This window comes from Colossoma macropomum, unplaced genomic scaffold, assembly GCF_904425465.1.
Source record: "Colossoma macropomum unplaced genomic scaffold, Colossoma_macropomum, whole genome shotgun sequence".
NCBI lineage: Eukaryota > Metazoa > Chordata > Actinopteri > Characiformes > Serrasalmidae > Colossoma > Colossoma macropomum.
Window position 1 is genome coordinate 338,982 of NW_023495958.1, and position 71,379 is coordinate 410,360.

Below are 71,379 nucleotides of genomic sequence, written 5' to 3' on the forward strand. Positions count from 1 at the left end.
AGACTGCTAATTTATGGTCTCAAGTCGAGCACTACAGCACTAAATATTTGATTATGGAACATGACAAAATATTAGATTTACTGATATAAGTGGTACCATGAAAATGTGCCACCACTATTATTAATACCAATATGGTAAATACTAATAAATATTTTTGTTTGGTTCTAAACACCTGGTTGCTTAAAAATTCACTGTAGGGAAATGTTCCTCTATAAATCATGTCATATTAAGCTACAGAGCTGATACGAGTGAAAGTGACTTTTAATGTGCTTAGTACAGATTTTGATGCTACTGTATAATAAGAGATGTGAAGTGTTCTGTGTGCAATAACCTACAGCACAAGAGACTTTGTAGACCAGGGGTGTCAGACTCTACCACTAAAAGGGCCATATTAAAAATCTCAACTAATACGTGGGCCAGCTGTGTTATTTTATTTTCACTTAACATTTTGCCATGACTCCAACTGGCCACTGATTATCCAAAATATGTCAAAACTACAACAGCAAAATACAGGCACTGAACACATGAACACCTCCAAAATAATTTTAAATGAAAAAATGTTTTAGATAAAACAACAGACTACACTAGCTGTAGATAACTGTTAAACTAGAACTAGACACCTAGGATCTTTTTTGTTTTGTTTTTTTGTGATTCTGTCCTATAGATCGTTGTTGGGGAGGGGGTGGGAGCACACGTTACGCTGCAGTGCATGCTGGGAACGGTAGTGCAGGTCATGGCAAAATGGGCTAATGTTAACAGAAAACTGAAATGATCTTGTGGGCTGAATAGGATTGTGCCACACGTGCACAGAAACACAATGTAAAGTCTTTCATTAAAAAACGAGTCCCATCCCAAGCCTTCCACCTAATTCGAAACCTGGTTTGCATTACTGCCATTCTTCATGTCTCTACTTCTTCTTTATTTTACCACACACAAACACACACACACACGCACACACACACACACACACACACACACACACACACACACACACACACACACACATCCAGTCTTCAACATACAGGCCCATGTTTCTCACTTTCTGTTTCTCTCTCTACGACACACAGGGCTTTCACACTTGGGCTTAGCAGTTCCTCTGGTATTATTTCCTGCTCAGTCATTTTTACATCAATGACATTCACACCAGCACATGAACAATTAACCTCATAGACAGTTCAGCAGTGCAGTCAGAGAAAAACAGAGAGAGAAAATGGAAGAGGGAGTCTATGATGATGTGGGCAGTTTTGAGCTGAGAGAGATGGACAGAGGAGAGAGAGTGGAGATGATGGTGGATATTTATGTGAGCGCAGACGCTGTTAGAGCTCAGGAGACCAACACACAGAGGGAGACAAAGGTGCAGCAGACAGGTAGGTGCACAAACTCTGAGCATTTTAGTTAAAAAGTTTTTAAAGTCACTTTTTATTATTCGGTCTACTCTTTATCAGATGTTAGAACAGGAATCAGATGTTCCAGACTGGCTGTGGTGTGTGTGGGGCTGCTGTGTGTTCTCCTACTGACCACCAACATAGTGCTGTACATGTACTGTGAGTGTTTCAAACTCAAACCTTTCCTCTGTCAAATACAGATATACAGAACACATGCTTTACTGTAAGCCTTGTAATTCTCTCAATGCAGACACTAAATTGAAAGAAAGCATCTATTCCCTGAGAGTAAAGTTCACTGCAGAGAGAGAGACCCTCTTATCCAGTATCAGAAACCTGACTGAAGAAAGAGACCAGCTAAAGAGCAGCTACCAGAATCTGACTGAGGAGAAAGAGAAGAAAAAAAATGAGTTTGAAAAGTTAACTGAAGAAATAATCATCTTACAAACCAAACATGAGCAAATACTTTTAAAATGTATTTGTTCTGTTTTAAGGACTGGAAGAAGAATAAAAACAGCTTTTACTTTTTCTCTACCGAGCAGAAGAGCTGGAGTGAGAGCAGGCAGGACTGCAGAGAGAGAGGAGCAGATCTGGTGATCATAAACAGCAGAGAGGAACAGTAAGCTAGCTCATAGCTTATAATGCTAACAATTAGAAAAAAAGGGTTTCTTGAATCTTTACAATCTGACTGCTATTATAATAGGAGTATAAATATGACACTAATTTTACCGTTTAAATAAAGTTTACATAAATCAAGTTTACTAAAATATTTACTAAACATTCTACTATCTTATTTGTATTATTATTATTTAGTAATTACATTTCATTCAGTATTTACAGTTCTAGCACTGTTTGCATAAAGGTCAAAGTAACTACTGTGAAAAGGTTTGCTTGAATGTGTCACTTTGTAAAACGTGGTGCCAATAGATGAATGTTGTGTGTGACGGTCAGATTATAGATGAATGCTGTGTTTGTTTATCAGATTCTGGAAGAAACATGAACCCAACGATGCTAATGACGGGGAGGACTGCGCTGTGTTCACCACTACAGCTGAATACGGCTGGCGAACATGGAACGATATGTTCTGCTCTGTGAGCGAAAACTGGGTTTGTGAATTCAATACAACAAAATGTCACTGAATGTCAAATTCAACTAACACTGTTAAATTACACTAACTGATATTTTAGTGAATCTGTAAACAGGTACTGTGGAAGATTAAAGGGCTTGGGTCATGTTCCCCTTAGGGCAATTTATAATTCCAGTTCTGAATGTAAAAAGCCTGTGTGGGGTGGGCGGAGTTGGCTTACATAATTTTGTACTTGTGTAAATGGAGTCGAGCAGCCAAAACATTTTTGGTTTCCACATTTTCAACTTTAGTTTAAAACTGGAGCTGCTTTAAACACTGGAAGTCAATAATCACCCAAACTGTATCCACAAATACAGTCCAACATTTTCAAATGTTTGCCTTGAATCATGTCAGAAAGTGATGTAAACTATTAAAAAAAATAGTACATTGGCATGGATAGACTTTACTTTCACATTTAACATGAAATTGGAGCTACATTTTCATCCTTTCAGGTACTCTTCTGTCTCCAAACACTGGGAGGCTGAAAGCAGGAGCACATTGTAAAACATCAGGTTCAAACATGTACAACTGAGACTCATTTGTGCAGAAAAACAGTTGGTGTAGTGTAGTGGGTAACACCTCTGCCTTCTGTGATGAAGACTGAGATTCAATCCCCACCTGGCCAAGTACCCTATACTATACCAATAAGAGTCCTTGGGCAAGACTCCTAACAGTACCTTCGCCTACCTGAGTAAAATTGTAAGTCGCTCCGGATAAAAGTGTCTGCCAAATGCCCGAAATCTAAAACTGTGGTTCTCACATTTGTAATTACACACTGTACTGATTTTCTGAGTACACTGGTATTGTGAAATCTCTCAGCCCCATCTTTGGTTGTGTTGTGTGAAATGAAACCAAATTGGGCCAATAAAGAAGAGATTCTGTTTATCCTAAATGGCTGCCCTTCTTTTGGCTACACAGAGAAGATTGTATTTCCTTTTTATAAGTTCACAGTGAGTCATACTGTGTTCTAATCCACATCTTTTTAGGCATTTTCGGAAATGTTTTGGGTGAATATTGACTTCCAGCGTTTGTTAGCAACATTAACCTTGTAGCTCCTGTTCTAAACTAAAGTAAAATACACAAAATACAGACGCTAAACACTTCTTGGCTGATCAGCTGAATTTGGCATAAGTGGAAAATCATGTAAATCTGATTTTTGATGAACTTTTCCTTCATGTGAAAGTGTGAGAGCTGTGTTAAAAGGGAAGTATGGAGCCAAAATATTTGAGTCACAGTGAAAATGTAAACTTTCGCAAGCATATAAAAGTAAAATGTAAATATTGTAAGAAATAAATAAAAAATTCAAAGTTGTGTGTGATGCAATGTCCAGTGGGCAGTACTGTTCCTTATGAAAGGTCTGGAACTTGAACCAAGCCCGATAGGACCTGACACAATATCGGGGCTCAGGGTGATTCTTCACAATCACGGGCTCGGACTGAGTTTGTGTTTGTTTTCTTATAAACGCTTTTTGTATTATAAGCATTATATAAGTATTATATCTATGTTAAAACTTGTGTGTTTCAGTAAGAGTACAAGTGTTTAATAACACATGTAAAAAACGTACAATGAATGTACAACATGTACAAAATGTACAATTACATTTTATCGTTATCGCAATATGAGTTTCTGCAATAAACACATTGTTAGAGCAGCGATGACAGAACAGTTTAAATTACTTCATCAGAGAGACGTCATTACATTACCAGCACAAACTCCTAGAAGCCTTATGAGCGCCTCTTTGTGCTGGTATTAAAGCCTACAGAGCCCTGCTGGTGACATCCTATATAAATAATTAACGCATGAGAACAACATCATAATGCATGGCCATGACTCAGTAAGGTGTGGGAACAAGATAATTAAGTCGTGGCCATGAGTTATTGGCATGAGATCAGGCCTTATTAAGCTGCGGTCAAGGCTTAATTATCTCGTCCCCACGACTTTATCTATATGGGATAAAAATGCATCAAACCTCAGGATTGTTCTCACATATTCTGATGTGGGTGGGGTCACATACTGTGATGTGGGTGGGGGAGTTTCCTATCAAACTCAGCTGAGTCAAGGATATGGTTCATAATGCAGCTTTACTGAAAAACTCAACATAAAGGAACAGTTTACAAAGACAGACAGCAGCTCTGTGCTTAGCTTACACCTCCTACTCAGAATATAGCCTAGCTCAAACTGTTAGCTCTACTTTGTTTACAACTCTTTGAAGCTTGCTACAACAAGGCCTAGTCAGTATTCGCCCCCACTCTCAGAATAAGAGTCCTTACTCAGACACACACATAAGGGGGCTTCTAATAGACTGAATTAACCTAAACTTGGCATCAGACTCTTTTTATAACTGCATATGAATTAATGAATTTAAAACTAAACTAAATCCAGGCATGTACTGATGCCGCAATATTTAATAACTCAACACAAATAAAATGAAACAAATGCGTACTTGTTCTTGTGTGCCTCTATAAAAAATAGATGCTTATTTATTTGATAGATATTTATTGGTTTTTGTAGCTTTTATAGTAAAAGCTGTTGAGGTAATGTTGACTGTATCTCAGCCTTTCAGCGCACAACAAATCTGCTTGTAATTCTGTATTCTGCTATTTGGTTAAAGGAGATGTTAGCTAGCCTTCTGTTTACACATCAAAAAAAAAGTCTGTACTTGCATCACATCCAGTCAGAGGCTCACTATTCAACAATAATTTATCACTTCCTAATTCGTTCAGCTCAATTCAGCTCAGATTCTCCATCTGCTATATACTAGTACTACCATAGCTCTTTCTTCATAAGAGTTGAGGCTTCTCTAGGTAACCTCTGTATATAAGGTAGCGACGCTGGTGTTGCGCTTTGAGTCTTTGTGTGAACAGGAAGCAATTTCTGAGTGTGAATGTGGTTTTAGTGTGAATGACATCCTTCACCTTTTCTTTAAAAGTACCTTTTAGGTGCCCAAAAAGTTTTTTCCTTACTTTTAAAAAAAAAAGAAAATTAATATTTAATAGCTGTTTATGTATTTTGCTTAGAGAACTAGTGTTGCTTTTTACTGTATCAGGTGAAAGCGACGTACACTGAAAAAAGCCCAGTGTGCTCCTTTGTACTTATTTCCTGTTTAAAGGGTTTTAATAAACCGCAGTAGTTTCAGTGCATCACATGCTGCTGCTGCAGAAGAGACAACTTCATGTGTAATCAGTCAGAAAGTGAGAGAATGACACAGGGAACCTATGAAGATGTGGGCAGCTTTGAGCTTTGTAGTTCTACAATTACAGACTGTAGTTCATCTGTTTCTCTGCATATTTTGTTACTCCCCTTTCACCCTGTTCTTCAATGGTCAGGACCCCCACAGGACCACCACAGAGCAGGTATTATTTGGATGGTGGATCATCAGACTCAGCAGTGCTGCTGGAATTTTTAAACACTGTGCCCACTCACTGTCCACTCTCTTAGACACTCCTATCTTGTTGGTCCACCTTGTAGATGTAAAGTCAGAGACGATAGCTCATCTGCTGCTGCACAGTTTGTGTTGGTCCCTAGTCTCTAGTCCTTCATCAGTGGTCACAGGACGCTGCCCACAGGATGCTGTTGGCTGGATATTTTTGGTTGGTGGACTATTCTCAGTCCAGCAGTGACAGTGAGGTGTTTAAAAACTCCTGGACAAGACACACTAACACACTCCCACCACCTTAATGTCACTGCAGTGCTGAGAATGATCCACCACTCAAATAGTACCTGTTCTATGGTGGTCTTGTGGGGGTCCTGACCACTGAAGAACAGGGTAAAAGGGGTGCTAACAAAGTATGCAGAGAAACAGTCTGGAATTGTAGAACTACAAAGTGCACCTTTACAGTAAGTGGCGTTGATAAAATGGACAAACACTACAGAAACAAGGAGGTGGTTATAATGTTATGTCTGATATTTATATCCTGTATATGTCAAAAACCTGATACAGTACTACAGGGCAGGGGCGCAACTAGACTGCCAACATCCAGGACTGAGCCAGTCAGACCCAGCTCAAGACCGGCCTCATCCTCCTCAGCTCTCATATCACTGTTTAACAAACATTTCTAACTTTTAAGCTCTTTCACAGACATACTTTGGTCAAAAGATGTGCCTGAGTGTTTTTAAAAGACATCCCATACCATGACAGAAGGCACAATGTTGTTTTCTACTCATCTTCAAAGCCAGAAGTTCAAACTAAAAAATTCTGGCAATACCTTTATCTAAAAAGGCACAAACTGCATGCATAATTCCCAGGTGATTAAAAATAAATATATCTGTGTCTGCTGGTGCCCCATATATTCAGAACAATAATATATACACACTACATTATTTCAACTCCTTGTGTTGCTTTGTGCCAGCTCTCACCTCATCTGCTGGTTTGTGTTGCTTGTATGGTCAGTTCTTGTCCTCTCTCAGCTGCTTTTGTGTTAAGATGCTCTCCAACATCTTCTACCCTCTGTTGATGTAACATTTACTTCATTACTTTAAAATAAAAGTACCATTAGCCAAAAATGAAGTGCCTGTATGTACAACCCGGCCACACACACAATATATCTGTATGAACTGCTACCTGGAATCTCATCAGAACTATATGCCAATAAGAGTTGTTTTCCCTATATTTACCTTTTCGTGCTGCTGTTCCTTCTTCCTGGCACTCCTTGCACCTTGAGAACCTTAAAAAATGTCAAAATAAAATGAAGCGGAGGGGCTTCTTTGTCGAAATCTCCGCTCCCCCTTAAATGGTGCATCAGTTCCACTCACGCGTCTACATTCTGCTGCACCATTTAAGGTGGAACGGAAAGAATTCAAATAAAAAGTCAAATTCAGTCCTAACAAAAAAGTCAACTAACAGAACTGGCGCTATGGACAATAATTAATGAGCTCATGTTACAACGGTTCACTAACATTAGTGTGTTGCGACGTTACGGCTGAAATAAATAACAATTAACGTTGACGGTGTTTGGTTAACAACCTGGTGAACAAAATAGCCTGTCTGCCGTTAGCTGGTGCTGCTTCATAGCTAACAAGCTAACGTTAGCTGAGGTTACAGCTCAGTTTGAAATAGATTAAAATTCAAATAATGCTCGTCTATTTCATTAACTTGTCTGAAATCATTAACTTGTCTTAAACCTGCTGAACTGTAAAACTTAACAAAAGTACTACACACAAGGACAGCATTTATCTTACGTTTCTCACTTCTTTTCAAACTTTAATCGTAGCAATGCAGTCATCACCGCTCACACTGTCGCCTCCTGAGATCCAACTTGTGGTGTGTCGACTCTTTGAATCGGCTCTTTTAGGTGAACAATGGGAGCAGACTCGCACTGAAGAGCTGATTTATTCATTATTTTTAAATTCAGGTTGAGATGTTTAGAATTTATGAGGCTGTAGCTGAGAATTCCTAATCATTCTCTGGGATTGTTTCAGGACCCCCTCCTGGATCTCTGTTATGGTACATTGGATCAGTACCCTCATTATCCCCAATGCCTGTTGTGTTAATTTGGCTCTGGTTTTGCTCTTAGCTGTGTTACCAAGTGTGCCTCATCAGTTCTTCAGATTTTTTACTTTAATTTGATTTTTGACCTGCCTTTGTTTGTGACTGCTTTATGGATTTGCCCACATTTAACCTTCGTTCCTGTCCCCTGCCTCTCAAAATTCATCGCGTTTTGTTCATTAATTAATTAAAATGTAGATGAACTCAGATTTGCTGAAAATGAAATAAATAATATTGCTAAAAGTGCCACTGAATGAAGAACCGTTTGGGAGGCGAAAGAGCCGAGTCTTCTATGTGAGCCGAACCGATTTATCTGACTCACTGAAGAGAGCCTCAATGTTCATCACTGTTGGAGAGTCGATTCCAAAAGAATCGTTCGACTCTAATACGTCTAGTACCAGGGGTTCCTTCACTCACTTCACCTGCTGCTTTGACGCCCATCCATCCATCCATACAGTCTTTAAACATACCTTTATTTTAGTATGACTACCAAAGTGCTTTTTATTCCATTTTAGAAGTGTAACAAGGTATAACTCTAAGCTTTCTCTGCACGCATGCTACAATACTCCACTACAATAGGAAATGGCTCATGTGGTTGAACGTCATGACTGCTTACAGATTAGAACGATCACAATAAGCAGCGTTTCACAGCAATGCTGCCCCCTTCTGGTCATTTATTTTTTTTTACAATCCACAAAAGCTCATTCTGTTTCTAAAGCTCTGACAATATAAAGGTTCCAAAACTGTTAAACATTTTAATTAACATGTGATATAAATAAAAACAAACCAAAGTTATACCAATAAAATAATCACAATCACTGATTCTAACAGAAATAATGTTAGAAAATCAGAAATATCTCATAGTTTTGTTGCTGTAGAAACAATCATCAGGCCAAAATGTTCTGTATGTTCATACAGATCCTCTTCAAGTTTCCATGGTCCTAATGGTCTGTTAGATGAATGGAGAATGGAAAATACTTGCTGATGTTTCAACAAGTATCATTTAGAGAAACTGTTTTTTTTTTTCATTTGCTTCCTACAACTACGTAAAAGAAGACTGTGCAACAACAACAAAACATTTTCTTCATTAATACAGTCACAAATGTAACTTCAAATGGAAAATTGAGCAGCTTTCTTTTAGCTGGAATTTCCACCATATAATTATATTTCCAAATATGTGCACTTGTTTTACAAAATTACAGGCATTTATATGATTATATATTTGAGCAAATGTTCAGGAAATACTCATCATGTAACATCAACAATGACTAGCAGTTTTTCTGTTTTACTCTTGAGGAACCAGGTGAAAAAACACACCGAGGATTTTGTTCAAATCTTAATCTTAAAAGCTCTGGCAGAAATCGTTAGCTTATTAAGTCTGACAGTAGGAGATCACATTATGATTTAATAGTTACATGCTGTCCCAGCCCGTTTGATTAGCTAGAATTTCTTTACTGTCTGTTGCAGACCAGTGTTGTAGGCAGAAATAAAATATCAGCTAGACCTGTGAAAAGTGAGTAGGTCAACTTGGTACATTCCATTTCCCAAAATGACATTGCGGCATATTAGCATAATATTAGGCTATAGCCTATTTCTGACAGTTTTGCAGTCATTACCCTACATAATCAAACATTTTCACCCCCGTGATGATTCAAAACAACAGCAATAAATCAGAAAGTTGATTCACATAAACACAACTAGCACTACAACACCCTTTATTTTAAAGACTATAAAGCATTCGTCTGCTCACCACAGGCACGTTTACCCAATGACAGGACATAACAAAGTTTAAATTAAACAGCTGACATGTACAAAGATGCAATAAAAACACAGCAAACAAAACAACCTTAAAAACCTAAACCTAATCATCCCTAGGCTAAAGCATACTGCTGCAGCAAGCATGAAAAATGTTTACATTTTACATTTATGTCTTATCGCTAATGACTCAATGCACTGAAGTAATAGTAGTTGTTTGCTTGGACATTTGCACAAAGCCTACGTCAGCTCTTGTGGCAAAACAGCATTGTAAGCTAGATCTTAGAAAACTGGAGCTTCAAATTTAACCACTGGCATGTTAATGACATACTGAAGGCTTGAGGAAAGGGCGGATAGCAGTGGTCACTAAGCAGTGATTAGAAGGCTAAGAAAAGTAGGCAAAGCTTTATGGAAAATGCATGATTTGACTGACCATAATACATTGACAGCCCACCCAGAAAACAAATAAAATGTCATTATGTTAAAAAAAAACCTTAATAAATATTATTTCCTTATGTTTGAGTAGCCTGTGGTCAATTTTACCCTGCTTAAAACATGAAATGTTACTGTTGTTAAATGTACTGTTCCTTTTGGTTTTTGTAATGTTTTTTTTTGTTTTGTGATGGGTTGATATCACAGTGTAAAGGTTCCTAATAGTTTAATTTGTGATCGATTTCAGATGCATATGATGGTTTTCTAATAGGATCTGAAGGTGTTCTTTGGAGTTTTGGAGATACAGATATCAAGTCTTCATTTAAACAGTCAGGATTATGATCGCTGTAAAACAGTGACAAATGTTTAGATTTTCTCATAATTGCTTACGCCGGCCACCTAGTGGCCCATGTCCATAAAAAACACTGGATGGTCTGGGCCTGTATATGGATACATATATATATGCATACAACAAGACCAAACATAGTTATACTTGATCACTAGTAAGGTAGCGTTATCCTTTATATTTATTAGATTTAAGCATCAATTAATTTTCATTTTTGCATACAGAATAATACAACGGGGCTTCCAAGTAGGATTTCACTTAGAACCCTCAGATGTTTAGAAATGCCTCTGCATACGGTGCGATGTAAAAGTCACAGACCATCCTTCATATATTTAATTTACAGTCAAAATAAACACAACTTAGTCATTCATTCATATTTTTGCTTCAATGCCATAATCCATTTATACTTAGGCAAAAGAAAAAGTGAAAAAAAGGAGTTTCCAAAATTTTTGCATTGTTTAAAGATACAGAGAAAACAGGACTCCTAACAAGCATACAAGAGCTGGTAGACCACCAAATCTGTCCTCATCAGAAAAACAGCACTTAAAGCTCTCATGTTTGAGAGAGAGGAGAAAATCAAGCTGCTTCAGACCTGAAAAAATCCACAGGTGTTTCTGTCCATCCTTCCACTGTGAGAAGACAACTCAACACTATGAGTCTAAAAGGACGTGTAGCTGTCAAGAAGCAGTTACTGAGAAAAAAGAACACCCCATCTTAATCAAATAATGCTCCTGGTGCTCTCAGAACAAAGGACTGACCACTCCAGCGTCCAGACCTCAGCATCACAGACTGTGTTTTCGGATCACTTGGATGGTGAGAAGCAGAAAATGCAACAAATTAGGACTGAACTTTGGAAGTGTTTAAATATTTCTCTGCAGATTTGTTTGAGAAACTGAAAGCAAGTCTCCTGAAAAGAATAGTAGCTGGCAGAGTGCACACACTAAACACTGACAATATATATATAGTTGTTGAGGCTTCTGAGTAATTTAACTGTTTAATGTTTCTGCTTTTTTCTCACAACTGAAAAAAAAAACTGACTTGTACTTAATGACTGTTTTGACTTGAAATTAAACAACAGACATATAGTATCTGACTTTTCCACAGCACTGCATATCTATAGGCCTCTGTCTCTCACTGTCTCTCTGTCTCACACAATAGTTTCCACATGTATCTTTGAGCTGATGTGCGCAGCAAAGACAGCACAGATATATTTTAGGCCTGTTTTCACACCTCTGTGGTCAACAGCTTCTGATGTCATTTCTTGTCCTAGCCATTTCTTTACTGGTGAACTGCAGTGAACACTGCAGTTTCTGTACTAAAGGTTGAGTAGAGTACTAGAGAAACACAGAGAGACAGAGAGCGAGAGAGAGAGAGAGAGAGAGAGAGAATGGCAGAGGGAATCTATAATAATGTGAGCAGTGTTGAGCTGAGTGAAGCAGACAGAGGAGAGAGAGTGGAGAAGACGGTGACGATTTATATGAGTGCAGACGCTGTTAGAGCTCAGGAGACCAACACACAGAGGGAGACAACAACTCAGCAGACAGGTAGAGTAACTCTCAGTGCACAAACTCTCAGTGTGTTCACAATGAGAACTTCTTCTAAGTCAGTTCACTCTTTATCAGTTGTTAGAACAGGAATCAGATGTTCCAGACTGGCTGTGGTGTGTGTGGGGCTGCTGTGTGTTCTCCTGCTGACCACCAACATAGTGCTGTATATGTACTGTGAGTGTTTCAGTCTTAAACACAAATATTTCATCTTCCAAATACAGATATACAGAATGCATCTGCTGTAATATAAAAACTGTAATTCTTTCTGAATGTAGATATTAGGGACCAAACCATCATTGCAAACTTAACTGCAGGGAGAGAAACTCTCTTATCCAGTATCAGAAACCTGACTGAAGAAAGAGACCAGCTAAAGAGCAGCTACCAGAATCTGACTGAGGAGAAAGAGCAGATAAACAACACTTACAGAAACCTCATTCAGGAATATCACATTTTACAGACCAAATTTCATCATTTAGTGAAGCTGATTGGTGAGTGAAACACCATCCTCACAGTAAAAACACAAATATTCCTTCATGCTTCTAAAATACGTTTGTTCTCATTGCTCTGTTGTAGAGAAAAGCTGTTTTAAAGAATTGAAGACTTTTGGAAGCAGCTTTTACTTTTTCTCCACTGAGAATAAGAGCTGGAGTGAGAGCAGACAGGACTGCAGAGAGGGAGGAGCAGATCTTGTGATCATAAATAGCAAAGAAGAACAGGTCAGTTGGGGGGGTTGTAATTTTATGTATTGCTTACTATTGATTATTATTTATTAATTTAGTTTTTTTTTCAGATGTTCCTCATTGACCAAAAGAATGAGAGAATTTCTGGATTGGTCTGACTGATGAAGACACAGAAAATACATGGAAGTGGGTGGACGGCCAACCACTGACTGACGAGTATGTCAAGATAAGATACAAACAAGTAGTTAAAATCGATGTAACACATAATTCTTCCCTTTTCTATTCATTATCTTGTATTGCATTTATATTTAAAGTAAAGCTACCATTTTCTCTGAGAGTTTATGAAGGTGTTCTTGTACAGAACTGACACTGTATAGAGTAAAGACCCTCAGTAGCTGCTGTGAACTGGTTTATTTTGAGTTCTTGCTTTGTAACATGTGATGATTACAGATTAATGCTGTGTCTGATTGTCAGATTCTGGAGGAACAGTGAACCCAACAATGGTGGTGGTGAGGAGGACTGTGCTATTTTCACCACTGCAGACAAAGACAGTCAGCGAACATGGAACGATCTTTCCTGCTCAGGGAGAGAAAACTGGATGTGTGAATTCAATCTGACCAACTTCCACCAGAATACTTCAACTAAACATTATTAGATGTTCACTGTTAATCTTGGGATAAAGGCATAATCAGAGGCTTTAGAAGCTGTTGAACTGAAATTTAGAGAATACAGGACTTGAGCATGTTACTTTGACACAAATATAATTCACAAACAAAATTCTAAATGAGAACCAACAGATGTTACAGATGTTTTTTGTTTTTGACAAAAATATATTGCAATTATCTATTTTTTATTGTTAGTTGTGATATTGCTTTTAAAAAATAAAAATCAAATGATATAGTTTACATGAAGTAGACAGGATGTTTAAATGTATTCATGAAGGTTTAAAGACATTACAAATTGAATAGACACTTTTGTTATCAGTTATAGAGTTTCTGCTATTTTAACTGTATCTTATAAACATGCTGTACATTGATGGACCTCTGTTACCATGGGGACTGAAGGGGTGGAGCCTGTACCACCATGATTTTCCATTGGCTGAATGTGCTGCAGGCTGGATGTGGGGTGTGTTCAACACAAAATATAGTTAGCTTCATAAACACACTGTAGGACCTTTTTAAAACAGCCATAGACGGTTTCACTTATACACAGTTTTCTCTGAGTTTGAGGCTGCATCATCCCAACATTTACTCCCTGATCAGTTAAACTATGTAGCTTGAGCTAAAGTGCTATGATGGTTTAAACTCTTACCGTTCAAGGCCTACTATATGTAAAAATATTGCAGCTTTAAGTTATAATCTGTGTGTGTGTGTGTGTGTGTGGTCTGTGTTAGACATGAGGCAAATAATATAACAGAAATCTGGCGTGTCAATGGTAATGCAGCATGTCTCCTTCTTTGATCTGTTTTTTAATACTGGACAAGAGGGTCTCCCTCTGTGCAGTGAAGTGGGACACAGAAGACATTGCGCATGCAGGCAAGTGCTCTTTTACTGAACAGGCAGCAAGAGGAAACCACCACCCAACAGGGCTGAATGAGAGGGCATAGTGGGACGGAACAGCAGCAGTGGCAAAAGTACCTTATTTAGCATGGAGGACTAGGCCTCACAGAGATCTGGCCAGCACAAGTGCCAAACAACTTGAGGCGACAGCAGCAGCGATTCTGTTCCACTTGGCCACTTGGCTTTGTTTGCTGCCCACCGTGCTGCCAATGCTGGCGAGGGTGCTGCTGGGGTGCGCTGCCATGCTACCCTGCTAGCACCACAACCAGCCTAGGCTCAGGTCATTGAAGGGCATGGTGTGTCCCTCTTTCTGCAGTGCAGCACACCTGTTGCTTTGTTGCACCACTTTCATGGCTTCTCTTTCAATGGATTCTTTGCCACCATGCCAGACTCACTGCACATGTGGGCAAGTGCTCTTTTATTGAACAGGCAGCAAGGGGGAAACCGAAGCCCCTTGAGAGCCTCTCACATAGTTTCTGCATAATTTTTCAGTTTAAGCTGAACATCTGTTTCAAGTGATCTTTAAGCTGTTGTATGCAACAGAATTAGTATGTAATCCTTTGTTGGCCTTGCTTTGGTTTTCACACCTCAAACGTCATTCTGGGTTCTTCTGACGACATTTCCTGTCCTGGCACTTCTGCATTAGTGCACTCCAGACACTGCAGTCTGTGTAGTGAAGAAGGTTGTAGTTTATATACGGTATGTCACAGTGAGAATGGTGGAGGGAATGTATGCTGGTGTGGGCAGCTTTAAGCTGAGTGAGATGGATTCAGAGAAGATGACAGTGGTCATTTATTTCAGTAAAGATGCTGTTGGAGCTCAGAATACCAGCATAGAAACACAGGACACCAACACACAGACAGAGACGAGGACACAGCAGAGTACAGGTAGAGTAACTCAAACAGAGACGTCAGCATCATTTCTAAGTGTGCTCACAATGAGAACTAAATAAATAAGTGAATGTTTTCTTTATCAGTTGTTAGAAGAGGAAGCAGAAGCTCCAGACTGGCTGTGGTGTGTGTGGGGCTCCTGTGTGTTCACCTGCTGACCACCAGCACAGTGCTGTACATGAACTGTGAGTTTTTCAGTCTGAAGCACAAATATTTCCTCTTTCAAATACAGATATACAGAATACATATGCTATAATAAATGTACAACCCCTATTCCAAAAAAGTTGGGACTTCTGTAACTTGTGTGTAACTAAATGTGAATAAAAACAGAATGCAATGATTTGCAAATCTCATAGATACATATTTTATTTTAATCAGATGTTGAAACTGAGACATTTTACTATTTCATGAAAAACATTAACTCATTTAGAATTTGATGGCAGCAACGCATCTCAAAAAAGTTGGGACAGGATCATGTCTACCTTTGTGTAGCATCCCCTCTTCTTTTAACAACCGTCTGTAAATGTCTGGGAAGTGAGGAGACCAATTGCTGGAGTTTCGGGAGCAGAACGTTGTCCCATTCATGCTCAACAGTCCTGGGTCTTCTTTGACGGATTTTTCATTTCAAGATGCGCCAAATATTTTCTATTAGTGGAAGGTCTGGACTGCAGGCAGGCCAGATTAGCACCTGGACTCAGAAGCCATGCTGTTGTGATGGATGCAGTATGTGGTTTAGCATTGTCTTGCTGAAATAAGCAAGGCCTGAAACAGACGCTGTCTGGATGGCAGCATATTTTGTTGTAAAACCTCTATATACTGTTCAGCATTGATAGTGCCTTTCCAGGTGTGTATGCTGTTCACGCCATAGGCACTAACGCAGCCCCATACCATCAGAGATGCAGGCTTTTGAACTGTGTGCTGATAACAAGCTGGATGGTCTCGCTCCTCTTGAGTCCGCAGGACATGGCGTCCATGGTTTCCATTACAAATTTCAAATTTTGATTCATCTGACCACAGAACAGGTTTCCATTTTGCCTCAGTCTATTTTAAATGAGCTTTGGCCCAGAGAAGATACAGCCTTAACTGGCATTTGTGGCTTGCACAGCAAACTGTGTTCACAGACAGTGATTTCTGGAAGTGTTCCTGTGCCCATGCAGTGATTTCCAGTACAGAATCATGCCTGTTTTCAATGCAGTGCCGTCTGAGGGCCAGAAGATCACAAGTACCCAATATTGACCATCGGCCTTGTCGCTTGTGTACAGGGATTTCTCCAGATTCTCTGAATCTTTTGATGATACTATGTACTGTAGATGGTGGGATTTCCAAAGTCTTCGCAATTTTATGTTGAGGAACATTTCTGAAGTTTTTCCACAATTTTTAGATGCAGTTTTTTGCAGATTGGTGAACCTCTGCCCATCTTTGCCTTTAAGAGACTCTGCCTCTCTAAAATACTTTTTTACACCCAGTCATGTGAGTTAGTTGCAAATTTTATTAGTACCACTTACTTTTCCAGCCTTTGGTTGCCCCGTCTCAACATTTTTAAAATGTGTTGCTGCCATCAAGTTCTAAACTAGTTATTGATTTTCATGAAATGGTAAAATGTCTCACTTTCAACATCTGATTCTATGTTCTATTGTGAATAAAATATAGGTCCGTGAGATTTGCAGATCATTGAATTCTGTTTTTATTTACATTTGTTTACATTTTACACAGCGTCCCAACTTTGTTGGAATTGCAATTCTTCCTGAATGTAGACGTTAATATGAATAAAGTTAACCACCAACCCATTTCTTTGAGTGTAAACTTCACTGCAGGGAGAGAGACCCTCTTATCCAGTATCAGAAACCTGACTGAAGAAAGAGACCAGCTAAAGAGCAGCTACCAGAATCTGACTGAGAAGAAAGAGCAGATAAACAACACTTACAGAATCCTTATTGAGGAAAATCACATCTTACAAACCAAATATGATCATTTAGTGAAGCTGATTGGTGAGTGAAACATCATTCTCACAATTAAGAAGCAAAAATATTCCTTCATGCTTCTAAAATATGTTTGTTCTCATTGCTCTGATGTAGAGAAAAGATGGTTTAAAGAATGGAAGAAGAACAGAAGCAGCTTTTACTTGTTCTCCTCTGGGAAGAAGAGCTGGAGTGAGAGCAGACAGGACTGCAGAGAGAGAGGAGCAGATCTGGTGATCATAAACAGCAAAGAGGAGCAGGTGGGGGGGAAGTAATTTGTCATTTTATTTTCTGATTATTATTGATTATTATTTATTATCTATGTTATTTTTTCAGATGTTCCTCATTGACCAAAAGAATGAGAAGAATTTCTGGATTGGTCTGACTGATGAAGACACAGAAAATACATGGAAGTGGGTGGACAGCCAACCGCTGACTGACAAGTATGTCAAGATACAAAACAGTAGTTAAAATCAATGCAACACATCATTTTTCCCTTTTCTATTCATTATCTCATTGTATTCCATTTATATTTAAAGTAAAACTACCATTTTCTCTGCGAGTTTATAAAGGTGTTCTGGTACAGAACTGACACTGTTTGTATAGAGTAAAGACCCTCAGTAGCTGCTGTGAACTGTTTTAATTTGAGTTCTTGTTTTGTAAACATGATGATTACAGATTAATGCTGTGTCTGATTGTCAGATTCTGGAGGAAGGGTGAACCCAACAATGGTGGTGGTGGTAACCGTGAGGACAGGACTGTGCTGTTTTCACCACTGCAGACAATGACGGTCAGCGAACATGGAACGATCTTTCCTGCTCAGCGACAGAAAACTGGATGTGTGAATTCAATCTGACCAACTTCCACCTGAATACTTCAATTAAACACCTTTAGATTTTCACTGTTAATCTTGGGATAAAGCCTTAATCAGGTAGTTTAGAAGCTGTTGAACTGAAATTTAGCGAATACAGGACTTGAGCATGTTACTTTAACACAAATCACTATTTTAGTTCTAAATTAGTCAGCAGACAAAATACAGATTTTTTTTTTTGTTTACAGCAAATGTATGTGATAATCATTACATTTTCTATTGTTAGTTGTGATATTGCTTTTAATTAAATATAATAAATCTAATTATATTGATTATATGGACTAGACAAAATATTTAAATGATTCCATCATCATTAAAAAGTGAACAGACATTTTTATTATCAGTTATAGAGTTCCTGCTGTTTTAACTGTATCTTACAAACATGCTGTGCATTGATGAACCTCTGTTACCATGGAGACTGAAGGGGTGGAGCCTGTACCACCATGATGTTCCTATGGCTGAATGTGCTGTAGGCTGGATGTGGGGGGTATTCAACACAAGATATAGTTAGTTTCATAAACACACTGTAGAAACTTTTTTAAAACAGCCATAGACGGTTTTCATTATATAAACAGTTTTCTCTGAGTTTGAAATCTGAGTCAAAGGCTGCTCCATCCCAACATTTACTCCCTGATCAGTTAAACTATGTAAAGTGATATGATAGTTTAAACTTTCTTTTAAGGATCAAGGCCTACTGTATGTAAAAATATTGCCGTTTTAAGTTATAATGTGTGTGTTACAACTCCTGCAGAAAAAAAATAAAAAGAAAGCTGGTAATGCAGTATGCCTCCTCCTTCTTTTTTTTTAACCGGACAAGAGGGTCTCCTTCTCTGTAGTGAAGTGGACTCCAGACAAAAAATGATTGGGAATGGATGGTCCTTTGTTCTCTTTCATGTTAATATCTGCATTGAATTTTTTTTTTACAAAAATGGCATATGGTGCTCTCTAGAAACAGTGTAAACCAATCTTTCTGGCTCTTCATCCAGTCTGAACATGCAGAATGTTCTCTTCTTTCTACAATATGTTTAGTTATTAGTGACTAATTCATTGTTAAAATCTAAGGTATTGTAACACCCTCTCTACAGGGCCTGTGGACTACGCCACCCCTTACTTTACGCCTGGAGATAAGGGGAACTCCGTTAAGAGGGAACCCAACTCGGTTATTGAAGTAACATCAGCTCAGTAACAAACCTAAGATCACTATGTGCAATGCAATGGAGTGGTGTAAAGCATGCCGCCACTAGACTTTACACTATATGGACAAAAGTACTGAGACACCCCTCCTAATTACTGAGTTCAGGTGTTTTAGCCAACTGTTTCAGTTGCTAACAGGTGGATAAAATTAAGCATATAGCTTAACAGTTCCAATGGACAAACACTGGCAGTAGAATGAGTCATACTGATGAGTTCATAGGGTGTCACCTCTGCCACAAGTCAGTTTGTGAAATTTCTGTCCTGCTAGATCTGCCCTGTCAACTGTAAATGGAAGCACCTAGGAGCAACAACAGCTTAACCACAAAGCGGTAGACTATGCAAACTCACAGAGCAGGGCAAATGAGTGCTGAAGTGCACAGTGCCTGTCCTCTGCTGAATCACTCTCTAAAGAGTTCCAAATTGCCTCTGGAAGCAACATCAGCAAAAGAACTGTGCATTAGGAGCTTCACGAAATGGGCTTCCATGACCCAGCAGCTACACACAAACCAGTCAAGTCATAGTTTTTTTATTTTTTTATTTTTTATAACACTTTTTACAACAGACGTTATGACAGCACCAACACTCCCAGTTTACCATAATCCTCTATGTCCATGGACTTCCTAGATCTGCACCCTTTAGCTAACGGGAAAAACTTATTACCAAAGACTTGACTAAACAAGTAGGTTTTTAGCCTAGACTTAAAGACTGAGGCTGTGTCCCGAACACTCACTGGAAGATTATTCCAAAGCTGGGGGGGGCTTTGTATGAAAAGGCTCTACCCCCTGATGCAACTTTAGTAATTCTAGGTACTAATAGTAAGTCAACATCTTGTGATCTAAGTAGGCGTGATGGTTCATAATAAGAGAAAAATTCACTGAGGTACTGAGGGGCCATTTAGGACTTTATATGTCAGTAAAAGAATTCTGTACTCAATGCATAATTTAACTGGCAAAAGTGTAGCTTTCATAAAACTGGGCTGATATGGTCAAACTTTCTGGTTCTTGTAAAGACTCTGACTGCAGCATCCAGAACATCCAGACAGTAGGGCATTACAGTAATCCAGCCTTGAGGCAGTAAATGCATGAACTAGCTTTTCTGCATTGATTGGATTGGTGTAAGGCACGCCACCACTGGACTCTGGAGCAGTGGAAACACATTCTGTGGAGAAACTAATCACGCTTCTCTATCTGGCAGTCTAATGGATGAGTCTGGGTTTGACGAATGCCAGGAGAACATTACCTACCTGACTGTATTGTGCCAACTGTAAAGTTTGGTGGAGGAGGGATAATGTTATGGTGTTGTTTTTCAGGGGTTGGCCTAGAACCCTTAGTTCCAGTGAAGGGAACTCTTAATGAAATCGTAATGCTTCAGAGTACCAAGACATTTTGGACAATTGTATACTTCTAACTTTGTGGGAAACAAAGAAGCTGCTGGTATTCTCAGAACAATGGACTGACCACCCCAGAGTTGAGACCTCAACATCACTGAATGTGTTTGGGATCACGTGGATGGTGAGAAGCAGAAAATGCAGGTAACAAAAATGTGTTGCAGGTAACAAAAAATACTGAAAAAATGACATGCTTCTGTGTAATTTTCCATTAATATGTTGTCTGCTTTTTTCCTGACCCTGAAAACTAAATAACTTGTACTTAATGGCTGTTTTTACTGGAAATTAAACAAATGACAAATGACCTTTTACTTTTCCCAAGTACTATATTTACTGATGGGAGTCTGTTTCTCACTCTTGCTCTCTGTCTCACGCATATGCTAATTAAATGGGTCTAATGTGTTCCTTCATAGCCCATGCATCTTTGAGCTCATATGTGCTGCAGAGAGAGCACAAATATACTTGAGGCCTGTTTTCACACCTCTGTGGTTAAAAGCTCCTCTGACATTGTTTCCTGCCCAGACTCTTCTTTGTTAGTGAACTGCAGTGAACACTGCAGTTTCTGTACTGAAGGTTAAGTAGAGTATTAGAGGAAAACAGAAAAAGAGAGAGAGAGAGAGAGAGAGAGAGAGAGAGAGAGAGAGAATGGAAGAGGGAATCTATAATAATGTGAGCAGTGCTGAGCTGAGTGAAGCAGACAGAGGAGAGAGAGTGGTGAAGACGGTGGAGATTTATATGAGTGCAGACGCTGTTAGAGCTCAGGAGACCAACACACAGAGGGAGACAACAACTCAGCAGACAGGTAGAGTAACTCTCAGTGCACAAACTCTCAGTGTGTTCACAATGAAAACTTCTAAGTCAGTTCACTCTTTATCAGACGTTAGAACAGGAATCAGATGTTCCAGACTGGCTGTGGTGTGTGTGGGGCTGCTGTGTGTTCTCCTGCTGACCACCAACATAGTGCTGTATATGTACTGTGAGTGTTTCAGTCTTAAACACAAATTTCCTATTTTCCAAATACAGATATACAGAATGCATCTGCTATAATATAAAAACTGTAATTCTTTCTGAATGTAGATATTAAAGACCAAACCATCATTGCAAACATCACTGCAGGGAGAGACCAGCTGAAGAGCAGCTACCACAATCTGACCGAGGAGAAAGAGCAGATAAACAAAACTTACAGAAACCAGAAGAGTTGGAGTGAGAGCAGACAAGACTGCAGAGAGAGAGGAGCAGATCTGGTGATAATAAACAGCAGGGAGGAACAGGTGGGGGAGGGAGAGAGAGAGAGAGATAGAGAGAGAAACACATCGTTGCTGTCCAATGAAAAACCAAGTATTTCCAAAATATTAACTTTACAGGAGAAGGCAAAACCACTCTTACCTTTTAATGTAAGTCAGTGTAAAGAGATTTTGTTCCAAGTGATTTTAGAGCATTTCTATTGGTCTATTCATCATGAAATTTTTACACAATGTAAGGACAGCTGGTGTGTTGAAATGATGTAGAAAACTAAAAATCAACAAAAATGGAGATACATGGATTTCATTTGACAGCGACGATATTCATTTCATTCTTGTTTTTTGTTCTTGTTTTTCAGATGCTCCTCATTGACCAAAAAAGGGAGCAGTTTCTGGATTGGTCTGACTGACTGACAGAAAACACATGGAAGTGGGTGGACGGCCAACCGCTGACTGACAAGTATGTCAAAAAAAAAAGTTGCATTCTCTGTTATACACTGTTTTTTTTTATGTCATTTTATATTATTTAAATTTAATGTAGAACTACCACAAACTACATTTCACAGACAGTTTATGAAGGTGTTCTTGTACAGAACTGGCACTGTATAGAGTAAAGACCCTCAGTAGCTGCCGTGAACTGGTTTGAGTTTGTAAACATGTGATGATTACAGATTAATGCTGTGTCAGATTATCAGATTCTGGAGGGAAGGTGAACCGAACAATGCTGATGAGGAGGACTGTGCTGTTTGCACCACTGCAATAAAAGAGAGTCAGAGAACATGGAATGATCTTTCCTGCTGTAAGAAACAAAACTGGATGTGTGAACTCAAACTTCTACCTAAATACTTCAACTAAACAGTAGATTTTCATTGCTAATCTGTGTAAAGCAATAATGAGATCATTTAGAATTTAGAGAATACAGGGCTTGGACCAAGCGTGTCATTCTGAAGTCCACGTCTTTCCAAATTAGGGGCCTAAGCAGGTTTTCACTATGAGAAAACTGAACTGTATCTTCAGAAATTTCTTTCATCGCCTCCTGTGGTGAACAAAAATAGACTGTTTGGTCCTGTGTACATTTACCCCGCTGTCTCACTGATTCCTCTGAATTACGAGTCATTAAGGAGTCAAAATACAATAGTGCTACACACTGAAATGACATTGCCTAAAGTAAGTCTGCTATAAAACTTCAGACACTATTATGGACCAACACCAACTGTTATGTTGACTATTCAATGTTATCTGTTTTACCCACATAGAAAAACTATTTTCTTTAAGATTACTTAGACCCAAAGTTCCTAACATGGGATTGACACCAACTACAGAATGTTGGCACAATTTCAGAGGTTCGGGTGCGTGGAAATGTAAACTTATTAAGCAGGAAATAAACCCCTGGCAAAATGTATGTATGTGCACATTTAGATCTATTTGTTAGGTCTAACTTTTAAAAACAAAATTGTTCTTCTCCAGAGGTGGGTAGTAACGTGCCACATTTACTCGGTTACATTTACTAAAGTAACTTTTGGAGCAAACTGTACTTTTAAAACTTGTTTTTAAAAAAAGAGAACATTATACTTGAGTATATTTGTAAGGTCAAAAATGTGCTTCAATTAAATGCATCTTACATGACTTCATTTGACCAATCAAACACATTTATATGGATACTGTAAACTACAGGTACCATAGTCGTTAACTGCAGCCGGCTTGGTGGAAGAACCACAGATTTCAGTGCGTTACCAGACAGCATTGACTTATACAGCAGACCTGTGGTCTTATATTGAGGCAGTGTTTTCTCAACAGACGACCAAAACCATTAGTGTATCATGCACTGCGTACTCTGTCAACCTACAAATGTGGATCGTTAAGCATTTATGAACTCAACTTTCAACTTGAGAAAACATGTCACAGTACGTTATTGATTTGGCTGAAGGGGTGTGATGGAGTTAACAGCTCACCGTGTGGCTAACAAGCAAACAAAGAGTATCATGCATGACATTAATGTTTAAGTTGTTTTACTTTAGCTGTGATACATTAGTGAGGTTATTAGTGACCACTGAGCATGAATTGATGTGAAATAATGTTCACATCTTGAGCTGAGTCTGTTTGCCAGGGCCTTCTCTACCTGAATAGTTGTTCTTGAGCTAATCTGAAGGCCACATGAAGTCTGTAGCGATTGACTCTGCAGAAAGTTGGCGACCTCTGTGCATTATGTGCCTCAGCATCCACTGACCCCGCTCTGTCATTTTACGTGGCTGAGTTGCTGTCGTTCCCAATCGCTTCCACGTTGTTATAATACTGCTGACAGTTGACTGTGGAATATTTAGGAGTGAGGAAATTTCACAACTGGATTTGTTGCACAGACGGCATCCTATCACAGTACCACACTGGAATTCACTGAGCTCCTGAGAGCGACCCATTCGTACACAAATGTTTGTAGAAGCAGTCTGCAGGCCTAGGTGCTTGGTTTTATACACCTGTGGCGATGGAAGTGATTGGAACACCTGAATTCAATGATTTGGATGGGTGAGTGAAAACCTTTGGCTATATAGTGTATGTAGGTCCTTAAAAAGGGAAGTAGATGAGCTGCAGGTGAAAGAGATCAAGGCATCACCAGGAAACAGATCAATACTCAGGTGATGCTGACCTCTGGTGTTGAAGGTGGGTATTACACCTGACACTGTTATTATATTACCTCAGTAATAACATTTTGCTTAAAGCAAAATTCTGCAACAATTTTACCTTAAAAACAGCTTCAAAATCTTTTTGATGGGATCTTAAAACATCGACTTAAAACAGGGACAACAGCATCTCTGTCTGTTACATTGCAGGCCCAGAACACCTGCTATAGCACTAAGTAACTTTGGGGGAGCGGGCACGAAACCTCTCACAACAACTGCATAATACTATACGGCACCACATCACACATTAGCAACTATGGTTCTTCATCTAGCTATTAGAAGTAGCTCGGTATTTCCAGTGTGCACATGATGGCAGAGGCTGCCAAAAGACCAAAGCAGACACTGTTGGAGAAAGCGAGGAAGAAAAAGTCAGAGAAGACTGGACCAGAGTAAATCTCTGAACTGGCTTGTACTCATTGGCCAGCTTTTAAAAATGTATTTTATAACAAAAAAAAAAACAACTTTATAAGAATTTAATAAGTTGTATACAGTATAAAATGTGTTTGTTCTCTCACTGGGTGAGGAGGTAGAATTTACTGACTAGTCATCAGACTTGTAGATACCTACAGCACCATTGTAGGATGTGAACAGGCATGTTTACAACAGATGTAGTGATGGTTAAATGCATCATTTTTTAAATATTCTTTTAACACATTTGAATTTGAATTAGTCAGTGAGCTGAATGAGCTGTGTTGGGTCCCCAGGAGTGACTTTAGTAAACCCTGGTCTACTGTACTACAAAAACTAGTCTTAAGTGAGGAAGATTATGTCTTATTCTCTGCATCAGAGGTCATTGTTGTACCAGTGGAGTAGACAGAAATACATTTTTAGGTAGGCCTTTCAAAAATTGGGTAGGACAGTGTAGTAGATACAACTTTCAAGTGTGCTGATGTTCCACAATGCCATTACATAAGGCCTATTCCTGACAGCCATGCAGTCACCACCCTACCTATTCCAACACTTCCACACCATAGTCTGTCAATCATTCAGAATACTGGATTCACATAAACACAGACTACAAAGCAAGCATCTAGTCACCACAGGCCCATTTGCCCAAAGAAGATGGCATGACTAAGTTAAAATCAGACAGCTGTGATGTGCAAAGAGACGTAAAAATCTAAACCTAACAGCTGAAGCCAATAACGTATTGCCATGGCAGAAAAAAAAGATGGTCCATTCATGTCTTGCCTTTGATTTACTTAAGTAACATTAGCGTTAGATGTTTGGTCTGATGTTTTTTACAAAGCCCACTTTGTAGTAAACCCAAAGATAACAGCTTTTTTTTGGCGTTGCATGGGTAGAAAATGACATCAACTAAATGGATCTCATTTTTAAATGTCCCTAGTTAATCATTTAACCACAGCTGGGGCTTCAAATTGGAGCTTACATGAAATGTTCAGAAAAGCATATTCTACTGTATTGTGACAATTTATAACAAACTGAAAGACCATGGCGGACAGCAACAGTTGTGAAGTAGTGATTGGAGGAATGAGGAAATAAGGCAGAGCTTGGCAGGGACAGTAATGATTTGATTAGGGATAATGCAATGGCAGCACTCACAGACACCAAATCAAATTTCATTATCTTAAAAAAATTTGACTAAATAAATATTGTTGCTCCATTTGAATGATTAGGCCAGTGCTAAGTTACTGTAGGAATAAAAAAGACAGTGATGCTGATGTGGTTGTAAGCTGAGATGTTGTGAGATGAGAAAATCGATGTGTTGATGTGTTACAGTTTTTAATGTTGAGGTGGTGCTCTTCATTGGCAAAAACACCTTTCCCTGTGTACAGCTCCCCACGGTACCAACAACATACGAATTTCCTTCCCCAACCAGCCAGCCTGACCACATGACCACAGCATATGACCCAGTCAGCGTAGCTCACTGGTTTGAACAGCACAAGTCACTATTACTTAAAACAATGACAGACCCAAGATTATAATTGCAACATATGATTACAATATGATTGCACAACAACATCTATCATAATAAACAAACTATTTGTCTGGTTAAGCGCTTCAAAACATTAGGAAAGCAGCATGATTTCCTGCGACAGCTACACCATGCATCTCTGAGCTGATGTGTGCAGCAAAAAGACCACATATATACATGAGGCCTGTTTTCACACCACTGTGCTTAAAAGGTCCTCTGACGTTATTTCCTGTCCGGCCTGGGTTTCATTAGTGAACTCCAGTGAACACTGCGATTCTGTACTGAAGTGTTAACTGGAGTGTTAACACTGCAGATTCTGTACTGAAGGTTTAGCGGAGTATTAGAGAAACAGAGAGAGAGAGAGAGAGAGAGAGAGAATGGCAGAGGGAATCTATGATGATGTGAGCAGTGTTGAGCTGACTGAAGCAGACAGAGGAGAGAGAGTGGAGAAGACGGTGGCGATTTATATGAGTGCAGACGCTGTTAGAGCTCAGGAGACCAACACACAGAGGGGGACAACAACTCAGCAGACAGGTAGAGTAACTCTCAGTGCACAAACTCTCAGTGTGTTCACAACGAAAACTTCTTCTAAGTTAATTCACTCTTTATCAGACGTTAGAACAGGAATCAGATGTTCCAGACTGGCTGTGGTGTGTGTGGGGCTGCTGTGTGTTCTCCTGCTGACTACCAACATAGTGCTGTACATGTACTGTGAGTGTTTCAGTCTCAACACAAATATTTCATCTTCCAAATACAGATATACAGAATGCATCTGCTGTAATATAAAAACTGTAATACATTCTGAATGTAGATATTAGAGACCAAACCATCATAGTAAACCTCACTGCAGGGAGAGAAACTCTCTTATCCAGTATCAGAAACCTGACTGAAGAAAGAGACCAGCTAAAGAGCAGCTACCAGAATCTGACTGCAAAAAACATCTTACAAACCAAATATGATCATTTAGTGAAGCTGATTGGTGAGTGAAACACCATCCTCATAATTAATCAGCACAAATATTCATTCATGCTTCTAAAATATGTTTGTTCTCATTGCTCTGTTGTAGAGAAAAGCTGGTTTAAAGAATTGAAGAAGAACAGAAGCAGCTTTTACTTTTTCTCCTCTGAGAAGAAGAACTGGAGTGAGAGCAGGCAGGATTGCAGAGAGGGAGGAGCAGATCTGGTGATCATAAACAGCAGAGAGGAACAGGTGAGAAGAGAGAGAGAGAGTGTCGGGACCAAGAGCTATCCCCTTCAACCCCAGGCCTCCAACAAAACATAATTAAAAAAGAAACCTCTTAATACTGGCTAAACACTCACGAATAACTGTCTTAAGTCTAAGTTCTCGGAAGATGTAAAAAGAAAAAAAGACTTCAGGCGTTGAGTTTGTGAAAAGAGAAAAAGGCTTCTTTATTTCAGCATCGATGATGCTCTCCGGAGACTGACTGCTCGATACAGTGTCCGGACCACTCCTTATATACCCTTATCTGGGGTGTTATGATATCATCTCAAATGTGATGTTCCATTAGTCACCATTCATAAACTTCCCCAACACTTGGCCTCCCTTAAGTTCACTGTGTACAACACTTCTTTGTTTAAAAAAGCTGGTTTCAGTCAGTTCGTACCAGTTTATCTCATCCTACAAGGCCACACTGATCCATATATCATATGGACTCACATGGCTTCACTGAGTGCACCCGCAAGTAAGGTCATTTAAGTTCATCTGCTTTTGGAAAGCCCCCAAACGGGCAGACTATGGCCTATTACTTCCTATATTACCTCTTAGTGAGAAATGAATATCCCCTTTCAGTCAATGCTTAACTATCTGATTATTGATTACATGTCTAATCTATTTACTTATTGATTAAGGGTGTATTTATTCAAAGTTTCCCATAGAGAGAGAGAGAGAGAGAGAGCAAGAGAGAGACAGAGCAAGAGAGAGAAAGAGAGAGAGAGTTTTGTTAGTTTGTTTTCTTTTTTTTCAGATGTTCCTCATTGACGAAATGAAAGAGAAGAGTTTCTGGATTGGTCTGACTGATGAAGAAGCAGAAAAGACATGGAAGTGGGTGGACGGCCAACCTCTGACTGACGAGTACGTCAAGATACAAAAAAGTAGTTGCAGTCAATATTATATATAACTTTTAATACTTCTGTGCTTCTGAGTTTATGAAGGTGTTCTTGTACAGAACTGGCACTGTTTGTATAGAGTAAAGACCCTCAGTAGCTGCTGTGAACTGGATTAATTTAAATTCTTGTTTTGTAAACATGATGATTACAGATTATTGCTGTGTCTGATTGCCAGATTCTGGAGGCCAAATGAACCCAACAATGGTGGTGGTGGTGAGGAGGACTGTGCTATTTTCACCACTGCAGACAAAGACAGTCAGGAAACATGGAACGATCTTTCCTGCTCAGGGACAGAAAACTGGATGTGTGAATTCAATCTGACAAACTTCAACCTGAATACTTCAACTAAACACCTTTAGATTTTCACTGCTAATCTTGGGATAAAAGCATAAACAGAGGCTTTAGAAGCTGTTGAACTGAAATTTAAAGAATACAGGACTTGAGCATGTTACTTTGACACAAATCATAATTCTAAATGAGAACCAACAGATGTTGTACAGATGTTTTTTGATTAATAGTACAGATGTATGTGATTAATAATTTAAGTTTTTTTTGTTAATTGTTAGTGCTTTTAAAAATAAACAAAGACATAATCAGATACTTTAGAAGCTGTTGAGCTGAAATTTAGGGAATACAGGGCTTGAGCCATTACACTTGGACACACATCATTATTTGAGTTCTAAATGAGAACGAACAGCTGTTATACTGAATATACAAATGTATGCAATTAATTATTTCATTTTTATATTGTTCATTGTTTATATTGCTTTTGAAAATCAAATGATATTGATTACATGGAGTAGACAAGGTATTTAATTGATTCCATTAAGGTTTCAAGATATTACAATGTGAACAGACACTTTTATTATCAGTTGTAGAGTTTCTGCTGTTTTAGCTGTTTCTTGCAAACACGCTGCACATTGATGAACCTCTGTTACCATGGAGACTGAAGGGATGGAGACTGAAGGGGCGGAGCCTGTACCACCATGATTGTCCATTGGCTGAATGTACTGTAGGCTGGATGTGGGGTGTGTTCAACACAAGATATATGTAGTTACATAAACACACTGTAGAAACTTTTTAAAGTCACAGGTGGTTTTGACCTGTCTACGTAATTCTCTACAAGTTTCAATCCGAGTCAGAAGTCCAAACATTTTCTCCCTGATAAGTGAACCTATGTCGCATGAGCTAAAGTGATATGATGGTTAAACTCTCTCTTAACATTCAAGGCCTACTGTATATAAAAACAGTGCAGTTTTAAGTTATAATGTGTGTGTGTTTTAAACATGAGGAAAATATAATAAAACAGCAAAAAAAAAAACCAGAAAGCTAGTAATGCAGCATGTCTCCTTCTTTGACTTACCAGAAATGAGAGTCTCCCTCTCTGCAGTGAAGGGGGTTCCAGACGGAAAAATGACTTGGATCGCACTGTCCTTTGTCCTCTTTCACATTAACATCTGCATTGAGAAAAAAAGTTTTCAAAAATTCAAAAACATGCCAGATGTCTGCTTCTTTCTAAAGTATCCTTAGTTATCAGTGACTACTTCATTGTTAAAAACTAAATCTAAGGTATTGTAACACCCTCTCTATAGGGCCTGTGGACTATGCCACCCCTTACTTTATGCCTGGAGATAAGAGGAACTCCATTAAGATGGAGCCCAACTCGGTTACTGAAGTAACATCAGCACAGTAACAGACCTAAGATCACTATGTGCAATGCAATGGAGCGGTGTAAAGCATACCGCCACTAGACTTTGCAGCAGCAGAATGTGCTCTCTGGAGTGATGAATCATATCATTGATAACTCTATTTCCATGAAATTAGAAAGGGTGTCCCAATACTTTTGTCCATACAGTGTGTGTTTATATATATATATATATACACACACACAGTGTGTACATATATGTGTACATACAAACATGTATATAAGTATATATATGGACAAAAGTACCTGGACACCCCTAATTATTGAGTTCAGGTGTTTCAGCCACACCCAGTCTTGAAAGACAAACACTGGCAGTGGAATGAGTCATACTGATGAGCTCAGTGACTTTAAACATAGCACTGTCTTAGGATGCCACCACTGCCACAAGTCAGTTTGTGAAATTTCTGTCCTGCTAGATCTGCCCCTGTCAATTGTAAGTGCTATTGTGGTGACATGGAAGCATCTAGGAGCAACAACAGCTCAGCCACGAAGCGGTAGACCACGCAAACTCACAGAGTGGGGCTGTCGAGTGCTGAAGCACACAGTGCCTATCCTCTGTTGAATCACTCACTAAAGAGTTCCAAATTGCCTCTGGAAGCAACACCACCAAAAGGCAGCTACACACAAGCCAGTCAAGTCATAGTCTTTTTTTATATAGCACTTTTTAGAACAGATGTTGTGACAGCACCAACACTCCCAGTTTACCATAATCCTCTATGTCCATGAACCTCCTAGATCTGCACCCCTTAGCTAACAGGAAAAACTAATTACCAAAGACTTGACTAAACAAGTACGGTTTTAGCCTAGACTTAAAGACTGAGGCCGTGTCTGAGTCCTGAACACTGACTGGAAGATTATTCCAAAGCTGGGGGGCTTTGTATGAGAAGACTCTCCCCCTAATGTAACTTTATTAATTCTAGGTACTAATAGCAAGTCAGCACCTTGTGATCTAAGTAGATGTGATAGTCAATAATAAGAGAGAAGTTCACTCAGGTACAGAGGGGCCGTTTAGAGCTTTATGTTAGTAAAAGAATTTTGTACTCAGTGCGGAATTTAACTGGCAACCAGTGTAGGGTTGATAAAACTGGGCTGATATGGTCAAACTTTTTTTTAGTTCTTGTAAGAACTCTGGCTGCAGTGTCTCGACTAACTGGAGTTTGTTGAGGCTTTTGCTGGAACATCCAGACAGCAGGGCATTACAGTAATCCAGCCTTGAGGTAATAAATTCATGAATTATTAGAGAGAGATTTCTTATTTTGCAATATTGCGGAGATGCAGGAAAGCTATTCCAGTAATATTTGTTATATGTGAATCGAAGGACAGATCAGGATCGAGCATAACACTAAGGCAAGGTTTTTTACAGATGTACCTGATGCAACTGCAAAACTATTAAGTTTAAGCTTTGTTTCTAGCAGCCTAAGATCAAAACGCGCAATGCCAAATGGTGTGTCTGTTAAGTTTGGTGAAGGAGGGATAACACTATGGGGTTGTTTTTCAGTGAATGGAAATCTTAACGCTTCAGCAGACCAAGACATTTTGGACAATTGTACCCTTCCAACTTTGTGGAAAAAAAGAAGCTACTGGTGTTCTCAGAACAACAGACCTCCCAAGTCCAGAGTCCAGACCTCAACATCACTGAATGTGTTTGGGATTACGTGGATGGTGAGAAGCAGGAAATGCAAGCAACAAAAAAGTCCCTGCAGATTTCTGTGAAAGCAACGTTTTGTAATAAAGGCAAAGAGTGGACGCAGTAAATACTGAACAAATTACATGCTTCTGTGTAATTTTCAAAATAATATACAATTTAATATTTTTTCTGCCTTTTTCTTGAGTCTAAAATCTAAATAACTTGTACATAAAGCCTGTTTTGACTGGAAACTAAACAAATGACCTTTGACTTTTCCAAAGTACTCATTCTCTCACTCTCTGTCTCACACATACGCTGATTAAATGGGTCTAATGTGTTCTTTCATAGCCCAAGTATCTCTGAGCTCATATGTGCAGCAGAGAGAGCACAAATATACTTGAGGCCTGTTTTCACATCTCTGTGGTTAAAAGGTCCTCTGACGTTGTTTCCTGTCCAGCCACTTCTTCATTAGTGAACTGCAGTTCATGAACTCTGCAGTTTAGTAGAGTATTAGAGAAACAGAGAGAGAGAGAGAGAGAGAGAGAGAGAGAGAGAGAGAGAGAGAGAGAGAGAGAGAGAGAATGGAAGAGGGAATCTATAATAATGTGAGCAGTGCTGAGCTGAGTGAAGCAGACAGAGGAGAGAGAGTGGAGGAGACGGTGGAGATTTATATGAGTGCAGACGCTGTTAGAGCTCAGGAGCCCAACACACAGAGGGAGACAACAACTCAGCAGACAGGTAGAGTAACTCTCAGTGCACAAACTCTCAGTGTGTTCACAACGAAAACTTCTTCTAAGTCAGTTCACTCTTTATCAGACGTTAGAACAGGAACCAGATGTTCCAGACTGGCTGTGGTGTGTGTGGGGCTGCTGTGTGTTCTCCTGCTGACCACCAAAATAGTGCTGTATATGTACTGTGAGTGTTTCAGTCTCAAACACAAATATTTCCTCTTTGAAATACGGATATGTGGAATATGCTGTAAGAAATGTATTGTTTCTCAATGTAGATATTAATCTGAAAAAGGTAAAGGATCAAACCATCATTTCTTTGAGAGCAAACTTCACTGCAGGGAGAGACCAGCTAAAGAGCAGCTACCAGATTCTGACTGAGGAGAAAGAACAGATAAACAACACTTACAGAAACCTCATTGAGGAAAATAAAATCTTACAAACCAAATATGATCATTTAGTGAAGCTGATTGGTAAGTGAAACATCACCCTCACAGTTAATAGGCAAAAGTTTTCATTCATGCTTCTAATACATCACTGTTGTCGGAAGAAAACCTTGTATCTCCAAAATGATTACAGGAGAAGGAAAAACCCTAATTTACTTTTAATGTGAATCAATGGAATCAGACTTTTTCCAAGTAATTTTGGGCCTTTTTATTTGGTCCATTCTACATGAAATTTACAGACATTGTAAAGGCCAACAGGCATTTTCAAATTATGTCAAAAACTAAAAAGAAATTGACTAAAAAGAAAATGAAGATACAAAGTTTTCTTCCAACAGCAGCGATATGTTTCTTCTCATTGCTCTGTTGTAGAGAAAAGCTGTTTTAAAGAATGGAAGAAGAACAGAAGCAGCTTTTACTTTTTCTCCTCTGAGAAGAAGAACTGGAGTGAGAGCAGACAGGACTGCAGAGAGAGAGAGAAGCAGATCTGGTGATCATAAACAGCAGAGAGGAGCAGGTGAGAAGAAAGAGAGAGAGAGAGAGAGAAACATATTAATTTGTTTCTTGTTTTTTGTTCTTTTTCTCAGATGTTCCTCATTGACCAAAAGAAAGAGAACAGTTTCTGGATTGGTCTGACTGATGAAGACACAGACAACAAATGGAAGTGGGTGGTCGGCCAACCACTGACTGATGAGTACATCAAGAGTTGCAGTCTCTATTATTCACTATTTATTCCTATATGTATTTATATTACTTAAATCTAATGTATAACTACCACAAACTATATTTCACAGACAGTTTATGAAGGTGTTCTTGTACAGAACTGACACTGTTTGTATAGGGCAAAGACCCTCAGTAGCTGCTGTGAACTGGTTTAATTTGAGTTCTTGTTTGTAAACATGTGATGATCACAGATTAAAGCTGTGTCTGATTGTCAGATTCTGGAGGAACGGTGAACCCAACAATGCTGGTGAGGAGGACTGTGCTATTTTCACCACTACGGCTGAAGACAGTCAGCGAACACGGAACGATCTTTCCTGCTCAGGGAGAGAAAACTGGATGTGCGAATTTAAACTTCCACCTAAATACTTCAACTAAACAGTAGATTTTCATCGCTAATCTGTTAAGGATAAAGAGATGATTTAATATTTGAAGAATACAGGGCTTGGACAATACTTGTTTCCAGATGTGCTGGCAACAACATCTAGGGACATTGAGAAATAGACTTCTGAAGTTGTGTGTCATTCTGTAGTCCATGTCTTTCTAATTTAGGGGCCTAAGCAGATTTTCACTATGAGAAAACTGGACCGTATCTTCAGAAATTGCTTTCGTCGCCTCCCGTTGTGAACATAAATTGTTCCAAACCAGGTATGTGTGGTCCTGTGTGCATTTCCCCCACAGTGTCACTGTTACCTCCAAATTATGAGGTCATTAAGAAGTCATAATACAAATAATGCTACACACATGCAATCCTCGACTCCCGCACACTGAAATGACTTTGCAGGAAAGTAAGTCTGCTATAAAACCTCAACCCTATTATGGACCAACACCAACTACACAAACTGAACTCTACTACTGCCAAAGCTTGGGCTACTTTGGTGAGGTTGCCGTCTTACGTTGATTATTCAGTGCACAGCAGTGTAGCGGTAGTTGTATTTCAGCTCCTAATGACCTCAGTATTTAGAAGATAAAGTGATGTTTGGAGGAAAATTGACTATACGGCCAAATTTATCACCTTTAAAACATTTCTGATTACGACAGGGCATGATGGCAGAGGTTCTTATAACGCAGTTAGTTTTGCCTGCACATAAAAACTACTTAGACCCAAAGTTCCTAATATGGGAATGACACCAACTACAGAATGACTGCACAATTTCAGAGGTCTGTGGATGAAAACATCGGCTTATTAAGCAGTAAATAAACCCCTGGTAAAACATATGAACTCTGTGTGTCTTCTCTAGAGGTGGGCAGCAATGTGCTACATTTCTGTTACATTTACTTAAGTAACATTTTGAACAAACTGTACTTTTAAAAAGTTGTTATATAAGAGACCACATTATACTCTTACTCAACTATATTTGTAAGGTTAAAAAGGTACTTTTACTCTGTAACATTCATCAACAGTCCTCTTGTTACATTTTAACATAATTTTTAATTCAATGTGTATTTTATATGCTTAATTAAACGCATCTTAGATACACTATATGGACAAAAGTATTGGGACACCTACGCATCACACCTACAGAAGCTTTTGTGACATCTCATTCTAAATCCAAAGGCATTTACACTATATTGCCAAAAGTATTCACTCACCCATCCAAATCATTGAATTCAGGTGTTCCAATCACTTCCATGGCCACAGGTGTATAAATCCAAGCACCTAGGCATGCAGACTGCTTCTACAAACATTTGTGAAAGAATGGGTCGCTCTCAGGAGCTCAGTGAATTCCAGCGTGGTACCGTGATAGGATGCCACCTGTGCAACAAGTCCAGTCGTGAAATTTTCTCGTTACTAAATATTCCACAGTCAACTGTCAGTGGTATTATAACAAAGTGGAAGTGATTGGGAACGACAGAAACTCAGTCATGAAGTGGTAGGCCACGTAAAATGACAGAGTGTGGTCAGCGGATGCTGAGGCGCATAATGCGCAAAGGTCACCAACTATCTGCAGAGTCAATCGCTACAGACCTCCAAACTTCATGTGGCCTTCAGATTAGCTCAAGAACAGTGCATAGAGAGCTTCATGGAATGGGTTTCCATGGCCGAGCAGCTGCATCCAAGCCTTACATCACCGAGTGCAACGCAAAGCGTCGAATGCAGTGGTGTAAAGCGCCGCCACTGGACTCTAGAGCAGTGGAGACGTGTTCTCTGGAGTGACGAATTGTTCTGATGAGCTCAGTGTAAAGCACGCCACCACTGAGCTCTGGAGCAGTGGGAACATATTCTGTGGTACTGATGAATCATGCTTCTCCATCTGGCAATCCGATGGACGAGTCTGGGTTTGGCGGTTGCCAGGAGAACGGTACTTTTCTGACTGCATTGTGCCAAGTGTAAAGTTTGGTGGAGGGGGGATTATGGTGTGGGGTTATTTTTCAGGAGTTGGGCTCGGCCCCTTAGTTCCAGTGAAAGGAACTCTTAATGCTTCAGCAGACCAAGAGATTTTGGTCAAATTCATGCTCCCAACTTTGTGGGAACAGTTTGGGGATGGCCCCTTCCTGTTCCAACATGACTGTGCACCAGTGCACAAAGCAAGGTCCATAAAGACATGGATGAGCGAGTTTGGTGTAGAATAAACTTGACTGGCCTGCACAGAGTCCTGAGCTCAACCCGATAGAACACCTTTGGGATGAATTAGAGCGGAGACTGCGAGCCAGGCCTTCTCATCCAACACCAGTGTCTGACCCCACAAATGTGCTTCTGGAAGAATGGTCAAAAATTCCCATAAACACACTCCTAATCCTTGTGGAAAGCCTTCCCAGAAGAGTTGAAGCTGTTATAGCTGCAAAGGGTGGGCCGACATCATATTAAACCCTATGGATTAAGAATGGGATCTCACTCAACTTCATATGCATGTGAAGGCAGACGAGCAAATACTTTTGACAGTATAGTGTATATGGAGTTTGTCCCTCATTTGCAGCTAAAACAGCTTTCACTCCTCTGGGAAACTTTCTACAAGAATGAGTGTGGAGAGTGTCTGTGGGAATTTTTGCCTGTTCATCCAGAAGAATGTTTGTGAGGTCTGACACTGATGTTGGACGAGAGGGCCTGAATCGCAATCTCCATTCTAGTTCATCCTAAAGGTGTTAGATGGGGTTGAGGTCAGGGTTCTGTGAGGGCCAGTCAAGTTTTTACACACCAAATTCACCCAGCCATGTCTTCATGGACCGTGCTTTGTACACTGGGGCACTTTACTGGAACTAAGGGCTCTAGGCCAACCCCTGAAAAACAACCCCATAGCATTAGCCCTCCTCCACCAACGGTTGGCACAGTCAGGTGGGTAATGTTCTCCTGGCATTCGCCAAACCCAGACTCGTCCATTAGACCGCCAGACAGAGAAGCATGATTCGTCAGTACCACAGAATATGTTTCCACTGCTCCAGAGCTCAGTGGTGACGTGCTTTACACTGAGCTCATCAGTACGATTCATTCTACTGCCAGTGTTTGTCTATCGAGACTGCAAGGCTATGTGTCTAATTTTATCTGCCTGTTAGCAATGGGTGTGGCTGAAACACCTGAAATCAATTATTAGGAGGGGTGTCCCAATACTTTTGTCCATATAGTGTAGTTCCATTCACCTATCAACAGCTTCTTGCATGAGTTAATTTGATCAAGCAATACGGATACTGTAAACTACAGGTACCATATTCGTTAACAGCAGCGGGATTGGTGGTAGAACCACAGATTTCAGAGTGTTGCCAGACAGCAATGGCTCAAACAGCAGACTCTGCAGCGGAAGGAGAGCACCTGTGGCCTCATATTGAGGCAGTGTTTTCTCAACAGACTACTAAACCAGTAATTATATCATGTGCTGCCTTCTCTGTCATCCTAATGAAGATCTTAGCATTCAAAACCTCAACATCCAACTTAACATGTCGCTGTAAGTTACTGATTTGGCTAATAGGGTGTGATGGAGTTAACACTAGCAAACAAACAGTCTCATGCAAGACGTTAATGTAAAGTTGTTTTACTTTAGCTATGATATATTAGTAATGTTATTAGTGACCGCTGAGCACAAATTGATGTGATTGACTGCTTGCCAGTGTCTTCTCTACCTGCGTATTTTTAATTTTTTTTTGTATTTGAATTTGAGCGACACTGTAGCCAAATTATTATTCTTCAACAGAGGGTTCATCCCAACTAACTGAAGACATATACTCAATTAATAGAGTCTAGAAAGCGAAAATCATCATCAGCTATGGAGCACTGTATAAAGAATGCCAAGGTCACAAATGCATTTTTCCACTCTTCCAAACGTAACACGGGCAATGGTAGATAAGGTGTTTGATAAGCCTAATAAGGCTGTGATTTTTAGTCTTTTTACTAGATACTTTCTTACTTTTACCTAAATAATAATGTAAATGGCTACTTTTACTTCAGTAATTATTATTTTAAAATAACAATACTTTTACTTAGAGTTCAGTGTTTGGCTACTTTTCCCACCACTGTGATCTACAGAAGGTTTCTCAGACTCTCTACATGACCATGTACGTTATCACAAAACTATTTCTACTTTCTTTTGCATCATTGAAAGTGGTTTCTTTCATTTTTTCATTCCTCTATTTTAAGCAAAGTGTGGCAAATTCTTTGAACTAGTAAAGCTAACTAATATATTGCAATACAATCTTTTTAATATTAAACTTTTGTTAAACATCAATATCCTCTGTTTCATTCTCATTTACAGAGTTATGTACATGTAGTGATTTGAAAAGGAAGTGATGCAACACGTGACTATAAGACGACACTTAAAAGGGCTAGCTGATTATATGATAAAGAGAGATGTGTTTAAAGATGTACAACAAGGCCAACTTATGCATCATGCCAAGTATGAACACACTACTGGCGGGTCAGCAGGAACTGTCATTGTGTCAAACAGTATTCAAAAAAGCCCTTAAATCATGACGGATTATAGAGAAAAAAAATGACTGATACCTAAATGTAGAAAGAGCTTAAGTGATATAATGGTTAAAATTCCCTTTTAGTATCACATACTTATCACATACTCATTTACACTCCCTTTATGTGTAAAAATGAATATGTCCATTTCAACAGATGTAACCCTCACTGCCTACATACTTCTAAGCATGCTTTCTGTTGGCATGGATGTTAACCAAACTTCCACTAGAGGGCAGTCCAGAGTCAAAGGTTTGACAAAAAACAGGACAACAGTGGAGGAGGTTGTAATAATGTACCTATTATAAAAGAGACGAAAGAGGGCGTATTCTAGACTGTGGTGGTCTGTGAGTAAATTAAAATAATTTCACATGTTGATGGAGAATTTTTTTCACTTACATTACCAATGAGAGAAATCGACATCTTGTCTCACTTGAAATATTAGCTACGCTGCCCCAGATTTCTGGTGGTACTGCTCCGTTTTGCCCGTATCCACAAGCTTTCAGGAAGTGGACACAGAATACTGCGTTAAAAACACATGCACGTTTTATTATGAAGCACTTGTTGAAATTAGTGCTGATAACTCCTTATATGACATTGTAAGTTCCATTCACAGGTGACTTTTTTCTTCAGTGGTGTTTGTGGACTGATAACCTGCTTGTAATGAAGGCTCTCCAGAGGTGTTTGAATCCATTTTTCCCTGTTTACTCAAAAAGACAGTATCAAAATCACAAAAAAAATAATCCGGAGGTAGAATTTACTGACTAGTCATCAGACTTTGTAGGATGTGAACAGGCATGTTTACAACAGATGTAGTGATGGTTAAATGCATCATTTTTTAAATATTCTTTTAACACATTTGAATTTGAATTAGTCAGTGAGCTGAATGAGCTGTGTTGGGTGTTGGGTCCCCAGGAGTGACTTTGGTAAACCCTGGTCTACTGTACTACAAAAACTGCTCTTAAGTAAGGAAGATTATGTCTTATTGTCTGCATCAGAGGTCATTGTTGTACCAGTGGAGTAGACAGAAATACATTTTTAGGTAGGCCTTTCAAAAATTGGGTAGGACAGTGTAGTAGATACAACTTTCAAGTGTGCTGATGTTCCACAATGTCATTACATAAGGCCTATTCCTGACAGCCATGCAGTCACCACCCTACCTATTCCAACACTTCCACACCATAGTCTGTCAATCATTCAGAATACTGGATTCACATAAACACAGACTACAAAGCAAGCATCTAGTCACCACAGGCACACTTGCCCAAAGAAGATGGCATGACTAAGTTAAAATCAGACAGCTGTGACAGCTGAGATGGGAAGCTGTATCTCAGCTCCAAACTGGGCAGCATAGCGCGAAAGCCCCGGTTCTCAACGACACCGAACAGACCCTAATCCTTGGCATTAAAAGTAAAAACTCCCAATTTGGGTTGAAGCTTTGACTTCGCTTGCTTGAACAATTGGAGACGAACGGACTTATTCACATTTATAAGCAGAGCAGTTGGTTTTCCCCCCACCCCTGTTCCTAGTTAATCATTTAACCACAGCTGGAGCTTCAAATTGGAGCTTACATGAAATGTTCAGAAAAGCATATTCTACTGTATTGTGACAATTTATAACAAACTGAAAGACCATGGCGGACAGCAACAGTTGTGAAGTAGTGATTGGAGGAATGAGGAAATAAGGCAGAGCTTGGCAGGGACAGTAATGATTTGATTAGGGATAATGCAATGGCAGCACTCACAGACACCAAATCAAATTTCATTATCTTAAAAAATTTGACTAAATAAATATTGTTGCTCCATTTGAATGATTAGGCCAGTGCTAAGTAACTGTAGGAATAAAAAAGACAGTCATGCTGATGTGGTTGTAAGCTGAGATGTTGTGAGATGAGAAAATCGATGTGTTGATGTGTTACAGTTTTTAATGTTGAGGTGGTGCTCTTCATTGGCAAAAACACCTTTCCCTGTGTACAGCTCCCCACGGTACCAACAACATACGAATTTCCTTCCCCAACCAGCCAGTCTGACCACATGACCACAGCATATTAGTGGTTTGAACTGCACGGGTCACTATTACTTAAAACAATGACAGACCCAAGGTTATAATTGCAACATATGATTACAATATGATTGCACAACAACATCTATCATAATAAACAAACTATTTGTCTGGTTAAGCACTTCAAAACATTTGGAAATTAGGAAAAAATTAGGATTTTTTACGACAGCTACACCATGCATCTCTGAGCTGATGTGTGCAGCAAAAAGACCACATATATACTTGAGGCCTGTTTTCACACCTCTGGTTAAAAGGTCCTCTGACGTGATTTCCTGTCCAGCCTCATTTTCATTAGTGAACTCCAGTTAACACTGCAGATTCTGTACTGAAGGTTTAGTAGAGTATTAGAAAAACAGAGAGAGAGAGAGAGAAAGAGAGAGAGAGAGAGAGAGAGAGAGAGAGAGAGAGAATGGCAGAGGGAATCTATAATAATGTGAGCAGTGTTGAGCTGAGTGAAGCAGACAGAGGAGAGAGAGTGGAGAAGACGGTGGAGATTTATATGAGTGCAGACGCTGTTAGAGCTCAGGAGACCAACATACAGAGGGAGACAACAACTCAGCAGACAGGTAGAGTAACTCTCAGTGCACAAACTCTCAGTGTGTTCACAACGAAAACTTCTTCTAAGTCAGTTCACTCTTTATCAGCTGTTAGAACCGGAATCAGATGTTCCAGACTGGCTGTGGTGTGTGTGGGGCTGCTGTGTGTTCTCCTGCTGACCACCAACATAGTGCTGTACATGTACTGTGAGTGTTTCAGTCTCAAACACAAATATTTCCTCTTTGAAATACGGATATGTGGAATACTTACAGCATAATATAAAAACTGTAATTCTTTCTGAATATAGATATTAATATAAATAAAGGACCAAACCATCATTGTAAACTTCACTGCAGTGAGAGAGACCCTCTTATCCAGTACCAGAAACCTGACTGAAGAAAGAGACCAGCTAAAGAGCAGCTACCAGAATCTGGAGAAAGAGCAGATAAACAAAACTTACAGGAACCTCACTGAGGACAATCAGTCTGTAATCATCACATGAAAAAAAATCTTTATATTCACTGCTAATCTTGGGATAAAGGCATAATCAGATACTTTTTAGAGATTTAGAGATTACAGGGCTTGAGCCATTATACTTTAACACAATTTAATTTAATTCTAAACAAGAGCCAACAGACATTATACTGAATATACAAATGTATGTGACTAATTATTTCATATTTTTATTGTTAATTTTTTATATTACTTTTGAAAATCAAATGATATTAATTGCATAGAGTGGACAATGTATTTAAATGATTTCATCAAGGTTTAAAGACATTAGAAAGTGCACAGGCACTTTCATTATAAGTTATAGAGTTTCTGCTGTTTACTGTATCTGACACACACACTGCACATTGATGAACCTCTGTTACCATGGAGACTAAAGGGGTGGAGCCTCTCACACAATTTCTGCATAATCTTTAGTTCAAACTGAACGTCTGTTTCAAAGTAATGTTCAGCTGTTGCAGGAAGCATAATTACCATGTAGGCCTTTGTTGGCCTTGCTTTGGTTTTCACACCTAAAAATGACATTGTGGGCTCTTCTGACGTTATTTCCTGTCCTGACACGTCTGCATTAGTGCACTCCAGACACTGCAGTTTATGTAGTGAAGAAGGTTGTAGTTTAGATACGAAACGTCACAAAGACAATGGTGGAGGGAATGTACGCTGGTGTGGGCAGCTTAAAGCTGAGTAAGATGGACACAGAGGAGATGACAGTGGTCATTTATTTCAGTCAAGACGCTGTTGGAGCTCAGGATACCAGCATAGAACCACAGGACATCAACACACAGGCGGAGATGAGGACACAGAAGAGTACAGGTAGAGTAACTTAAGCAGAGATGTCTGCATTATTATTAAGTGTGCTCACAATGAGAACTGAATAAAAAAGGAGGTGAATGTTTTCTTTATCAGTTGTTAGACAGTCAAGTGAAATGTTATTACTGTGAAATGGAAGCATTTATGAACAACAGCTTAACCACAAAGCGGTAGACCATGCAAACTCACAGAGCAGGGCCAGGGAGTGCTGAAGTGCACAGTGCCTATCCTCTGTTGAATCACTCACTAAAGAGTTCCAAAGTGGAAGCAAGAACTGTGCATTAGGAATTTCACAAAAAGCCGAGCAGCTACACACAAGCCAGTCAAGTCAAGTCATAGTTTTTTTTTTTTATATAGCAATTTTTACAACAGACGTTATGACAGCACAAACACTCCCAGTTTACCATAATCCTCTATGTCCATGAACCTCCTAGATCTGCACCCCTTAGCTAATGGGAAAAAACTTATTACGAAAGACTTGACTAAACAAGTAGGTTTTTGCCTAGACTTAAAGACAGGGCGAGACTGGAAGATTATTCCAAAACTGGGGGGCTTTGTATGAGATGGCTCTCCCCCCTGATGCAACTTTATTAATTCTAGGTACTAATAGTAAGTCAGCACCTTGTGATCTAAGTAGGCATGATGGTTCATAATAAGAGAAAAATTCACTGAGGTACTGAGGGGCCGTTTAGGGCTTTATATGTCAGTAAAAGAATTTTGTACTCAATGCATAATTTAACTGGCAACCAGTGTAGCTTTGATAAAACTGGGCTGATATGGTCAAACTTTCTGGTTCTTGTAAAGACTCTGACTGCAGAATCCAGAACATCCAGACAGCAGGGCATTACAGTAGTCCAGCCTTGAGGTAATAAATGCATGAAATAGCTTTTCTGCATCCTGCAGAGAGAGTGCCTTTCTTGGTTTAGCAATATTGGAAAGCTTTTCTAGTAATACTGGTCATATGTGAATCGAAGAACAGATCAGGATCGACCATAACACCAAGGCAAGGTTTTTTATAGATGTACCTGATGCAACTGATAGACTAGTAAGTTTAAGAGTTAAATTAGGCAGTTTGTTTCTAGCAGCTCAAAACACACAGTGACAAATGGTGCGTCTTTCTGGAGCAGTGGAAACACATTCAGTGGAGAAACGAATCATGCTTCTCTATCTGGCAGTCTGATGGACGAGTCTGGGTTTGGCGAGTGCCAGGAGAACATTACCTGCCTGACTGCACTGTGCCTATTTGTTAGGTCTAAATTATTAAAAACAAAATTGAACCGAGTTCTTCTCCAGAGGTGGGTAATAACGTGCCACATTTACTCTGTTACATTTACTAAAGTAACGTTTGGAACAAACTGTTCTTTTAAAAGTTGTTTTAGAAGAGAGAACATTATGCTCTTACATGAGTACATTTGTAAGGTCAAAAAAAGTATGTTTACTCTGTTCATCATCAACATTCCTCCTGTCATATTTTTAAATGTTTTTAAATTGACGTGTATTTTATGTGCTTCAATTAAACGCAGCTTACATGACTTTATTTGACCAATCAAACACATTTATATGGATACTGTAAACTACAGGTACCATAGTCGTTAACTGCAGCCGGCTTGGTGGAAGAACCACAGATTACCAGACAGCATTGGCTTCTACAGCAGACTGTGCAGTGGAAGGAGAGCACCTATGGCCTCATATTGAGCCAGAGTTTTCTCAACAGACTACAAAAACCAGTAATTATATCATGCACTGTGTACTCTGTCAACCTAAAAATGTGGATCGTTAAGCATTTATGAACTCAACATCCAACTTTAGAAAACATGTCACAGTACGTTATTGATTTGGTTTAAGGAGTGTGATGGAGTTAACAGCTTACCGTGTGGCTAACAAGCAAACAAAGAGTATCATGCATGACATTAGTGTTTAAGTTATTTTACCTTTGCTGTGATACATTAGTGAGGTTATTAGTGACCACTGAGCATAACTTGATGTGAAGTAATGTTTACATCTTGAGCTAAGTCTGTTTGCCAGGGCCTTCTGTACCTGAGTTTTTTGTTTTTTTGTTTTTTTTTGAAAAAATTTGGAACTAAGTGGTTTCTTTCATTCTTTCATTTCTCTGTTTTAAGCAAAGTGTGGGAAATTCTTGAACTAGTAAAGTAAGTAAAGTAGTGCAATATATTGCAATACAATCTCTTTCATATTAAACCTTTGTTAACCATCAATATCTTTCCTCTGCCTCATTCTAGGACTAGCTGATTATATGATAAAGATAGATGTGTTTAAAGATGTACAACAAGGCCAACTTATGTATCATGCCAAGTATGAACACACTACTGGTGGGTCAGCAGGAACTGTCATTGTGTCAAACAGTATTCAGAAAAGCCCTTAAATCATGATGGACTGTAGAGGAAAAAAAATGACTGATACCTAAATGTAGAAAGAGCTTAAGTGATATAATGGTTAAAATTCCCTTTTAGTATCGCATACTTATGTGAAATGTTCTTTCAAGGAAAAATGTGTGCCTGTTACGGCTCATTTACACTCCCTTTATGTATAATAATGAATACAACCATTTCAACCGATGTAACCCTCACTGCCTACATACTTCTAAGCATGCTTTCCGTTGGCATGGATGTTAACCAAACTTCCACTAGAGGGCAGTCCAGAGTCAAAGGTTTGACAACAGCAAACAGGGCAACAGTGGAGGAGGTTGTAATAATGTACCTATTATAAAAAGAGACAAAAGAGGGCGTAGTCTAGACTGTGGTGGTCTGTGAGTAAATTAAAATAATTTGTGACATGTTGATGGAGAATTTTTTTCACTTATATTACCAATGAGAGAAATTGACGTCACGTCTCACTTGAACTATTAGCTACGCTGCCCCAGATTTTTCAGAGAACATGTACAAATACTGATGAAATGGACTCAGAATACAGCGTTAAAAACACATGCACGTTTTACTATGAAGTCAAGCACTTGTTGAAATTAGTGCTGATAACTCCTTACATTGTAAATTCCATTCATAGGTGACTTTTTTCTTGAGCAGTGTTTGTGGACTGGTATCTTTTTGTAATGAAGGCTTTCTAGAGGTGTTTCAATCCACTTTTTCCCTTTTTTCACTTTTTTTTTTTTGTGAGATGAGAAAATCGATGTGTTGATGTGTTACAGTTTTTAATGTTGAGGTGGTGCTCTTCATTGGCAAAAACACTTCTCTCTGTGTACAGCTCCCCACGGTACCAACAACATATCAATTTCCTTCCCCAACCAGCCAGCCTGACCACATGACCACAGCATATTACCCAGTCAGCATAGCTCACTGGTTTGAACTGCACGGGTCACTATTACTTAAAACAATGACAGACCCAAGATTATAATTGCAACATATGATTACAATATGATTGCACAACAACATCTATCATAATAAACAAACTATTTGTCTGGTTAAGCGCTTCAAATCATTAGGACAGCAGCACGATTTCCTGCGACAGCTACACCATGCATCTCTGAGCTGATGTGTGCAGCAAAAAGACCACATATATACTTGAGGCCTGTTTTCACACCACTGTGCTTAAAAGGTCCTCTGACGTTATTTCCTTTCCAGCCTCGTTTTCATTAGTGAACTCCAGTGAACACTGCAGATTCTGTACTGAAGGTTTAGTAGAGTATTAGAAAAACTGAGAGCGAGAGAAAGAGAGAGAGAGAGAGAGCGAGAGAGAGAGAGAGAGAATGGCAGAGGGAATCTATGATGATGTGAGCAGTGTTGAGCTGAGTGAAGCAGACAGAGGAGAGAGAGTGGAGAAGACGGTGGAGATTTATATGAGTGCAGACGCTGTTAGAGCTCAGGAGACCAACACACAGAGGGAGACAACAACTCAGCAGACAGGTAGAGTAACTCTCAGTGCACAAACTCTCAGTGTGTTCACAATGAGAACTTCTTCTAAGTTAATTCACTCTTTATCAGACGTTAGAACAGGAATCAGATGTTCCAGACTGGCTGTGGTGTGTGTGGGGCTGCTGTGTGTTCTCCTACTGACTACCAACATAGTGCTGTACATGAACTGCGAGTATTTCAGTCTTGAACACAAATATTCTATTTGCCAAATACAGATAAACAGAATGCATATGCTGTAATATAAAAACTGTAATACTTTCTAAATGTAGATATTAGAGACCAAACCATCATAGTAAACCTCACTGCAGGGAGAGAGACCCTCTTATCCAGTATCAGAAACCTGACTGAAGAAAGAGACCAGCTAAAGAGCAGCTACCAGAATCTGACTGCGAAAAACATCTTACAAACCAAATATGATCATTTAGTGAAGCTGATTGGTGAGTGAAACACCATCCTCACAATTAATCAGCACAAATATTCCTTCATGCTTCTAAAATATGTTTGTTCTCATTGCTCTGTTGTAGAGAAAAGCTGTTTTAAAGAATGGAAGAAGAACAGAAGCAGCTTTTACTTTTTCTCCTCTGAGAAGAAGAGCTGGAGTGAGAGCAGACAGGACTGCAGAGAGAGAGGAGCAGATCTGGTGATCATAAACAGCAGAGAGGAACAGGTGAGAAGAGAGAGCGAGAGAGAGTGTCGGGACCAAGAGCTATCCCCTTCAACCCCAGGCCTCCACCAAAACATTATTAAAAAAGAAACCTCTTAATACTGGCTAAACACTCACAAATAACTGTCTTAAGTCTAAGTTCTCGGAAGATGTAAAAAGAAAAAAAGACTTCAGGCGTTGAATTTGTGGAAAGAGAAAATAGCTTCTTTCTTATCTGGGGTGTTATGATGTCACCTCAAACTTGATGTTCCATTAGTCCCCATTCTTAAACTTCCCCAACACTTGGCCTCCCTTAAGTTCACTGTGTACAACACTTCCTTGTTTAAAAAAGCGGGTTTCAGTCAGTTCATACCAGTTTATCTCATCCTACAAGGCCACACTGATCCATATATCATATGGACTCATATGGCTTCACTGAGTGCACCCACAAGTAAGCTCATCTAAGTTCATCTGCTTTTGGAAAGCCCCCGAACGGGCAGACTATGGCCTAATACTTCCTATATTACCTCTTAGTGAGAAATGAATATCCCCTTTCAGTCAATGCTTAACTATCTGATTATTGATTACATGTCTAATCTATTTACTTATTGATTAAGGGTGTATTTATTCAAAGTTTCCCATAGAGAGAGAGAGAGCAAGAGAGAGAGTGAGTGCAAGAGAGAGAGAGAGTTTTGTTAGTTTGTTTTCATTTTTCTCAGATGTTCCTCATTGACGAAATGAAAGAGAAGAGTTTCTGGATTGGTCTGACTGATGAAGAGGCAGAAAACACATGGAAGTGGGTGGACGGCCAACCACTGACTGATAAGTACGTGAAGTGTTGCAGTCAATATAATACATTATTTTTTCACTTTTCCAGTCATTATTTTGCTGTATTCAATCTATATTTAAAGTAAAACTACCATTTTCTCTGAGAGTTTATAAAGGTGTTGTTGTACAGAACTGACACTGTTTGTATAGAGTAAAGATCCTCAGTAGCTGCTGTGAACTGGTTTAATTTGAGTTCTTGTTTTGTAAACATGTGATGATTACAGATTAATGCTGTGTCTGATTGCCAGATTCTGGAGGAACAGTGAACCCAACAATGGTGGTGGTGGTGAGGAGGACTGTGCTGTTTTCACTGCAGACAGTGACGGTCAGCGAACATGGAACGATCTTTCCTGCTCAGGGACAGAAAACTGGATGTGTGAATTCAATCTGACGAACTTCCACCTGAATACTTCAACTAAACACCATTAGATTTTCACTGCTAATCTTGGGATAAAGGCATAATCAGATACTTTTTAAACTGTTGAGCTGAAATTTAGAGATTACAGGGCTTGAGCCATTATACTTTAACACAATTTAATTTAGTTCTAAACAAGAGCCAACAGACATTATACTGAATATACAAATGTATGTGATTAATTATTTCATATTTTTATTGTTAATTTTTTATATTACTTTTGAAAATCAAATGATATTAATTGCATAGAGTGGACAATGTATTTAAATGATTCCATCAAGGTTTAAAGACATTAGAAAGTGCACAGACACTTTTATTATAAGTTATAGAGTTTCTGCTGTTTACTGTTTACTGTATCTGACACACACTGCACATTGATGAACCTCTGTTACCATGGAGACTAAAGGGGTGGAGCCTCTCACAGAATTTCTGCATAATCTTTAGTTCAAACTGAACGTCTGTTTCAAAGTAATGTTCAGCTGTTGCAGGAAGCATAATTACCATGTAGGCCTTTGTTGGCCTTGCTTTGGTTTTCACACCTAAAAATATCATTTTATTCATCAGTTATTTCAGTATATCAGTTATTTCCTGTCCTGACACGTCTGCATTAGTGCACTCCAGACACTGCAGTTTATGTAGTGAAGAAGGTTGTAGTTTAGATACGAAACGTCACAAAGACAATGGTGGAGGGAATGTATGCTGGTGTGGGCAGCTTTAAGCTGAGTAAGATGGAGGAGATGACAGTGGTCATTTATTTCAGCGAAGACGCTGTTGGAGCTCAGGACACCAGCATAGAAACAAGGGACACTGAGACACAGACGGAGACGAGGACACAGCAGAGTACAGGTAGAGTAACTCAAGCAGAGACATCTGCATTATTTCTAAGTGTGCTCACAATGAGAACTGAATAAAAAAGGAGGTGAATGTTTTCTTTATCAGTTCTTAGACTGTCAACTGAAATCTTATTACTGAGAAATGGAAGCATCTACGAACAACAGCAGGGCCAGGGAGTGCTGAAGTGCACAGTGCCTATCCTCTGTTGAATCACTCACTAAAGAGTTCCAAAGTGGAAGCAAGAACTGTGCATTAGGAACTTCACAAAAAGCCGAGCAGCTACACACAAGCCAGTCAAGTCAAGTCATAGTTTTTTTTTTTATATAGCAATTTTTACAACAGACGTTATGACAGCACAAACACTCCCAGTTTACCATAATCCTCTGTGTCCATGAACCTCCTAGATCTGCACCCCTTAGCTAATGGGAAAAAAACTTATTACGAAAGACTTGACTAAACAAGTAGGTTTTTGCCTAGACTTAAAGACAGGGCGAGACTGGAAGATTATTCCAAAGCTGTGGGGCTTTGTATGAGCAGGCTCTCCCCCCTGATGCAACTTTATTAATTCTAGGTACTAATAGTAAGTCAGCACCTTGTGATCTAAGTAGGCATGATGGTTCATAATAAGAGAAAAATTCACTGAGGTACTGAGGGGCCGTTTAGGGCTTTATATGTCAGTAAAAGAATTTTGTACTCAATGCATAATTTAACTGGCAACCAGTGTAGCTTTGATAAAACTGGGCTGACATGGTCAAACTTTCTGGTTGTGGTAAAGACTCTGACTGCAGAATCCAGAACATCCAGACAGCAGGGCATTACAGTAGTCCAGCCTTGAGGTAATAAATGCATGAAATAGCTTTTCTGCATCCTGCAGAGAGAGTGCCTTTCTTGGTTTAGCAATATTGGAAAGCTTTTCTAGTAATACTGGTCATATGTGAATCGAAGAACAGATCAGGATCGACCGTAACACCAAGGCAAGGTTTTTTATAGATGTACCTTATGCAACTGATAGACTAGTAAGTTTAAGAGTTAAATTAGACAGTTTGTTTCTAGCAGCTCAAAACACACAGTGACAAATGGTGCGTCTTTCTGGAGCAGTGGAAACACATTCAGTGGAGAAACGAATCATGCTTCTCTATCTGGCAGTCTGATGGACGAGTCTGGGTTTGACGAGTGCCAGGAGAACATTACCTGCCTGACTGCACTGTGCCTATTTGTTAGGTCTAAATTATTAAAAACAAAATTGAACCGAGTTCTTCTCCAGAGGTGGGTAATAACGTGCCACATTTACTCTGTTACATTTACTAAAGTAACGTTTGGAACAATCTGTACTTTTAAAAGTTGTTTTAAAAGAGAGAACATTATGCTCTTACATGAGTACATTTGTAAGGTCAAAAAAAGTATGTTTACTCTGTTCATCATCAACATTCCTCCTGTCATATTTTTAAATGTTTTTAAATTGACGTGTATTTTATGTGCTTCAATTAAACGCAGCTTACATGACTTTATTTGACCAATCAAACACATTTATATGGATACTGTAAACTACAGGTACCATAGTCGTTAACTGCAGCTGGCTTGGTGGAAGAACCACAGATTTCAGCGCGTTACCAGACAGCATTGGCTTCTACAGCAGACTGTGCAGTGGAAGGAGAGCACCTATGGCCTCATATTGAGCCAGTGTTTTCTCAACAGACTACAAAAACCAGTAATTATATCATGCACTGTGTACTCTGTCAACCTAAAAATGTGGATCGTTAAGCATTTATGAACTCAACATCCAACTTTAGAAAACATGTCACAGTACGTTATTGATTTGGCTGAAGGGGTGTGATGGAGTTAACAGCTTACCGTGTGGCTAACAAGCAAACAAAGAGTATCATGCATGACATTAATGTTTAAGTTATTTTACCTTTGCTGTGATACATTAGTGAGGTTATTAGTGACCACTGAGCATGAATTGATGTGAAGTAATGTTTACATCTTGAGCTAAGTCTGTTTGCCAGGGCGTTCTCTACCTGAGTTTTTTATTTATTTATTTTTTTTTTGAAAAAATTTGGAACTAAGTGGTTTCTTTCATTCTTTCATTTCTCTGTTTTAAGCAAAGTGTGGGAAATTCTTGAACTAGTAAAGTAAGTAAAGTAGTGCAATATATTGCAATACAATCTCTTTCATATTAAACCTTTGTTAACCTTCAATATCTTTCCTCTGCCTCATTCTAGGACTAGCTGATTATATGATAAAGAGAGATGTGTTTAAAGATGTACAACAAGGCCAACTTATGTATCATGCCAAGTATGAACACACTACTGGTGGGTCAGCAGGAACTGTCATTGTGTCAAACAGTATTCAAAAAAGCCCTTAAATCCTGATGGACTGTAGAGGAAAAAAAATGACTGATACCTAAATGTAGAAAGAGCTTAAGTGATATAATGGTTAAAATTCCCTTTTAGTATCACATACTTATGTGAAATGTTCTTTCAAGGAAAAATGTGTGCCTGTTACGGCTCATTTACACTCCCTTTATGTATAATAATGAATACAACCATTTCAACCGATGTAACCCTCACTGCCTACATACTTCTAAGCATGCTTTCCATTGGCATGGATGTTAACCAAACTTCCACTAGAGGGCAGTCCAGAGTCAAAGGTTTGACAACAGCAAACAGGGCAACAGTGGAGGAGGTTGTAATAATGTAGCTATTATAAAAAGAGACAAAAGAGGGCGTAGTCTAGACTGTGGTGGTCTGTGAGTAAATTAAAATAATTTGTGACATGTTGATGGAGAATTTTTTTCACTTATATTACCAATGAGAGAAATTGACATCACGTCTGACTTGAACTATTAGCTACGCTGCCCCAGACTAAATAAATATTGTTTCCCCATTTGAATGAGTAGGAATAAAAAAGACAGTCATGCTGATGTGGTTGTAAGCTGAGATGTTGTGAGCTGAGAAAATCGATGTGTTGATGTGTTACAGTTTTTAATGTTGAGGTGGTGCTCTTCATTGGCAAAAACACCTTTCCCTGTGTACAGCTCCCCACGGTACCAACAACATATCAATTTCCTTCCCCAACCAGCCAGCCTGACCACATGACCACAGCATATGACCCAGTCAGCATAGCTCACTGGTTTGAACAGCACGGGTCACTATTACTTAAAACAATGACAGACCCAAGATTATAATTGCAACATATGATTACAATATGATTGCACAACAACATCTATCATAATAAACAAACTATTTGTCTGGTTAAGCGCTTCAAATCATTAGGAAAGCAGCACGATTTTCTGCGACAGCTACACCATGCATCTCTGAGCTGATGTGTGCAGCAAAAAGACCACATATATACTTGAGGCCTGTTTTCACACCACTGTGCTTAAAAGGTCCTCTGACGTTATTTCCTGTCCAGCCTGGGTTTCATTAGTCAACTCAAGTTAACACTGCAGATTCTGTACTGAAGGTTTAGTAGAGTATTAGAAAAACAGAGAGAGAGAGAGAGAGAGAAAGAGAGAGAGAGAGAATGGCAGAGGGAATCTATGATGATGTGAGCAGTGTTGAGCTGAGTGAAGCAGACAGAGGAGAGAGAGTGGAGAAGACGGTGGAGATTCATATGAGTGCAGACGCTGTTAGAGCTCAGGAGACCAACACACAGAGGGAGACAACAACTCAGCAGACAGGTAGAGTAACTCTCAGTGCACAAACTCTCAGTGTGTTCACAATGAAAACTTCTTCTAAGTTAATTCACTCTTTATCAGACGTTAGAACAGGAATCAGATGTTCCAGACTGGCTGTGGTGTGTGTGGGGCTGCTGTGTGTTCTCCTGCTGACCACCAACATAGTGCTGTACATGAACTGTGAGTGTTTCAGTCTCAACACAAATATTTCATCTTCCAAATACAGACATACAGAATGCATCTGCTGTAATATAAAAATGTAATACTTTCTGAATGTAGATATTAGAGACCAAACCATCATAGTAAACCTCACTGCAGGGAGAGAGACCCATCTTACAAACCAAATATGACCATTTAGTGAAGCTGACTGGTGAGTGAAACACCATTCTCACAATTAATAAGCATAAATATTCCTTCATGCTTCTAAAATATGTTTGTTCTCATTGCTCTGTTGTAGAGAAAAGCTGGTTTAAAGAATTGAAAAAGAACAGAAGCAGCTTTTACTTTTTCTCCTCTGAGAAGAAGAACTGGAGTGAGAGCAGGCAGGAATGTAGAAAGGGAGGAGCAGATCTGGTGATCATAAACAGCAGAGAGGAACAGGTGAGAAGAGAGAGAGAGAGAGAGAGTGTCGGGACCAAGAGCTATCGCCTTCAACCCCAGGCCTCCAACAAAACATTATTAAAAAAGAAACCTCTTAATACTGGCTAAACACTCACAAATAACTGTCTTAAGTCTAAGTTCTCGGAAGATGTAAAAAGAAAAAAAGACTTCAGCCGTTGAGTTTGTGGAAAGAGAAAAAGGCTTCTTTATTTCAGCATCGATGACACGCAGGTCTCCGGAGACTGACAGCTCGATACAGTGTCCGGACCACTCCTTATATACCCTTATCTGGGGTGTTATGATGTCACCTCAAACTTGATGTTCTATTAGTCACCATTCATAAACTTCCCCAACACTTGGCCTCCCTTAAGTTCACTGTGTACAACACTTCTTTGTTTAAAAAAGCTGGTTTCAGTCAGTTTGTACCACTTTATCTCATCCTACAAGGCCACACTGAACCACATATCATATGGACTCGTATGGCTTCACTGAGTGCATCTGCAAGTAAGGTCATCTAAGTTCATCTGCTTTTGGAAAGCCCCCGAACGGGCAGACTATGGCCTAATACTTCCTATATTACCTTTTAGTGAGAAATGAATATCCCCTTTCAGTCAATGCTTAACTATCTGATTATTGATTACATGTCTAATCTATTTACTTATTGATTAAGGGTGTATTTATTCAAAGTTTCCCATAGAGAGAGAGAGAGCAAGAGAGAGACAGAGCAAGAGAGAGAAAGAGAGAGAGAGTTTTGTTAGTTTGTTTTCTTTTTTTTCAGATGTTCCTCATTGACCAAAAGAAAGAGAACAGTTTCTGGATTGGTCTGACTGATGAAGAAGCAGAAAAGACATGGAAGTGGGTGGACGGCCAACTGCTGACTGACAAGTACGTCAAGATACAAAAAAGTAGTTGCAGTCAATATTATATATAACCTTTAATACTTCTGTGCATTATCTCACTGTATTTGATTTATATTTAAAGTAAAGCTACCATTTTCTCTGAGAGTTTGTGAAGGTGTTCTGGTACAGAACTGGCACTGTTTGTATAGAGTAAAGACCCTCAGTAGCTGCTGTGAACTGGATTCTGAGTTCTTGTTTTGTAAACATGATGATTACAGATTATTGCTGTGTCTGATTGCCAGATTCTGGAGGCCAAGAGAACCCAACAACGGTGGTGGTGAGGAGGACTGTGCTATTTTCACCACAGCAGACAAAGACAGTCAGGAAACATGGAACGATCTTTCCTGCTCAGGGAGAGAAAACTGGATGTGTGAATTCAATCTGACAAACTTCCACCTGAATACTTCAACTAAACACCTTTAGATTTTCACTGCTAATCTTGGGATAAAGGCATAAACAGAGGCTTTAGAAGCTGTTGAACCGAAATTTAAAGAATACAGGACTTGAGCATGTTACTTTGACACAAATCATAATTCTAAATGAGAACCAACAGATGTTGTACAGATGTTTTTTTTCCCTAAAGAAAATGTATGTGATTAATAATTTAAGTTTTTTTTTAATTGTTAGTGCTTTTAAAAATAAACAAAGGCATAATCAGATACTTTAGAAGCTGTTGAGCTGAAATTTAGGGAATACAGGGCTTGAGCCATTATACTTGGACACACATCATTATTTGAGCTCTAAATGAGAACGAACAGCTGTTATACTGAATATACAAATGTATGCAATTAATTATTTCATGTTTTTATTGTTCATTGTTTATATTGCTTTTGAAAATCAAATGATATTGATTACATGGAGTAGACAAGGTATTTAATTGATTCCATTAAGGTTTCAAGATATTACAATGTGAACAGACACTTTTATTATCAGTTGTAGAGTTTCTGCTGTTTTAGCTGTTTCTTGCAAACACGCTGCACATTGATGAACCTCTGTTACCATGGAGACTGAAGGGATGGAGACTGAAGGGGCGGAGCCTGTACCACCATGATTGTCCATTGGCTGAATGTACTGTAGGCTGGATGTGGGGTGTGTTCAACACAAGATATATGTAGTTACATAAACACACTGTAGAAACTTTTTAAAGTCACAGGTGGTTTTGACCTGTATACGTAATTCTCTACAAGTTTCAATCTGAGTCAGAAGTCCAAACATTTTCTCCCTGATAAGTGAACCTATGTCGCATGAGCTAAAGTGATATGATGGTTAAACTCTCTCTTAACATTCAAGGCCTACTGTATATAAAAACAGTGCAGTTTTAAGTTATAATGTGTGTGTGTTTTAAACATGAGGAAAATATAATAAAACAGCAAAAAAAAAAAACAGAAAGCTAGTAATGCAGCATGTCTCCTTCTTTGACCTACCAGAAATGAGAGTCTCCCTCTCTGCAGTGAAGGGGGTTCCAGACGGAAAAATGACTTGGATCGCACTGTCCTTTGTCCTCTTTCACATTAACATCTGCATTGAGAAAAAAAGTTTTCAAAAATTCAAAAACATGCCAGATGTCCGCTTCTTTCTAAAGTATCCTTAGTTATCAGTGACTACTTCATTGTTAAAAACTAAATCTAAGGTATTGTAACACCCTCTCTATAGGGCCTGTGGACTATGCCACCCCTTACTTTATGCCTGGAGATAAGAGGAACTCCATTAAGATGGAGCCCAACTCGGTTACTGAAGTAACATCAGCACAGTAACAGACCTAAGATCACTATGTGCAATGCAATGGAGCGGTGTAAAGCATACCGCCACTAGACTTTGCAGCAGCAGAATGTGCTCTCTGGAGTGATGAATCATATCATTGATAACTCTATTTCCATGAAATTAGAAAGGGTGTCCCAATACTTTTGTCCATACAGTGTGTATTTATATATAGGATGCCACCACTGCCACAAGTCAGTTTGTGAAATTTCTGTCCTGCTAGATCTGCCCCTGTCAATTGTAAGTGCTATTGTGGTGACATGGAAGCATCTAGGAGCAACAACAGCTCAGCCACGAAGCGGTAGACCACGCAAACTCACAGAGAGGGGCTGTCGAGTGCTGAAGCACACAGTGCCTATCCTCTGTTGAATCACTCACTAAAGAGTTCCAAATTGCCTCTGGAAGCAACACCACCAAAGGGCAGCTACACACAAGCCAGTCAAGTCATAGTCTTTTTTTATATAGCACTTTTTATATGCCTGTATTGTGACAATTTATAACAAACTGAAAGACCATGGCGGACAGCAACAGTTGTGAAGTAGTGATTGGAGGAATGAGGAAATAAGGCAGAGCTTGGCAGGGACAGTAATGATTTGATTAGGGATAATGCAATGGCAGCACTCACAGACACCAAATCAAATTTCATTATCTTAAAAAAATTAAGACTAAATAAATATTGTTTCCCCATTTGAATGAGTAGGAATAAAAAAGACAGTCATGCTGATGTGGTTGTAAGCTGAGATGTTGTGAGCTGAGAAAATCGATGTGTTGATGTGTTACAGTTTTTAATGTTGAGGTGGTGCTCTTCATTGGCAAAAACACCTTTCCCTGTGTACAGCTCCCCACGGTACCAACAACATACGCATTTCCTTCCCCAACCAGCCAGCCTGACCACATGACCACAGCATATTACCCAGTCAGCATAGTTCACTGGTTTGAACAGCACGGGTCACTATTACTTAAAACAATGACAGACCCAAGATTATAATTGCAACATATGATTAAAATATTGCACAACAACATCTATCATAATAAACAAACTATTTGTCTGGTTAAGCGCTTCAAATCATTAGGAAAGCAGCACGATTTCCTGCGACAGCTACACCATGCATCTCTGAGCTGATGTGTGCAGCAAAAAGGCCACATATATACTTGAGGCCTGTTTTCACACCACTGTGCTTAAAAGGTCCTCTGACGTTATTTCCTGTCCGGCCTGGGTTTCATTAGTGAACTCCAGTTAACACTGCAGATTCTGTACTGAAGGTTTAAGAGAGTATTAGAGAAACAGAGAGAGAGAGCGAGAGAGAGAGAGAGAGAGAGAGAGAAATGGGGGGGGGGTTGTAGACTTATTAAGCAGGAAATAAACCCCTGGCAAAATGTATGAACTGTTTGTTAGGTCTAAATTATTAAAAACAAAATTGGTTCTTCTACAGAGGTGGGTTGTAATGTGCTACATTTACTCTGTTACATTTACTTGTAACATTTTGAACAAACTTTAATTTAAAAGCTCCTTTAAAAGAGACCACATTATACGTATAATTGAGTACATTTGTAAGGTCAAAAAAGTACTATTACTCTGTTACATTCATCAGCATTCCTCCTGTTACATTTTTAAATGTTTTTTAATTCAACGCATATTTTACGTGCCTTAATTAAACGCACCTTAGATACGCTATATGAACAAAAGTATTGGGATCTATTAATGACATCCCATTCTAAATCAATAGGCATTAGTATAGAGTTGGTCCCCCTTTGCAGCTTTGATCTTATGTGACTCCGTAGTACCATAGTCGTTAACTGCAGCTTGGTGGTAGAACCAGTTTTCAAAGCGCTGCCGGACAGCAATGGCTCAAACGACTGTGCAGTGGAAGGAGAGCACCTGTGACCTTATATTGAGGCAGTGTTTTCTCTACAGACTTCCAAACTAGTAATTATGTCATGTGCCGCTGTCAACCTAAAAATGTGGATCTTAGCATTCAAAAACTGTCATGCAAGACGTTAATGTAAAAGTTGTTTTACTTCAGCTATGATACATTAATAATGTTATTAGTGACCACTGAGCATGAATTGGGTTCACATCTTGAGCTAAGTCTGTTTGCCAGTGCCTTCTCTACCTCAGTAGTTTTTTGTATTTGAATTTGAGTGACACTGTAGCCAATTTTTAAACTTTGTTCTTCAACAGAGGGTTCATCCCAACAAACTGAAGACTTGTAGTGTCTTCTATGAAGAACGCCAAGGTCACAAATGCATTTTTCCACTCTCCCAAACGTAACACAGGCAATGGTAGATAAGTTATCAGATAAGCCTAATAAGGCTGTGATTTTGCCCTTTACATGACCATGTACATTATTACAAAACTATTTCTACTCTCTTTTGCACCATTGCACTAAGTATTTTCATTCTTTTTTTCTTTCATTCTTTCTATTTTAAGCAAAGTGTAAAATGTCCGCAAATTCTTAGAACTAGTAAAACTGACTATAACACTGATTGTACGCTGATTGTAATTCATTGCAATGCAGTCTCTTTTACATTAAACCATTGTTTACCTTCAATATCTTTCCATCGCTTCATTCTCATTTAAAGAGTTGTGTATATGTAGTGATTTGAAAAGGAAGTGATGTAACACGTGACTATAAGACGACACTTACAAAAAGGACTAGCTGAATATATGATAAAGAGAGACGTGTTTGAAGAGGTACAACTTACGTATTATGCCAAGTTTGACCACTCTACTGGTGAGTTAGTAGGATCTGTCATTGTGTCAAACAGTATTTAAAAAAAGCACTACATCCTGATAGATTGTAAAGAAAAAAAATTCTGATACCTAAATGTAGAAAGAGCTTACGTGATATAATAGTTAATACGTCCCTCTTAGTATTCAATACCTGTACAAAATATTGTACTACAAGGAAAAATGTGTGCCTGTTATGGCTCATTTATACTCGCTTTATGTATAAAAATGAATACAACCATTTTAAACAATGTGACCATCGCTGCCCACATACTTCCATCCATCCTTTCTGTTGGCATGAACGTTAACCATGCTTCCACTAGAGGGCAGTCCAGAGTCAAATGTTTCTAACAATAACAAAGATGACAACAGTGGAGGAGGTTGTAATAATGTACCTATTGTAAAAGAGATGAAAGGGGTGTATTCTAGACTGGTGGTACTGCTCCAATTTGCCCGTATCTGTAAGCTTTCAGAGAACATGTACAAATACTGATGAAATGGACGCAGAATACAGTGTTAAAAACAAATGCACATTTTACTCTGAAGTCAAGCACTTGTTGAAAGTGTAAGGCTTCATAGTAAGGTGACTTTTTTCTTCAGCAGTGTTTGTGGACTGATAACCTTTTTGTAATGAAGGCTCTCCAGAGGTCTTTCAATCCATTTTTTCCTGTTTACTCCAAAGACACTGTACCAAAATAACAAAAAACAGAATCAGAGACAGTCCAAAATAGTCAAAAACCAAGATAGCATATTTTGTTCAGAGGTTTCTTTTGTTGGAAATCCTGATTATAACAGCTGTAGAAGAAATTGTTAGCTTATTAAGTCTGACAGTAGGAGATCATGATATCATTTACATGCTATCTCAGCCTGTTTGGTTAGCTAGAGTTTCTTTATTGTCTTCTGCAGACCACTGGTGTGGGCAGAAATAAAATTTTGGAAAATTTTGACAATTGTGTGACAATTCCAAATACACTAATGTCCTGCAATGTCATAACATCAGGCCTATACCTGGCAGCTGTGCAGTCATCACCCTACCTATTCCACCTTTTCCACCTCTGTGATGATACAAGCAATAGCAATCAACCAGAAACCTGGATTCACATAAACACAACCAACACCACAACTAAAGCATCTGTCCACTCACCACAGGCACGTTTGCCCAATGAAGACGACTTAAGTTAAAATCAAACCACTGTGGTGTAGAAAGACAAGGACAAAAACACAGCAAACTTTATAGGAGTAATTTGTAAGATGACACAACTTGTGGAATTCGTACTCTAAACAATAGGGGGCAAGAAAGCAGCAAAAAGTTATGCTGTCCACCCTTATCATAAGAAACAAGGGAATGCACAGTCCCTCCCCCCTCTTCACTCCTTACCAGTCTAGAAGAAATGGTGCGAGTTCAGCATCAAACATCATCTCTACTCACAAAGAGCCGTCTCCAGTGGTGGAAAGCAACACCAGTGTTACCCCGTTTGGTTCTAGGCCAGTTTAGCACTCGGACTCTACTACTATGGAGCCATGCTGTTGTAATACATGCAGAATGTGGTTTGGCATTGTCTAATAAGCAAGAGCTTCCTTGCAAAAACCTCATCTGGATAAGAGGTCTACACAAGGCGGGTTTCCCCATGGGTTCCACGCGATCGGCAAAATAATAGGTGAGCGGGAATTAATGTGCAGTACCACAGTCATAGCAGGCACAAACCCACAACAGACATCCAGACAGAAAGCTTTGATTATTGAGAGTTCTCTTTGTAGAGAACCATTTGAACCAACAGTCACCATGAACTCTCTCTCTCTCAAATAAAGGTTAAACTGGTCTAATGTGCCCTGTGCATTTCTGAGCTGATGTGTGCAGCATTAGGTGCACACATTTATTTGAGGCCTGTCTCACACCTCTGTGGTTGGAAGCTCGTCTGATGTTGTTTCCTGTCCAGCCAGTGAACCCCATTTAACACTGCAGTTTCTGTACTGAAGGTTTAGTAGAGTAGCGGAGAAACACACAAAGAGAGAGAGAGAGAGAAATAGAGACAGAATGGCAGAAGGAATCTATGATTATGTGAGCAGCGCTGAGCTGAGTGAAGCAGACAGAGGAGAGAGAATGGAGGAGACGGTGGAGATTTATATGAGTGCAGACGCTGTTAGAGCTCAGGAGACCAACACACAGAGGGAGACAACAACTCAGCAGACAGGTAGAGTAACTCTCAGTGCAGAAACTCTCAGTGTGTTCACAATGAAAACTGTGTTCACAATGAAAACTTCTTCTAAGTCAGTTCACTCTTTATCAGATGTTAGAACAGGAATCAGATGTTCCAGACTGGCTGTGGTGTGTGTGGGGCTGCTGTGTGTTCTCCTGCTGACCACCAACATAGCGCTGTACATGTACTGTGAGTGTTTCAGTCTTAAACACAAATATTTCATCTTCAAAATTCAGCTATACAGAATGCATCTGCTGTAATATAAAAACTGTAATACTTTCTGAATGTAGATATTAGAGACCAAATAACATTTGGTAAACATTACTGCAGGGAGAGAGACCCTCTTATCCAGTATCAGAAACCTGACTGAAGAAAGAGACCAGCTAAAGAGCAGCTACCAGAATCTGACTGCAAAAAAAACCTTACAAACCAAATATGATCGTTTAGTAAAGCTGATTGGTGAGTGAAACATCATCCTCACAGTTAATAAGCACAAATATTCCTTCATGCTTCTAAAATATGTTTGTTCTCATTGCTCTGTTGTAGAGAAAAGCTGGTTTGAAGAATTGGAGACTTTTGGAAGCAGCTTTTACTTTTTCTCCCCTGAGAATAAGAGCTGGAATGAGAGCAGACAGGACTGCAGAGAGGGAGGAGCAGATCTGGTGATCATAAACAGCAGAGAGGAGCAGGTGAGTTGGGGGGTTTGTAGTTTTATTTATTAATTATAATTGATTATTATTTATGTTATTTTTTTCAGATATTCCTCATTGACCAAAAGAAGGAGAGCAGTTTCTGGATTGGTCTGACTGATGAAGAAGCAGAAAACACATGGAAGTGGGTGGACGGCCAACCGCTGACCGACAAGTACGTCAAGATAAGACACAAACAAGTAGTTAAAATCAATGTAATACAAATAATTTTTTCCCTTTTCTGTTCATTATCTTACTGTATTCCATTTATATTTAAAGTAAAACTACCATTTTCTCTGAGAGTTTATGAAGGTGTTCTTGTACATTACTGGCGCTGTATGTACAGAGTAAAGGAGCCAGAATAGCTGCTAAATATGCAATGATTACAGATTAATGCTGTGTCTGATTATCAGATTCTGGAGGAAGAACGAACCCAACAATTTTGGTGACAGGGAGGACTGTGCTATTTTCACCACTGCAGTCGAACACAGTCAGCAAACATGGAACGATTATTCCTGTTCAGGGAAAGAAAACTGGATGTGTGAATTCAATCTGACAAACTTCCACCTGAATACTTCAACTAAACACCATTAGATTTTCACTGCTGGGATAAAGTGATGGAGATCATTTAAAATTTAGAGGATACAGGGTTTAAATGTTAGTAATGAGAATGTCTGGAGACACTGAGAAATAGACCTCATGAGTCTTTCTGTAGTCCGTGCCTTTTCCATAGTAGGAACTCCGGGTCTAAGCGGATTTTACTACAATAAAATGAATGCTGTTTTCGGAATTCGCCTCCTGCACACTGAACAGACGTTGCATGAAAGTAAATCTACTATTTAACTTAAACTCTGTGAAATACTAACTCCAGCTACTCAGACTGTGTTCTTCTACTGCCAGAGCAACTGAACTACTAACACATCTGAAAACACTTATTGCTTTTTGTAGGGTGCTTTGGTGAGGTTGCCAGTCAAAAAGTGACTATTCAGTGTGCAGCAGTCTTATTTTGGCTCCTTCATGACCTTGTTGTTTAAAGGACACAGTGACATTCAGAGGGAAAATGTCCATACGGCCAAATGTATCGACTCTGAAACATCACAATAACAGCAGTTTTTAAATATGTCATTCATTTTTCCCATGGAGAAAAACTGCCTGGACCCAAGAAATATGGAAATGACACTGACAACAGAATGACCACACAAGTTCAGAGCGGTGTTTTGGGCTAAATGTGAGTGGACACCTAGACTTCTGAAGGTTGCAACAAACTGACTGTGATGTTTCTAAACCAATCCAACACCTTGTGAAGGCAGAGCTAAAACTAGCGATGGTGAGCTCATCCACATTGTCTGAAAGGGAACAGGCCTATTATTCGGCACATAGATTTAAATAGCCTGAGAACTACAGTCCAAACTGATCAAGTGTTTAAGCTGTAAATAGACTCATAGCATAGTGGATGAATTCTGTGTGCACATTTAGACCTTTTTATTCTAAAAATAAAACTGTACTGAGTTCTCCTCAAAGCTCTACAGCAGAACCTCCACTGTGATCTACAGAATGTTCACTCCACAATGATCATGTACGTTACTACAAAGCTACTTCTACTCACTTTGTACTGTTTGAACCTTTGCAAGAAATAGTTTTTCAGCTCTTTTTTGACAACTAGTGAAGCTAATTGTTATACACTGTAATGGAGTTTGCAATATAATCTCTTTCATAATAAACCACTGTTAACCATCAATATCTTTCCTCTGCCTCATTCTCATTTAATGTTCTTTACATGTAGTGATTTGAAAAGGATGTGATGCAACTATAGAGTGACACTTACAAAAAGCCAGTTGCTATGGTTTTCCCAGGTGATAGCTAAGGTGTTGCTAGGCAGTTGCTATGATGTCCCAGGTAGTTGCTAAGGTGCCGCTAGGCAAACGTTACGGTATTCCATGTAGTTGCTAGAGTGTTGCTGGGCAAACGCTACGTTATCCCAGATGGTGTTGTGAACAGTGCTGTGAAGCTGTTACTATGACATGCTAGGCAGTTGTTGTGGTTCTTGCAGGTAGTAGCTAAGGCATTGCTAGGCACGTGCTATGGTATCTCAGGTAATAGAGAACGTGGTTGTTATTTTATCCCAGGTGGTTGCTAAGGTGAAGCCAGGCCCTTGCTATGATATCCCAGGTGCTGCTAGGCCATGTCTATGGTATTCCAGGTGTTTGCTAAGGTGTTGCTAGGCAGTTGCTAAGGTGTACCCACCCACCCACTCAAAACCCACTCACCCACCCCCAGCCTGGCCTACAAGTACCAGTGAAGTGCACAAAGAAAAAAAGAAAAATATCCTGTAATTACCAATTTTACTGTAGACTAAGTAAGAAAGGTTGTAAAATTAGTTATACATACCAACACACATCAGCATGGCTGCCTAAGTGGCTGGAGAATTAGCCACAAGAGAAAAATTAATAATATTGAAAATCCATGGCTCAATCACTATTAGCAGCAACCCAGAGACTAAGAAAGAGAAAAAAACCTATTAGCTGAAAGCAAAATGAAAACCAAATAAGACTGGCACAACCAAATAAACCAGCCTACCTCAGTCAAAAGGGAAGCTATGTTTAGCAAAGATGCAAAGCAGATCACTCCAAGTACTGCAGCACAACAAGAGCCAACTACGCTACAGACAAAAGAGCAGAAGCAAAGGTAACACCACAACCCACACAATCATTCAATGCAGAAAAAAAATATCAATGCACACTTTACAAACACCAAAGAAAAAAAAATCACAGAAAAGCACGGTGCCTCAGGCAGCCAAACCAAACTGCGGACCACCTCACCAATACGGAAGTTCCCAGGAAGAGGTGGAGAGCAGTTCGAGATGTACCACCAGGTAACAGCCATCTACCTGGATATAACTTATAAGGGAACTGCCCCATAATTCAAAATGCTTATGAATCATAAACTTTAGCTTAAAAAAAAAAAATTGGGCTGGCGAAGAGGAGGAAGCCCATTTTGCTGCACTTATTATTTGCTATGTCTGTTAGCATCTAATGCAGTGGTTCCTAAAGTCAATACTGGAGAAAATTATTGTAGTTCCCTAATTTAAATGAGCCATCAAGCCTCAAACAAGAATTTAACATTTATTAGTTGCGGTATGCAGCATTCTATACTCAGCATTAAATCTCTCAGCTTCATCGCATTGGTAGTTTTTCAAAAGTTCCTTCCACCTTTAAGAAACATAATCAGAAGGCAGTTTTCCTCATCTTTAAACCAAAAAATCTCACTCTAAAGAAAGTGTTTGTAAAGTAGTGTTTGTAAAGTAATGTTTGTAGTTTGGGCCAAAAGCCACAAAGACAAAACATTATAGAAATGTAGAAGGTAGGTTGATGTGCTAACATCACTTAGTTTAAGGACATGTGAGCTGGAGTAATAAGCACAGAACATTTTTAATGAAGGAACTTGCCAGCAATACAAACAAAACGAAACTTCCAGGACTTTTGACTTTTCAGTTGTTTTTATGTTGGCTCTGTGTCAGAGAAGTGCGTGCTCTCTCTCCAACAACCTACTGACAGACAGACAAGCATAAGTAAGCTGCCATCAAATGACACACAGGTGAAAAGCATAGCCTAATCACCTGCCGGTTCACTGCGACTGGCTCTCTGCCCTGTAAACAATGCTAGACGACATTCCCGCTGCCACAGTTGTTTTCAAATCAAGTTTTTGAAAACATATTTTATGAAATTGCATCTTTTGTACTTAAAAACAACAGTTTTATAAGAATTGGTAGAAGGAAAGAGATGAGGGGAAGCACAAAAATGTGTGTAAAGGAAAGAAATATTCTAATCGAGATCTCTTGACCTCAGTTACTTCTCCTAGACACAGTTAGGTCCGATTTGAAATCAGAGTGAGACTTAAGCCATTTTCTCTTTTTTCTGAAATTGGCTCCTGAGAAATAACCCTCAGATTTTTTCACTCTGATCAAAATGTGGCTTAACTGTTTAGTGTCTGACTTGTCTCACCCCAGTCTCAGCTGAATAATATCTCCAAAGAAAAGTGTAAGATCTCATCGTCATCTGTCAGTGCAAAAGGAGAACTCAGTTTTTTCCCATTCATCATCAGAACTTCTCACAGTAAAATGCTGATGTTAATCTCCTCTTTTCTCCTAAGAGGGGTTTAGGAAAAACAATTCAGAAATCAGTGATCCTTCAATGATATAATATTGAGATCTGCTTTATTTCTCTGAGACAATCTTAAGAAAGACTTTTTTTCCTCTGGGGAGGCAAAAGCAAAAAGAAATTTTTTGCGTAGGCCAGAAAAAAAGTGTGTGAGCCAATTTGGTTGCGACAACTTCTGAACATGCTAATGTCCCACCATGTCATTACATCAGGCTGTAGCTTAGACCTGATAGCTGTGCAGTTATCACTTTATCCAGTGTAAACATTTCAACCCCTTATAGTAACATCACCACATTCTGACAAACAACCAGAACACTGGATTCACATAAACACAGCAAATACTGCAGCACCCTTTACTTTAAAGGCTACAATGTGTCCATTCACCAGAGTTTCGCCAGTGAAGATGATGTAACAAAAAATCAGGCAGCTGAAATGTACAAAGCCAAGGAAAAACATTACAGCAAACTTAAAAACCTAAAACCTATCTCCAAAGCTAAAAGCCTTTGTGGTAAAACTGTCAAACACAGAAAACTGACATTTTATTTTTTTTTTGCTTTGGGTGGCTGAAATTATTTTTAACAGCAGCTGGAGCATAAATTTCAAATCCTGGCATGCTGGTAGCAAACTGAAGGCTTAAGGTACTGGCAGACAGCAATGGTCGCTGTGCAGTGATTGCAGGGTTAAGAAAATGAGGTGGAGCATGTAATAACTTGATTGACCATAATACAATAACAGCACTCACGGAAAGAAAATTACATTAAATGATCTTAAAAATTGCAGCTGAATAAATATTCTTTCCCAATTTGACTAAGTAGGCCTGTGATCAATCTGCAGGACTGCCTGAGGCTACACGCCTGGTGAGGGGTCCCCGAGGAGTGACTTTAGGAAGCCCTGGTTTAATGCACTACAAAAGAAAGAGACTGTCTTATTATTTCCATTAGAGGTCACTGTTGCACTACATTATTAATGCACTATAAGTACCGAATTACAGAAAATAGAACAAAAAGTCTAAAATGTGCACCGGCCACATTTTATGAATATTTTTATGATAAATTCAACAAATCAACATTTGTAAAATGTCTCTGCATGCTTTAGCATTAACATTACCACTTATTGAAACTAAGAGGTGGAGCCCAAACTCCGATGGTGAAGAGTGATTCATCACTCCAGAGAACGAGTTTCCACTCTCCAGAGTCCAGTAACGGCATGCTTTACACCACTCCAGGTGACGTTTGGCATTGCGCATAGTGACCTTAGGCTTGTGTGTAGCTGCTCAGCCATGGAATCCCATTCATGAAGCTCTCAACACACAATTCTACACTGTATACACTGTAAATATAGCCATTTAATTCATGTTACTAACAGACTGATAATGGTAAAATACATTTTTTTCAGCTGCAAAGTTGCCTTACAATGCCCTACATGTACATCTCTTCCCTGCACACAATTTTACTTTTAAAAATACATTTTAAGTTAAAAGCTTTTCATTATACAATTGTAAAACTCAAGCCTCAGCCAGAGTATTGTAATCAGTTCACATAATAACTTTCTGTGAGGGAGCTTTCAAGGTCAGTAAACTCTTCAGACTTCTGGTTCCTATCACTACGACTGTGATTAATCCTGACTTGGTTATTTTCTTTATGTTACATAATGTTTCAAGTATACTAAACAAATGTGACATTTCAGCAAATAAAAATGTTAAACAAAAATAAAAGCCGTTGGATGAAACATAATTATTATATTCAATATCATATCCCTAAAATAACACTACTAGTCAAAGGTTTAGATACACCCCAATGAATGTTTATCATAATCTTGAAGATATTTTGATGTACAGGCTTGTGTTTAAATGCTTGAAACAGTGTTATCTAAACAAATAAAGTGCAGGTCAAGCCTATGTAAGAATTTGCTTGTAAAATGTAAACATTTTAAATGATTGTTTTCTTCATGTAAGGCCCTCTAACATGAGTTAGCAGCCAACACTGTCTCTGCATATGTGGCACACCTTATCATTAGTGCTGATAACTCCTTACATTACATTGTAAGTTCCATTCTTCTGCAGTGTTTCTGGACTGATAGTCTGTTTGTAAAGAAGGCTCTCCAGATGTGTTTGAATCCAGTTTTCCCTGTTTGCTCAAAAAACATAGTATCAAAATCACAAAAACTGTCTAAGAGTTCAGAAGAAAGTCCAAGGAAACCATGAATCCAGCAACAGTAGTGATAGATGGCTCAGTACACAGATGAACTGGCAGTACTTCACAGAGTATGTGTTCGTGTAGGTCCTTATAAAGGCAAGTAGATGAGCTGCAGGTGAAAGCGATCAAGCTGTCACTAGGAAACAGATCAATAATCAGGTGAGGCTGACCTCTGGTGTTGAAGGCAGTGTACACCCTTACACTGTTATCATATTACCTTAGTAATAACGTTTTGCTTAAAGCAAAATTATGCAACAATTTTACCTTAAAATAACAGCTTCAAAATCATTTTGATGGAATCTTTGACTTAAAATAAGGACAATAGCATCTCTGTACTACCATGGTTTTCTATTTGCCTAATGTGCTGTAGGCTGGATGTGGGGTGTATTCAACACAAGATATAGTCAGTTACACAAACACATTGTAGGAACTTGTTTAAACAGTCATAGATGTTTTTAACTTATATAGAGAGCTTTCTCTACAAGTTTGAAATCCGAGTCAAAGCCTCCTCTATCCCAACATTTACTACCAGATCAGTTATCCTATGTAGCACAAGCTAAGTTGAGATGATGGTTTAAACTCACTTTTAAAAGACTGCTTTATGTAAAAATATTAAAGTTATAATATGTTTGTGTGTGTGTGTGTGTGTGTGTGTGTGTGTGTGTGTTAGACAATATCAAAATAACCCCTGCACAAAAAATAAAACAGAAAGCTGGTAATGCAGCATGTCTCTTTATCTGATCAGTTTTTAATACTGGACAAGAGGGTCTCCCTCTGTGCAGTGAAGTGGGACACAGAGGACATTGTTCATGCAGGCAAGTGCTCTTTTACTGAACGAGCAACAAAGGGAGACCACCACCCAATGCTGCTGAATGAGAGGGCAAAGTGGGACAACTGCTCAATAGCCATACATACAACACAATACATAACCCACACAGAGCACAATAAAGCACAAACAACATATGGCACCTTTTAACCGAAAGAACAGCAGCAGCAACAGCAGCATAAGTACCTTATTTAAGATGTGGGTGTGGCACCTCCTGAGAGCCTTGTCAAATGGCCACGCCTCCTGAGCTCCCAGGCAGAGCGGCCCATGGCAGATGCCACATATCCCCTGTTCAAAAGTCAGCTGCCCTGGCAACCCACAGAGTCGATATAAAGTCTCGAGGCCTCACAGAGACTCAGCCAACACAAGTGCCAAACAACTTGGGGCAACAGCAGCAGCGATCCTGCTTCACTCGGCCACACTGAGCTTTCTTTGCTGCCCACCGTGCTGCCAATGCTGGCGAGGGTGCTGTTTATGTGCACTGTCATGCTGCCTAGCAACCAGCCTAGGCTCGGGTCATTGAGGGGCATGGTGTCCCCTCTTTCTGTAATTGATCTTTGAGCTGTTGTATGCAGCAGAATTAGCATGTAGGCCTTTGTAGGCCCTACAAACGTCAATTTGGGTTCTTCTGACGACATTTCCTGTCCTGACACGTCTACATTAGTGCAATCCAGACACTGAAGTTTGTGTAGTGAAGAAGGTTGTAGTTTAGATATGGTACTTCACAAAGACAATGGTGGAGGGAATGTATGCTGGCGTGGGCAGCTTTAAGCTGAGTGAGATGGACACAGAGGAGATGACAGTGGTCATTTATTTCAGTGAAGATGCTGTTGGAGCTCAGGATACCAGCATAGAAACACAGCACACTAATACACAGACGGAGACGAGGACACAGCAGAGTACAGGTAGAGTAACTCAAACAGAGACGTCTGCATTATTTCTACATGTGCTCACAATGAGAACTGAAAGAATAAGTAAGTGAACGTTTTCTTTATCAGCTGTTAGAGCAGAAATCAGATGTTCCAGACTGGCTGTGGTGTGTGTGGGGCTGCTGTGTGTTCTCCTGCTGACCACCAACATAGTGCTGTACATGTACTGTGAGTGTTTCGGTCTTAAACACAAATATTTCCTCTTTCAAATACAGATATACAGAATATACATGCTATAATATAAGAAATGTAACTATTTCTGAGTCTGGATATTAATAGGAATAAAGTTAAGGACCAAACCATCATTATAAACGTCTCTGCAGGGAGAGAGACTCTCTTCTCCAGTATCAGAAACCTGACTGAAGAAAGAGACCAAAGAGCAGCTACCAGAATCTGACTGAGAAAAACATCATTTTACAAACCAAATATGATTATTAAAAGCTGGTTTCAGCCAGTTCATACCAGTTTATGTCATCCTACAAGGCCACACTTAGAGTGCACCTGCAAGTAAGGTCATCTAAGTTCATCTGCTTTTGGAAAGCCCCGAACAGGCAGACTATGGCCTAATATTTCCTATATTACCTCTTAGTGAGAAATTAATATTCCCTTTTAGTCAATGCTTAACTATCTGATTACTGATTACATGTCTAATCTAGAGTAAAGACCCTCAGTAGCTGCTGTGAACTGGTTTAATTTAAGTTCTTGTTTTGTAAACATGATGATTACAGATTAATGCTGTGTCTGATTGTCAGATTCTGGGGGAAATTGGACTGTGCTATTTTCACTACAACTGAAGACAGTCATTGAACATGGAATGATCTTTCGTGTTCTAAGAAACAAAATTGGATGTGTGAATTCAAAGTTCCACCTAAGTACGTCAACTAAACAGCAGTAGATTTTCATTGCTAACCTGTATAAAGTGACAAAGAGATGATTTAATATTTGAAGAATCCAGGGCCTTGGACCATGTAGACCAGATGTGCTGGGGATTTTGAGAAATATCTAGGGCTTTTGAGAAACAGACTTCTGAAGTTGTGTGTCATTGTGTAGTCCATATATTTCTAATTTAGGGGCCTAAGCAGATTTTCACTATGAGAAACTGAACTGTGTCTTCAGAAATCGCTTTCGTTGCCTCCGGTGGTAAACAAAAATTGTTCCAAACCAGGTAAGTTTGGTTCTGTATACATTTCCCCCCGCAGTGTCACTGATTCCTCTGAATTACAAGGTTGTTAAGGAGTCAAAATACAAAAGTGCTACACACTGAAACGACATTGCATGAAAGTAAGTCTGCTATAAAACCTCAACACTATTATGGACCAACACCAACTGCACAAACTGTACTCTACTACTGCCAAACCCTAGGCTGTTTTGGTGAGGTTGCCAGTCTTATGTTGACTATTAAGGCAACAGCAGTGTAGCAGTAGTCACAGTTTGGCTCCTAATGACCTCGTTATTCAGAAGACACAGAGATGTTTGGAGGAAGAATAACTAC

The 71,379-nt window shown here is 39.2% G+C and overlaps 5 protein-coding genes across 5 annotated transcripts; all 5 read left to right on the forward strand.

Annotated features, from left to right (window-relative positions):
• Positions 1-11,871: 11,871 nt before the first annotated feature.
• LOC118803771 (C-type lectin domain family 12 member B-like) lies at positions 11,872-13,548 on the forward strand. Its single transcript, XM_036564266.1, has 6 exons — positions 11,872-12,070; positions 12,149-12,247; positions 12,349-12,561; positions 12,647-12,789; positions 12,864-12,969; positions 13,228-13,548. The coding sequence occupies exons 1-5, from the start codon at positions 11,914-11,916 to the stop codon at positions 12,909-12,911; spliced, it is 660 nt and encodes a 219-aa protein (XP_036420159.1). The 5' UTR covers positions 11,872-11,913; the 3' UTR covers positions 12,912-12,969; positions 13,228-13,548.
• Positions 13,549-14,963: 1,415 nt separating this feature from the next.
• Positions 14,964-18,020, forward strand: LOC118803765 (C-type lectin domain family 4 member F-like). Its single transcript, XM_036564257.1, has 6 exons — positions 14,964-15,199; positions 15,289-15,387; positions 17,017-17,190; positions 17,278-17,420; positions 17,497-17,603; positions 17,863-18,020. The coding sequence occupies exons 1-6, from the start codon at positions 15,028-15,030 to the stop codon at positions 18,014-18,016; spliced, it is 849 nt and encodes a 282-aa protein (XP_036420150.1). The 5' UTR covers positions 14,964-15,027; the 3' UTR covers positions 18,017-18,020.
• A 5,086-nt stretch (positions 18,021-23,106) lies between these two features.
• On the forward strand, positions 23,107-48,431 carry LOC118803756. The gene is made up of 15 exons (XM_036564244.1): positions 23,107-27,172; positions 27,273-27,440; positions 27,528-27,670; positions 28,446-28,552; positions 28,763-28,926; positions 30,180-30,262; positions 33,678-33,784; positions 34,029-34,102; positions 40,622-40,686; positions 41,133-41,328; positions 41,407-41,505; positions 46,776-46,943; positions 47,031-47,173; positions 47,869-47,975; positions 48,226-48,431. The coding sequence occupies exons 1-15, from the start codon at positions 26,839-26,841 to the stop codon at positions 48,404-48,406; spliced, it is 2,139 nt and encodes a 712-aa protein (XP_036420137.1). The 5' UTR covers positions 23,107-26,838; the 3' UTR covers positions 48,407-48,431.
• Positions 48,432-53,283: 4,852 nt separating this feature from the next.
• Positions 53,284-55,154, forward strand: LOC118803773 (CD209 antigen-like protein E). The gene is made up of 3 exons (XM_036564268.1): positions 53,284-53,505; positions 54,284-54,390; positions 54,647-55,154. The coding sequence occupies exons 1-3, from the start codon at positions 53,323-53,325 to the stop codon at positions 54,825-54,827; spliced, it is 471 nt and encodes a 156-aa protein (XP_036420161.1). The 5' UTR covers positions 53,284-53,322; the 3' UTR covers positions 54,828-55,154.
• A 6,272-nt stretch (positions 55,155-61,426) lies between these two features.
• Positions 61,427-62,517, forward strand: LOC118803772 (CD209 antigen-like protein A). Its single transcript, XM_036564267.1, has 3 exons — positions 61,427-61,780; positions 61,849-61,955; positions 62,194-62,517. Exons 1-3 carry the CDS (start codon positions 61,598-61,600, stop codon positions 62,372-62,374), a joined length of 471 nt encoding a protein of 156 aa, XP_036420160.1. The 5' UTR covers positions 61,427-61,597; the 3' UTR covers positions 62,375-62,517.
• Positions 62,518-71,379: the final 8,862 nt, after the last annotated feature.

What these genes read in the sequence shown, in the direction of transcription:
- LOC118803771 (XM_036564266.1), top strand. Translation starts at nt 11,914, where the DNA reads ATGGCAGAGGGAATCTATAATAATGTGAGCAGTGTTGAGCTGAGTGAA. An exon ending in GACAACAACTCAGCAGACAG is followed by an intron (nt 12,071 to 12,148) that starts GTAGAGTAACTC and finishes ACTCTTTATCAG; the next exon opens with TTGTTAGAACAGGAATCAGA. An exon ending in CATAGTGCTGTATATGTACT is followed by an intron (nt 12,248 to 12,348) that starts GTGAGTGTTTCA and finishes TTCTGAATGTAG; the next exon opens with ATATTAGGGACCAAACCATC.
- LOC118803765 (XM_036564257.1), top strand. Translation starts at nt 15,028, where the DNA reads ATGGTGGAGGGAATGTATGCTGGTGTGGGCAGCTTTAAGCTGAGTGAG. An exon ending in CACAGTGCTGTACATGAACT is followed by an intron (nt 15,388 to 17,016) that starts GTGAGTTTTTCA and finishes ACTTCACTGCAG; the next exon opens with GGAGAGAGACCCTCTTATCC. An exon ending in AGCCAACCGCTGACTGACAA is followed by an intron (nt 17,604 to 17,862) that starts GTATGTCAAGAT and finishes TCTGATTGTCAG; the next exon opens with ATTCTGGAGGAAGGGTGAAC.
- LOC118803756 (XM_036564244.1), top strand. Translation starts at nt 26,839, where the DNA reads ATGGCAGAGGGAATCTATGATGATGTGAGCAGTGTTGAGCTGACTGAA. An exon ending in GACAAACTTCAACCTGAATA is followed by an intron (nt 28,927 to 30,179) that starts CTTCAACTAAAC and finishes CCCTCTCTATAG; the next exon opens with GGCCTGTGGACTATGCCACC. An exon ending in AGCCCAACTCGGTTACTGAA is followed by an intron (nt 30,263 to 33,677) that starts GTAACATCAGCA and finishes TCTTTTTCTCAG; the next exon opens with ATGTTCCTCATTGACCAAAA.
- LOC118803773 (XM_036564268.1), top strand. Translation starts at nt 53,323, where the DNA reads ATGCTTCTAAAATATGTTTGTTCTCATTGCTCTGTTGTAGAGAAAAGC. An exon ending in TAAACAGCAGAGAGGAACAG is followed by an intron (nt 53,506 to 54,283) that starts GTGAGAAGAGAG and finishes CTTTTTTTTCAG; the next exon opens with ATGTTCCTCATTGACCAAAA. An exon ending in GGCCAACTGCTGACTGACAA is followed by an intron (nt 54,391 to 54,646) that starts GTACGTCAAGAT and finishes TCTGATTGCCAG; the next exon opens with ATTCTGGAGGCCAAGAGAAC.
- LOC118803772 (XM_036564267.1), top strand. Translation starts at nt 61,598, where the DNA reads ATGCTTCTAAAATATGTTTGTTCTCATTGCTCTGTTGTAGAGAAAAGC. An exon ending in TAAACAGCAGAGAGGAGCAG is followed by an intron (nt 61,781 to 61,848) that starts GTGAGTTGGGGG and finishes TATTTTTTTCAG; the next exon opens with ATATTCCTCATTGACCAAAA. An exon ending in GGCCAACCGCTGACCGACAA is followed by an intron (nt 61,956 to 62,193) that starts GTACGTCAAGAT and finishes TCTGATTATCAG; the next exon opens with ATTCTGGAGGAAGAACGAAC.